At 40.3% G+C, this 51,774-nt stretch overlaps 1 protein-coding gene across 1 annotated transcript; it reads right to left on the reverse strand.

Annotated features, from left to right (window-relative positions):
- Nucleotides 1-9,137: 9,137 nt before the first annotated feature.
- LOC109040571 (protein hunchback-like) lies at nt 9,138-26,565 on the reverse strand. The gene is made up of 4 exons (XM_019056556.2): nt 26,366-26,565; nt 15,231-15,449; nt 13,025-13,669; nt 9,138-11,359 (listed from the first exon to the last, which is right to left on the reverse strand). Exons 2-4 carry the CDS (start codon nt 15,446-15,448, stop codon nt 10,558-10,560), a joined length of 1,665 nt encoding a protein of 554 aa, XP_018912101.1. The 5' UTR covers nt 15,449; nt 26,366-26,565; the 3' UTR covers nt 9,138-10,557.
- Nucleotides 26,566-51,774: the final 25,209 nt, after the last annotated feature.

Genomic DNA, 51,774 nt, shown 5'->3' on the forward strand with positions numbered 1-51,774 from the left:
GTTACGAATATTTTTCCCTTGCAATTTTCAGGACTTCAGGTGACACTACGAACAAAATTAGCAAAGAAATTGGGTGGAAAATATTGACAGGTTTACCAGGAAATACGTGTTTTATCAGTGGAAATTTGACAACGTCAGAAGGTTCGTACGGCGTTCTTCCTTAGCACGACAGTATTCACGGCACAAAATGGATCGAGTCAATTAGAGAAGTCGGACATGAAACTGCAAATTTTTATGTTTATTTTGTCACATGTTAAACTCTAAGGGGAGCACCTAGAAGGAAATTTCACGAGGAAACCAATGGAACTACTATTAGAACCTCAAAATTTCGTATAAACGGATTTTTAAGTTTGTAAAGTTTTCAAATTTTGTCCAATCTCTCTCATGGACTTAATCCACTGTGCGGCGGAGCACAGACATATCTACATCGGGTCTTTTTGAGAAGAACCTCTCTGTTGCAAGAGACCGTCCCTAAATTACGTGATGCACTTTTTTGGAAATGTTGGCCCCTCCTCCCCTCCCCCCTTGTAACGCATTCGTTACGTGAGTCCCTGTCCTTTAATACGTAAAGATAAAATTGCATAACGCTCACCTCGAATCCCTCCCCCCGAGCGTCACGTAATTTAGGGACGACCTCAGGGATTAATTGAAAGGCATTCGTACCGTAATCCGGTCGGCCGAAGCAAAAACATCATAACTCCATCCCAGATTTTGTAATTATTACATTCGCACATACTGGTCTATCACACAAAAAATCTGATAACCATTCTGCTTCAGTTTTAATGTACGTATACCGAGGAAAATATACTATTTTTCAGTGTAATTTTCAATGATGTGTCATAGGAATTATGCAAGTATGAAGGGTGAATGATAGCTAGGTCTTTCATAATACAGCGTTTTGTCGAAAAACAATTTCAAAACGCAGAATGGAACTGCATTTTCGCTTTGGATGGCAAAATCAGCTTAGGTACGTTTCACACTGCGTAATTTCCTCTCGTGTTTTCTGCATATTACATAGAACGAAGCAATGTAATGCTAGAAAATTTTTGGTGAATTTTTATATAAATAAATAAATGTACTTAAATATAATTTCAAGGCAGAATGTTGCTTTGTTGAAAAAACAAGAGAAAGAAGTAAGCAATATTTGATTTAAGTTAGTCTCTTGAGAGAGAAATTGTGGCATCCGAGAGTGCTACAACTATTCGACCACGTGGGAGCTCGTGTTGCCTACACTTAAAATTGAAGGCAAACTGACAATGAGCTAAAGTCACTGTTTCGCGCTCGGTGAAGTCGATTTCCAATTTTTCTCTTTAGAAATGAAGACATCTCAGAGTGATAGCACTATTTGATCGCGTGGGAGCGTGCGTAGCCTCACAATCAAACTGATTCTAGTTTTTGGCTTAAACTTGTCGCTCTTAACTAATCGTATGCGAAGAAGAAAACCTCAGCTACGATGATCTAACCTACATACATACGGCACACCAAGTTTTCGCCTCCAGTAACCAGACTTTTCGGTCATGGAAAATATTTTATGTTGATTAATCAATATCCTCGATTCCTCGTGAAGATATGTAATTCTTGGTGTCGCAATCAAGCGCTTTGGTGAACCTGGACCTCAGTTTGATCGCGCTGTGACTAAAAACTAGTGTGAGTTGGGCCGCACCCACGAACTCAAACTCATAAAGGGCGATCAATAAAACTTCCCTGGAATAAATCAAGGGATTCGTCGGAAGAAAATGAAAGGAACAACTATCTAACAACAATCGAAATTAAACGTTGAAAACAAAGGGACGAGGGCTAGCGAAGGATTCCGAAAATCTAACGGGTTAAATTCACCGACAAAAACCCATCAGAATCGCCGCGACTGTTTCCTGGTTCAACAACATTAGAGGACATCAAAGCAGGTCAATAAAAAACATCAACCTGTTGTAAAACACGAAAGGAAACATCCGAAAACAAGGGGAGAATAGAACGCGGAACAAGGAACCAGTCATCGGGGTAGTCGATACCGCTGCATTACCGCCGGCGAAAAAAAAAATGTAATCGGCCTTTAAATGGCTTTCCGACAAAAAATAAGTACCGTGAAACAGGATGGTAAGGGATGAAAAAAAACTACCCGGGGACAGGTATAGCTGTAAAGAGGGTTGATGATGTTGTTTCGGTAACAAGTGGTCGCATGTCTGATCCCCTCCGGCGTGCGGTGCTCTTTTTATGCGCGTGCTAGGACGGGCATGCCGAGGAACTAATAGGCAACGATTTGAGATGGTGAAAAAAACTTGAAATTAACACCTTGTTACATCCCTCCTTTTAATTCACGCTCTCGCGACCCCTAATTCCTGATATAGCTCGTAAAAAAGAGGGGAAAAAACGCGATCCCTCATGAATTATAATGGGGCGCGGACGGAGACGGGGAAGTCATTTTTTGTGCACTATCCGACATTCTCCGTAACTCTTGCCCGCACCCTTTCTTGCTATGAAAAATGGTAGTAAATACCTACCAAAGATTGTATTATTGGAAGGGTAATCGAGAGGTTCGTCCAGTGTGCTGGATATCAAAATATTCTGTGCTGCAGGATGCCGAAAACATTAGCTCAGAGAATTTTTACATTGCACTGGAAAAAAAACACATTGGATCTAGAGTCCAGACTCTTAAAAACATCGACAAGAAAGAATACTCTTGATTCAATCGGGTTTTTGCTTAAATCAAGAACCAAGCCTCTTAATTTGAGCGGATTTCCTTTTGATTTAAGAAAAAATCTGATTGAATCAAGAGTATTTTTTCTTTTCAATGTTTTCAGGAGTCTGGACCCTCGATCCAATGTGTTTTTTTTCCAGTGTGGGATCAATTCAGCTTGTTCGGTGTTGATCGCCTCGTTGGAAAGTTGTACGCATCTCACGGCAAATTGTGTTAATTCACACCAATTTCGGGCATAGCATATGGGCTACGGGTAGAAAAATAACCGATCTCGCGTTGTTTTTCTTTGTATTTTTACAACAAGGAGGGCATGGACAGTGCTGCTATCTAATTTTAAATTTAATTGAACAATTTTAAAATTTTGGGAAAAATTCGCCGTGAATCGCGATCGCGAAAGTTTCAAATCTCTGTAAATGACGAAAAAAACTGCGGCGCCTCTGAATAACATCAGCCAGCGCGTACCTAAATCCCAGATGTCTCGCCCTCTCATCTCCGGAAACATCTCACGCTTCGAATTCAAAAATGAAACGAATAATCTGCAAATCCCACTGACGTGAATCTTTTTCACACCTCTCCTTTCGGACACCGGAAGCAAATGGCAAATCCAAATCCGTTTCTGCTACCCCGCGTTGGGCATTCCTTTTCGGCTATCCTCGCCTACCTCCCCAGGGTGTCAACCTGCAGCCAAAATCCACCCGTTTCAAATCTTAAAACTTTTTTTGAAAGAATCCACTCGTTTCAAATCTTAAGACTTTTTTTGAAAGAATAAAATTAAAGTTAGAAACTTCTAGTATGGAAGAAAATTTCTAGTATCTCTGACTTTTGCTGGCAGTACACGTTAACTTTTGCAGGGTTTTTAATTACAAAGAGGTACACCGAAAGTAGGCGTAAAAACCGACGAAGTCCGACAACAGAGGTCAAAGGCAAAAAATTCGCCCCTTCCGTTCTGAGTCACATGAGGGCACCAAAACAGAGATTGCCCTATTTGGCAGTAATATTTTCTCACCGTTTCTTGAAAGGGCGAGATAACCTCGTTTATCATTCTTAATTAGTAACTAGCAGGCTGTCACGTAGAGTAAAAGTCTGAAAACCAAAAAAAAATCAGAACTTGCCTGAGAAATTCTCTGCTGGTGTAACATGCTAATAAGACTCGGAAATTGTTGTTCACTTACTATCCTTCGGTCCTAATACACTCTTTTTGTAGAGCCGGTTCTATTTTCCACAGGGTTATACCTTCAGTAGGGCAGGTAGATAATACGCTTTGCTCGCTTTCTTGCGGAATTTTTGTGTCTCGAGATTCGGTTTTTGATAGACAAATAATAGTGTTATTGAAAACCTTTCTGCTTAGTCTTGAGTGTAAGCACACATATACGCTCCATTTTAACATGAACAGCATGGGTTATTAGTTAAAGTGGTTCATTCATGAATTATTATTTCATCTATCTACTTATTTCTTTCTTGATGTGCCTGAGGCATAGAACACGATAAATCTTGAAACTCAAAGTAAGTTTCATATAAAAGTGATTACGCTTGGTGATGACTGGTGACTCAAAAATAAAAGTTTTTCCAAAGGGAAATAGACGCATTGGCCAAAAATTTTTAAAAAAATCATTGCAGATTTCTTGTATATTCTTAAGGAATTGAACGGCGAAAGGATATGGAAGAGAATAATGCATTGATCTGGATCTGGCAAAACTCAGCCCCCTTTTTCTCATGCATAGCAACTCTGTTGACCATTTTTCGAAAACATCTGAGAAAGGTTTGACAGTTGAGTTAATGAATCCTTCAAAGACCCGTTGCCCGTTGCCGAGGTTTAATAATCCTTACGCGTTGCAAAATTTTACAGAAAAAACTGTGCATTTATTGGCTGACTTTCCTTAACGTTTCCGATGTTCTTCACTTTTGAATTTTTATCAGTCTGAGTGAAAAACGGAAAAAGCAGTTATCTCGCATCTTAACTTTAACCCTACCTCTAGTTCTTAATTCATTACGTAGAAAAAACGCCGTAGATTCTACATCAGAGTAAATTTTGCATAAAAATTCATACAGCACTGTAAAAAAAGTTAATTTAAGTTTAATCATAAGTCACATTATGTAAAATGCAATTTTACATTGTATTATGCGATATAATATTATCAATTATTTAAACAAAAATTATCACGCTGTATTAGGGGATAATATGATTGGACTAACCAATCACACGCTTTTTACTTTTAAAACTTATCCTAACTTATAGTACTAAACTAATAAATACCTATAATTGTAGAAGGTAGTTGTAGCTTTTTTTTTATTAGTTGTAGTTTTATTAAATATTTTCGTTGAAGAAAAAAAAGGTGGAAAAATGTATGAACTGTATCTGGGAAATGGATGATCTACCATATTCTTCGGTTTGCGCCAAAATCAGGTGACAAGATTTCTGAATCTGCCATCTTCTTCCTTAAATGGTCACGAACAACGTTTGTAGAAATGAAAAATCACCACTGCTGCCCGCGGGTTTTCGAGTTGATATGGCAATAGAGAGGGCGACTCACGGTTCCATGAACAAACGGGGCTTGCCAAAATCACCCCTTTTGGCCTTTTCCCTCCTGCGACCCTTATACGAGGAGGCAGCAACCCCTACCGTCGCGCTAAGCAAGAATCGCGTATAATCTCAACGTTGCCCTGTTCAAATACACGGTTCTCTTCAAACGCGGTAGCCCCGTCCGCGCATCTGACCCCGGTGAGATCTCAACAATAACACACCTACACCCTCCCACAGTCCATCCATGAGCGAATGTTTGCATCTCTTCTTTTTGCTCCCCTTCACTCTCGCTAACAATGCAAAGTAAAATAATCGATGAAGGATTTGCTTTTTTGAAAAAGGATGGAAAAGGGTTCGGTCAAAACTCACCGGAATCCTAAAAGGTGGACCGCGATCTGGAATTCTGTGAGCGTGGGAGAGGAGGAGGTTCTTTTCAAGCTCAGAAACAGAATATTTTTGGTTGGGTGGCCGAGTTTTTCGTGGAGAAAGTACGTTTCCCATGCGCATGCACCTTATCCATGAAAGAAGAGTTAATTTCGATGGAGACAATTTCATTCCCCCTAAACTTAATTTTCTCTACCTGTCTCGTTCTGGTGGAGCCAAAATCTGCGAGAAAATAGCAGGTTTTTAATTTCAAAATCAAACTATACCTCTTTCGTCCTAGGAGCGTTAACTGCTGACGGATTTAAAAATAGTTTCATTGATGGACTGTTAGTGAGAGGAATTTTTAATTTATAGACATTAGAGACTCTATTTGGTTTTGTTTTTTAGTGAAAATTACTTTAAAAAGTTAAAATTGAAGCACTTAAAGTTTTTCCTTCTTTAAAAAAATAAAGCGATAAGGAGATCATGGAAGTGCAAAATGACACTTCGTATGAGAAAACCAGAAAGCGTTTCCTAATTCACACCGTTTAACATTTAGTTGTTCCTAAGTTTTCTCCTTTTGAAATTTACTATTTTTTTATCCTTATTTTATTTTTTCTGAATGATGCTACTATAGGAGTAAATTATGACTAAAAATTTATGAGTAAATTATTTACATGATAAAAAGTTGAAATTGAAACAATTTTCGGCAATATTCTGAAAATTGATATTTCAAAGTAACCTACCTACTCTGTTGTGAATTGTTATTATTAAAAAAGAAGTTTTTAAGGTTTTCAAATACAAAGGAAAAATAAGATACCTACTTATCGATAACTGAAGAATCATGCCACATGGATGCGCCACATATCCCTCGTTAAAAAATTGTCCTCCATTTTCTGATGTAACTATTGCACTGCTCATAGAAAGTTTCAGCAGAGCAGGTAGTTTAGATTGACGTTTTTATTTTCAGGACATGTATATGTTACGGCCAATGCCGATAACCGGCCAAAGTCGTTATTGGCCGGCTGATGACGACTTTGGCCAAAAAGGCCGACCTATGCCGTCATTGGCCAAATTAACCGGCCAAAGTCGTCATTGGCCGAATTACCGGCATCGGCCGTAACATATATAAAATCCACTCAACTTGTTTTGCTAAAGACACCAGTTTCTTACAAGGCCGGTTTTGGGATGCGATGTTTTTTTTTTTTAATTGACAATACGCGCAGAAAAAAATGATCGAAGAAGTTGGTAACACTGACTTTTCTTCATTTAAACCTGTGTTGATTCATCGCTGCTTGTCGAAGCATCTTGCCACCTTGCCCCTCCGAAAATCGATTCGTTTTAATGGGTTTAAATGGATAGAAAACTGCCAACTTGTTGGATACATCAATGGCCGTTTCTGCGCGTTCCTTATTCTGCCGAGTTTCCCTTCAAAAAGTGTGATGGCAATTTGATCGGCTATGGAGCACGAGCAGTTGCGCGCAGTAGCTTTGTCACTATCGCGTGACACAACGACTCCTTCAATATTTGTACTTGATCCTGGGACACCCTGTATACTGCCATGCAAAGGAAAAATGCCGTATGAACATTCGAGAGTTGCCAAATTGCCTCCGATAAAATGTTCATTTTTGAGAAAAGTTATCAGTATTTTTCCTTGAAATTTTAGACTATTTAGATCAAATTACGAAAGAAGTTCCCTGAAAAATCGAAAGACAAATAAATAGAAATATTCCCGAAAATTCGTGAATTTTCAAAGGAAATTTGGCAACCCCTGAAGGCTCATACGGCGTTTTTCCTTAGCATGGCAATTTAGAGAACAGAGCTCCAGTGGAAATTGAGATACCCTCTAGTGTTAGAGGAGCGACATGTTGGCAAATGATCCCGAACCATCATCAAACGAGAAGAATGTCAAAAGCTCTAAATACGGCGCCATGCACAGATGCACCGTATAAACATTTGAATGTTGCCATAGAGAAAAAAAGGAGGTGTTTGCATCTTGAGGATTGTGTACCCTGTGAAGTAGGTCGGTACAACCTGGTCAGCGAAATCCGGAATTCGAAGTATGAAAAACGGACCATAACGTCCGATTGTTTTGCTTAAATCAACTCATGATATAATTTCTACCACTATACGTAGAATGAATTTTTTCCATAAACTACACCATTTTCAAGAAAATCGATGATAAAAGTCGCGGTACCGACCTAGGTCATCAAAAAAATCCAAGATGCCCGAAATGCAAACAACTCCTTTTTTTTCTCTATGGAATGTTGCTGGATTTGTCCCGATAAAATATTTATTTTTTAAAAAAGCTACGAATACTTTTCCTTGAAATTTTCAGATACTTTAAATTGAATCGTGAGCAGAATTCTCAAAATAATTATAAGAAAAATATTCACAATTTTTCCAGAAAATTCGTCTTTTTTCAATGAAAATTAGGCAATGTCGTTTTGCTTCAGCACCACCGTAGTGCAAATCTAAAATGCAGGTGACTGAATAGTAACTACAGCTGGTCCTTTTTAGAAATCTAGTCCCAAAAGTGGCCATCTCCATTGCCCTGTCTAAAAATTGTGCGATCATTATAATTTTAAAAGTGAAAGAACGGGAAAACCTACTAGTTTATGTTTTTTCGTGAATTTTCTGTAATTTAGCGAAAAAAATTGGAAAATTCTAAAAACAGCTGTACGTTTGATTGTTCCTATAGAAAATTAATATGATTTCACAATTTTTAGGTAGGGCAATGGCGATTGCTGCTGCTTTTAGAATTAGACGCTTCATTTCATCATGACTCAATGTGCTCTAAGATCACGTCTTAAAATTGTTGTTCGTGTTGTTCTTCCAGTACTGAACGGTGTATTTTAGACTATCTTTGATGCAGAAGTTATTTCTCAATTCCATCCTTTGTTAAGTAGCTGCGATAAAACAGGATCTTTGACGGGAATGCAATACGACAAAATTTTCTGATTGCAATTTCTTATCATTTATTATTTTTAAAAAAATACTTTCCGATGAGATTAAAAACATAAAACAAGTAGAAACATCTATGAACAACAGAACGGATAAACGATTTCAAGACTAATTTTTCACAAAATATTTACAAACACACAATTTCAACTAAACTTAAAACATTAAAATGTTCAATATATTAAAATTAATGACTTGGAAATTTTATAGACTAGGTGATAGGTACTTCCGAGAATAGCGACAGAGACGACATATACAAATTCAGACAAAATAGATGTAGATAGATCATGACATGAAATAAAATAGTAACAGGTTACAAGAGGGTACGCACATCATGGTGCTTTGTAATACAAATTTTCCTACAACCATCGAAATTCGGGGTTTCCTTGCAATTGGAAACAAGGTGCTTTTCGTTTTTACTGAAAACCGATGCTTTCCATTTTTAAAGGATTGCATTGCAGGTGGTAAAACAGTTCGGATAGTGAAGAAAAGTAGGTAAGAGGTAAGATTTGATTTTTTTGGCTATTGCTGCTGCTGATTTGATGTTGTTGCTGTTCCTCCCTCCCCCCCCCCTCAAAAAAAATAAGCCTCCGTTTTTCTATACCTGTTCTTCATAAAAAGTAGCTCATTTTTACCTCAATTACAACTTACAATTACAAATTACATGAAAACTATGGAAGAGATAGAAGGAAAAAGTTGGGGGAGATTGTAGAACCGATACCATTCCATGAGCCTATATCCTATAGCTTCCACCTTACTTAAGTATTGAAAATATTGTAAGATAAATCCCCCTACGTCAGTATCCTAAACGTATGCTATGATACCTGTCTAGAAATACTTACAGCTTTATACTTAGATTCGATACAGTAAATTTATACCTGAGCTCAAATCCTACGCATCTAATATGTATAAGTATATAAGAACTTTAATCGTCAAATGCAAATCAATATCTACGAGTTTTGGTAATGATTTTTAGAATTTATGACAAAAAATTTTTTTATGAATACGGGAATATCTCTTTTTTGCAACAATGAGGACATTGCTTTCATCATTCCATAAAAGATAAAAAAATTAGGAATAATTTTAATTTTGATTATAAAATAAGAAGTAATAGTATGAGTATTTTGAACGACTTACTGAAAATATGTGTGAATTGGACGAAGAATAATATTCATTCATTTTCGTGACTAATCAAATTCATGCGTTTGGCTCTGCTTTCGTGCCCATATATTTCAGACGTTCATATACTTGCGAAAAACTTTCAACTGCTCCCTAGCTAAATTGGGGGAAAAGCAATTCGGAAGAAAAAAACCACGTCCAAAAGCATATATATCCAATTGAGTACATTTGTTTCTCATTAGGGACATACTTCCGCGATATGGGAGAACGCCGTATTCGAGAGTTGCTAAATTTCCATCAGTAAAATGTTTATTTTTAAGTAAAGTTATCAATATTTTTCGTTGAAATTTTAAGGAATTGGAATAAAATTGCAAGCAACATTATCTGAAAAATTGGAAGAAAAATATTCATAAGTTTACCAGGAAATTTTTTCTTTATCAATCGAAATTTGGCAACGCCTAAAGGTTCATACAGCGTTTTTCCTTGGCACGGCAGCATAGTCGTGCAATATCAACCACTAATACTGCCGTGCTAAGGAAGAACGCCGTACGAACAATCGAGAGTTGCCAAATTTCATCCGATAAAATTTTTATTTTTGACAACAGTTATGAATATTTTTCCTTGAAATTTTCAGGCACTTTAGATCAAATTCCAAACAAAATTATCTGAGAAATTGGAAGAAAAATAATCACACATTTTCCTGAAAATTAGTGATTTGTCGAAGGAAATTTGGCAAAGCCTGAAAGCTCATACGGCGTTTTTCCTTAGCATGGCAGAATACATTCCTTTGCGGATGATCTATACATGTAAATATTGATAACCTACACTATTCGTAATGTTCACACCATCCTCTGACGCTTTTAACTTATCTCGTTGAAACGATTTTCTCGACTGGTACCTAGCTATGAGGAAAGCGAGCGATGTGGAGGAAGAAAGCCATCTCGTCTTTCGTCTTGTGGCCGCACATGTTACACGTGAACGGATCCCGGTAGTCATGGAAGCCCATGTGGATCGAGTACATGGCCAGGTTCTTGAAGATGATGTCGCAGAAGGAGCACCTGAAATTGTTCTCGTTCTCGTCGCCGGAATTGGTGCAAGAAGTGTCCGGAGTCGTCGGCTTGGAGCCGCCACGCACGATCTCCTCGTTGTTGTTCTCCTCCGTCTTGACGATGACGTCCACCCTCTCCGACCCCTCCTTCGGGATCGACTCCGGCGTCCGGTGCCCGTCCACCACCGAGACCTGATCCGGCAGTTTCCGGAACTGATCCGGCACCCGAGGAACCAGCAACTCCGAGTAGGGTTGAACCCGCGTCATCGCTTCCGGAAGCTGCTCCGCCGATTTCCGGAAAACCTGCTCCGGGCTCTGGTTGAGTCCCGTTCCGCTGACATCGACCGAGTCTATGGAGAGACTCTCGTCCGTGTTGGAGAGGCTCGAGGGATCCGCTCGGGACTTGGAGTCCGACTCGGATTTGTTCGGCGAAAATTGTTCCGGACTGGAAAGCATTTGGGCGTGGGGCGACACTGCTTTGAGCTTCGGCTCCCGGATCGGGTCCTGGAATGAGTCCTGGAGCGCCGCGAACACCCGTTTTACGGCGACGCCCTTCCGTCGGTTCTTCCCGGCGCGCTCTTGACTAGATACTTCCGACTTGCTCAGGTCCAGCGGAGCCGTCGTCAGATAGGTAGCCGTCTCCTCTTCAGACCTGTAATCATTATAAGATTATTTGTTTTAAAACAAAATTTTATGCCTTTAGGCAGTGTTATAATTTATTACATGTACCATATCGACGGCGCTAGTCTGCAGCCAGTCTGCATCCCATTTGCGGCGTTTGGAAATCTCCGCTCCTATTTTATTTTCTTAAGGATAACAAATCGACATCATCCCTTGAAACTTTTGCAGAATCTTCTGGGCACTGAGAAGAAAAATCACGGCAGTTTGTGAGGATTGCCGTTGAGTAATTTTCCATTTAAAACATGAGGTGTGACAGGAAGTCTGCTACGTCGCAAACCGAGATGCGTGCGGTTGCAGACTTACACTATCGATATCTATAACGACAGAGACAAATGGAATCCTCAGCCTTTCGGTGACAGATTATAAACTTTTCTTTTGGAGCTCGAAATCAACTTGGTGGCTTTGAGCAACGTGTTAAACAAGTTGATGTCTAGTATACATATTTCGAGTGTCCACAGCAAACTACCCCGCAACATCGATGGATGACTGCATAAGGGGACACATGTGGCACGATGTTTCTTTTTGAATACATGTGACCGGCCATGCGGAAGAAGTCTTAGTCCAGAAATATTCATCGTTACGTTATTGATACCAGAGAATAAAAGAGTTAGAATGACATATCAGGTCACAAAACGCCTTAAAATGCCAGTCCGAACGAAGAAAATGTCAATTGGAAGTTTAAAGGGGCAGAAAGTTTGAGAAATAGCTGTTTTAAGTGTAAATCCGCCATGTTTAGAGCTCAGAAGTGTAAAATTAATATGGATCTTGAAATCTTTCATTGGCACAAAAATGACCTTTCGCAAAACAATTTTTTGGACGCCAGAGACTGTTTCTGGTCGGAAACTCATATTCTAATTTTCGATCTAAGTTGAAAAAAATGGCTCTACCTAAAGATGCGGATTGAGTTTTCTGCAGAGACAAGAGACCCTCCAATGGCCTCTTGGCGACAGGTAGAATATTTTACTTTCGGAGATTCAACAATTCCTTATCGACAATACAAGGGAGCAACAGTCATCACCCTAATTTCGGCTGTTGACCTACCTACATGGTGGATGATGAGCTTCGGGTGACGTCATGAGCCAAACAAGTTTCCGAAACTTCGGCTATTCTCGGCTTGTTTGAAAAACGAAACTGCCAACACGTTGATGAACATCAACCGTGTAGGTAAGTCAACAGTAGAATGCTGAGGTCCCGAAAGTAAAAGCCTCCACCATGGCCAAGATGCTAGTGGAGGGTCTCTTGTCTCCGGTTTTTGTCTTACTTGCAAACAGAGCCAAGAGACCCTCCACTAGTATAGCTTTTACTTTCGGGACTTCAGCATTCTACTGCTGACTTACCTACATGGTTGATGTTTAACAACAACGTGTTGGCAGTTTCGTTTCGCAAACAAGCCGATAATGGCCGAAGTTTAGGAAACTTGTTCGGCTCATGACGTCACCCGAAGCTCATCATCGACCATGAAGGTAGTTCAACAGCCGAAATTAGGGTGATGACTGCTGCTCTCTTATAATTGTCCATAAGGAACTGTTGAGTCCCCGAAAGTAAAAGCTTCCACCTGTCGCCAAGAGGCCAGTGGAGGGTCTCTTGTCTCTGCTTGCAAATCTGAAAATTCTATAATAATTGAATAGCTTCTCACCTGTAGTCGGTGTTGTTGTTGAGTTGGTACAACTGCTTGAGTTTGACAAACTCCTCGGCGGCCAGATCCGTTTCGAGCGGGGGGCTCGTGGTGAAGGGTGGGAACTGGAAGGGGTAGGGGAACTGCGGGGGCGGTAGGATGCCGATCTGCGGCACTGCGTAGAGCGGGGACATGGCCGTGGTGACCGGAACGGGGGAGGCGGATTTGAGGTGCTCGTCGGACCTCTTGGGCCGGGACTTGGGCCCGCGGCGGGTGCCGTAGACGTCGACGATGGGCAGGGGGTTGGGCGAGCCGTCGGGGTTGAGGACCATGGCCGGCTTGTGCCCGTACTTCCGGAGGTGGAGCTTGAGGCTGTGGCAGTACTTGGTGGCGTAGGCGCAGTCCGAGCAGCGGAACTGGTAGACGTTCGAGTGGGACTTGAGGTGGGAGTTGAGCATGGACTTGTTGACGCACGAGTACGAGCACTGGTCGCACTTGAACGGCTTCGAGCCGAAGTGATTGCGCAGGTGGTACTCGAAGTGGTGTTTGTACTCGGTCACGAACGGGCACTTGGGGCAGGTCAGCAGTCGCTCCGCTTTGATGTGACCCCGGGTGTGTTCCCAGAATTCCCGTTTGGTCACTGCCGTGTGGGAACATTGCTTGCACCTGCAACAATCCATCAAACCCTTAATCACCTTCAAATTCCATTCAAATTCAAAAATTCATAGTAAGTTCCATGGTATATCGACGGTGCAAGTCGGCAATCACATAACTCGTTTGCGGTGTCTGAAAATCTCCGCAACTATGTTATTTTTTTAAAGGAGAACAAATGGACATGATTCCTTGAAGTTTTTGCAGAATTTTCCTCGCACATAGAAGAAAAATCACGGCAGTTTTAAAGAATCACCGTGGAGTAGTTTTCCGTTTAAAAAATAAAGTATGACAGGAAGTCTGCGACGTCGCAAACCGAGTTATGTGATTGCCGACTTTCACCGTCGATATGCATAGAACACATAGAGTTGTAATGTAAATGGGAGAGTTGGTGCCATGTTCTGGTCGACGAATTCCGAGCCCGGTGTGCGCCGAGCTTCGGTCACTTTTTCGTTACATTTTTGGCTGCGTGGTATACGTGGTAATTCTTATCTTCTTTGTTTACATCGGATGGCCGGGTGCCCGTGTGTCGAAAACAATCGATTATGTATCGAAAAAGTGACCCGGCGTCACACGGGAGTCTCGGAATTCGAGACCTGGAAAATGCTTAAAAGTGGCGCCAGCTTTCCCACTTGCATTACGACTCTATGTACTTGATGGATATGCGATGCAGGTCTGATGAAATTCGAGTTAATAGTGTGCGACTTCTTACCAATAAATAATGACGTCTTAATATGTGACATTTTTTAAAATTTACCTCGTTGCAAATTTCATGACTATGCATTGGTCCTGGAATATTAGACTCTAGAATTTATTATCTACAGAGATCCCCTCTCAGCTGGATATTGCGGGGAAAAACATTTATGCAAAGAAAATACTGCCGTTGGACTTGAGCAGATCCTCAAATAATCCCATAGAATGAGCTTAAATTGACTTCACATTTCTTCAAGAAAGGGTCAAATTCCGAGTGCACGGGGAACGACGAGTGAATAATAAAGTGTGCATAAAAATAGGTGTTATCAGAACCAAAAGTCGCCGAACTTTGTGATGAAACTAATATTGCACAAGAGCTTTCATTTTTTAGCAATGATATTGGTGAAGGAAGTCCAGTAAATTCAAGTGCAATATTAATGACGATTTTCTCATCGTAAAATCGGGTGAATTCGCTTGGTGCTGATGATCACAGCAATTTTATCGTAATGAAGTTCTAATAAAATTGCAACTTCATTTCACCGAATCGTAACTTTTCCGCTGAGAAATGCCACTTACACTTGGAAAGCACACTGCCGTGCTGAGGAAAACACCGTATGAACATTCGAGAGTTGCCAAATTTCCCCAGGTAAAACACTAAAACACATGTCTTTGAGAAAAGTTATTCATATTTTTCCTTGAAATATTCAGTTGTTTTAGGTCAGATTGCGAAGAAAATTGTCTGGAAATTTTGGAGAAAAATGTTCAAGATTTTCCGGGTAAATTCGGCTTTGGTTATAGGAAATCTGGCAACGTCTAAAGGCTCATAAGACGTTTTTCCTTGACAGGGCAGAACAAGAGGGAATATTGATGTTGGGAAACTTACCTGAACTGTTTGACTTTGCCGGAGGAGGTAACTTTGGGTTGATCGAGGCCGGACTCCTCGTCGCCGCAAGATTCGCCCTCGCCGCCGTCCGAGGAAAGGGCCACGTCGTGCGTCTCCCGGTAGTGGTTGGCCAAGTCATGACTGTTCTGCGTCGTGAATTCGCACATGTTGCAAAATTTGTCGCCCTCCTCACTCAGCGTGTGTTCCTTAAATTGCATCCTGCAACAAATCAAAGAAGCGCCAACTCAAAGCAAGTGTTCCTCGTGTAAATATGTTCTTACAAAAGGTGTATTAAGGCAGTGCTCCCATTCCATGTCCGTCAAAAGTTCCGGGGTTCGGAACTTTTTTGTTCCAATTTCTCCCACTCGATGACCGTCAAAAGTTTCGGGATTCCTTTTAGATTTTTTCAAAAGTTCTGAGAAAGTGCCGGGAAATGCGAAAGATCCGGATCATTTCGGGAATTTCAAAAGTTTCGAGAAAAATTCAGGAAAATCTCAAAAGTTCGGAATTCGGAACTAGTTCCGGAAAATGGAGGCATTGTATTAAGGATACGCACATCACTATTTCGCCTTCAGTTTTAAAATAGGCAAGAAAGCATCCCCCGAGCCGCAATAGTCATCACGGAAAAAACAAGACTAGTGTTGAGCACTACTGGCCGTTTAGTGGGGAGTAGTTGAGGGCTGGCGTCTAAGCGCTGTACAGCTCAACACCGGAAGGCAGTGCAGGTGGGCACTGAACATGAGTAGTGCTAATCAGATGCCGCGAGACGTAGTTGCGCTTAACAGGTGTAAATTCACCCACGAGACGTCGGAGTCACGATAGCCTGGTGGTAACGCGCTGGTCTTCCACCGGCGCAACCCGAGTTCGATCCCAGGCGGAGGCGTTTCATATTTTACGCTCGCTCCAAAGTCACTTTAGGGCTTGACACTACTTCTTCCTTAGTGACCCAGCCTCGAGCTGTTTAGTGCCCAGCACTCCTCTGACTTGCTGGCTCCATTTGACCTAACCCTCGTTAGTGCCCAGCACTAACATGTAGGTCCTAACCCTAAACTCGTTTTTTCCGTGATCTACTACGATGACTCGCATATTACGTCGCATGCACGGAAAAAACGAGTTTAGGGTTGGGACCTACATGTTAGTGCTGGGCACTAACGAGGGTTAGGTCAAATGGAGCCAGCAAGTCAGAGGAGTGCTGGGCACTAAACAGCTCGAGGCTGGGTCACTAAGGAAGAAGTAGTGTCAAGCCCTAAAGTGACTTTGGAGCGAGCGTAAAATATGAAACGTCTCCGCCTGGGATCGAGCTCGGGTTGCGCCGGTGGAAGACCAGCGCGTTACCACCAGGCTATCGTGACTCCGACGTCTCGTGGGTGAATTTACACCTGTTAAGCGCAACTACGTCTCGCGGCATCTGATTAGCACTACTCATGTTCAGTGCCCACCTGCACTGCCTTCCGGTGTTGAGCTGTACAGCGCTTAGACGCCAGCCCTCAACTACTCCCCACTAAACGGCCAGTAGTGCTCAACACTAGTCTTGTTTTTTCCGTGTGGTGGATCGGCAAAATTTGAAAACTGTAAATGCTCATTACTCCATTTAGACAAAACACTGAGTTTTTTCAAGTGGCTCCATCGTGTTCCAAGGCCGCGTTCTTCTTCAAATAACGCGTTCAACTAAGTCTCAAGAGTCCAAAATCCACGAAATAAGTGCATAAGCTTTGGGTTTAGGGTTCTCTAATTTTATCGGGTGGGCGGGCTTTCTGGAAGAGGACTCCGAGGTCCTCCCTTTAGGGAATTAGAGAACCCCCCTTCGGGACATTTTTCAAACAGAATACCCGACGAATTTCATTTCAAGCTAATTTTACTCGACATTTAAAATTATAATTCACTAAAATAACTACATACGATTTTTCGTTATATTTTTTTAATCGAGAGACTTAAACGCAAGGGTAGAGAGATGGGATCTAGGAAGTAACCGGATGAACACAATAGATATTTGGTTTGTAAATGCTATGATGGATGATGTGCAGGTGCTTCATGGCACTATGCTTTCAAAAACCAGACGCGTTTCGGGCTGCAGCACGATATTTACTGTTTCCAAGAACAGTTGTAAGTGTAAAGAGTCATTGGCCAGCACGTAATAATAAACAGTAGGCATACTATATCATCTCTCAGGGACTTTAAGTAAAAGGAGCTCAGTTTTTAATAACATACATAATAACGATAAAGAAAGTATATGAGTATGCAAACGTCATACACACATTTAGAGACAACTGGGAATTGATAATCAGGCACGATCCTAGCAACATTGGAATGCTCTTGGTCCCTTTTTGCAAAATGCAATCCACTTATCGGTCATGGGTTCATCCCCGGGAGTACAAGAACGTGGCACGTCTTGATTTTTAAACTTGTCGAACCATGCTAATAGCCAAGGAATCGATCTCAATGAAGGGACTTGCAGGTCCAGACGCACAAGAGCAGTTGTTGCTTCTTTGAGATATACATGTTTGAAGTTTTGGAATTGCACGGACTCTCATGGCAGAAAGAGAGTTCAAACTGACTTTTTATGCTTAAAAATTAGAATTTGGGAGTGGGTTTTTCACAGAATATGCATTAAGACTAGTTTAAATTGAAATCATTAATAATATCCATCTCAAGTATTACAAAAACTGCACTTATGCGCCTTTGTACTCCAAGCCCCTCGATGGTGCTTTCTGAATGAAAATGAGGAAGCGTATATTGACACGAAAGAGCTAAATGGTAGTGATGCACACTGCTATCCTGCCTTCAATTTTCAAGGTAGGCCAGAAAACGCTATCTCCTCTAGTCGAGTATTTGTATCTAAAGTTAAGGTGATTCGATGGACGCCATATTTTGTGTCAGAACGGCATGCGATATATCGCATCAATTGGTTCCATATTTTCAGCTACTCGTCATTTTTCTCCTATTTTGAGATCGCACTTCTGTTGTCAGGAGTCTAAAGCACTCACTTACCAATTTTAACAAAGAAATTCAACGTAATAAAGGCGTGGTTTTTTCAGAGAGAAAATATCGCATTCGAGTGCAGTTTCGATATCAGTATCGAATGCGATGTTTTCTCTCTGAAAAAACCACGCCTTTATTACGTTGAATTTCTTTGTTAAAATTGGTAAGTGAGTGCTTTAGACTCCTGACAACAAAATTGCGATCTCAAAATAGGAGAAAAATGACGAGTAGCTGAAAATATGGAACCAATTGATGCGATATATCGCATGCCGTTCTGGACACAAAATATGGCGTCCATCGAATCACCTTAAACATGAAATTGGCAGCTTCGAAGCAAATTGTGTTTAAATTTACCAGAAAATTTTGATTCCGGCTCGATCTATGGTTGGTTGAAATTGCATTATATGAAATGAACTATTCACCCTTAACTTTATGCCAGGATATTCATGCTTTTCTACAGCGTGCGCAGAAAAGAGCATCCCTCTTGGTTTCAAATTTTTGAACTTTTTGAGCAAATGGGGTGTTCAAATATGTTATACATGGACCGCGTTTATCAGAAAGGAACCAAGCCACATAAGCTGTTGCCAAATTTAAGTGGGCAATTTAATGTTTTACACGAGAACGTTTGTGCGGATTCCTTTGAAAATTTTAAGGAGTTTGCCTCGTACTATGTAGAAAATTCACTGACATTGGCACCTAAATACGCACAACCGTTTTCATGTAATATAGTAAATTGCCCGATTAAATTTGGCGACAGCTGATGTGACTTGGTTCCTTTCTACTTAACGCAATCCAAATTTAAGCGTCTTTGTGAATGTAGCTTCTTGCTGGAATGGAGATGTTGCATGTGTGAGGAATTTGCGATTTGACTGTTGATTCTTATGTGAAAGTTCGCGAGAAACACGACGGTGCCACTGGTTTTCTCTGAAATCAACTTCCAAGCTCAAAAAAGCTCTGAAGTTGAGGCCAAAATGAAGGTGATTTCCCGCGCTGTCCTGAGAGTCCACCTCCACATCAAGACAAACTCTCCATGCAAAGATAGGGAGCAAATACATTGACAAGGCTGCCACTTAATTTGGGGACTCTAAAACTGAAAACACGGCATCACTGCTAATGTATTTGCTCGGAGAGTTTGTCTTGACGTAGAGGTGGACTCTCAGGATAGCGTGGGATATCCCCTCCATTTTGGCCTCAACTTATGAGCTCTTTTTGAGCTTGGGAGTTGATTTCAGAGAATACTAGTGGCACCGTCGTGTCTCTCGCGAACTTTCACATAAAAATCAACAGTCAAATTGCAAATTCCTCACACATGCAACATCTCCATTCCACACCTAATCGCTACCACTCATCTGACAACAGTGCTGATGAGCCTCTAAAAAGGACAAGAGAAGAGGCTCCAGAGGGCGCCGTGCCGCGATCGTGTGATGGACTTACTTATGCATGCTAAAAGGAACTATGTTACACGCAAACCCTATGCACATAGGTTCTTTTAGCATTTAAATACGTCCTGTTAAGGGTTAACGCAAAGCACGGGTCGACGGACAGAAGGACGCGAGTTAAGGAACAATAAGGGGGAAAAGTATGCATACATTTTCACGGCTGAGACGGACAACCGTTGAGTCACTCGTTTTCAATCCTTTTCTTCTTTTATAACTGTCGAAGGTCCTTCGTCGAAACAAAAGATACCATCGATTAGCGGTCGACAGAACAGTTATGAAAAAGAGCAAAAAATGAGGCAAAGGAAAACAATGAAAACGCACTGGTTTTGTTCTTGTATAATATCCTGCACTTTGAACGGAGCGAATGGTTTTTTTCTCTTTTTTTTGAAAATCTCTCCTGATTAATGACACAGAGCGACCGTTTTGCGGAATCCAACGCGAGATGGAACGCTCGGGGTTCCTCCAGTGGCGTGCTTTGCGATATATCGATTGATCGGCCATTTAAACCTATGGAAAAGTATCGATAAACAGGGTGTTCGCAGCGAACACCCTAACTATCGATTATTTACCACAGCCTCAAATGGGGAAATATCGATGGATCGCAAAGCATGCCACGCCACTGGCTTCCTCGTGTAGCAATAGCATAGAACAGACATATCCGATCGTATGATAACATTCTTGAAAAGAACCACAAGATAGCACTGAGTTTTTCACCTTAGATGTTAGGTGAGTTGAGTTTCAGCAGGATTGGGATCCCTTGAATTTTTCAAGTTGAAAATCTGAACATGGAAAATCCAATTAATGCACAATGCAATGCTGCCAGCTCATCTGCTCTTTTTTTATCATTAAAAAATTCAATGTTAGTGCCTTTCGATTCAATGGCATATCAAACCCCTCAATTCTTTTTCCTCTGTGAATGCATAAATCCATTTACGTACGTATCGCGCACTCAAGGAAAACCGTCGCTGGACAGTTCTAAGCATTTCTTCAGGCGCTAAAGGCGTGCGTACAAGAGCTTCAAAAACTTTCCCCGTCAATAATTTGAAATATTTTGACGAGAATCAGAAATTATGAGCGGTATCGGTTAAAACTTTCTGCGATTTTTAATTTCATATTCTCTGACGTATTTTTGAAACATTGCATTGCTGCGACGCTGGTTGAGATGATCGGAACCAGCAAACTAGGGTTCCTTCAAAACGAAGAATGTACAAAAAGGGGGAATAAGACTGAAACCAAGACAAGTTTACTCTTGAACAATGCATAAAATAATTTGAGATTTTTTCTTTAAAAAAAAAAGAAGAAAAAATTGCACGTAAAAAATGACTTAACACTAGAATTTGTAATGTTCTCTTAAAAACGTAGTTTTTAAGCACCCTTTTGAGCAAATCATCCCTTACTATATTTTTAGCTCAAGAATCTAATTTTACACTTTCCACTCGTACGTGCTCACACGGGGACAAAAACTAATTGCCTTGAAGCCTTGAAAATGTTAAAAGTATCGTCAAATTTTTATCTTAGGGTATGAGGTGCTGAAAATTGGTCCACTTCCATGAGGTCGGGCTTAAGGGATGAGACGTGGGACATGCCGAGTACAAGTCCTCTGAGCTCGCTCATAGATAAGTAACATACTAAGCGCAAAAAATATCGATGCGGGAATGAAAAATCTCTCGAGCGGAAAGGGTGAGTACCGGGAAGTCAATGACACGTCAGCATTGGTCGGCAACAGGGCGTCATGGGGGTAGTTAATATGCCTTTTCTCTCACAATACAAGGTACAGCTACGAGCTACGGTCACTTTCGCCTTTCCCGTTCTAACCGGTCCAAAAGAAAGAGCCCGTTCCACAATTAGGTCGAGAAAATCGGTTCCCTGGCCCTGGCCTGAATAGCCACCCGCAGTCAGTCAGGCGGGCGGCCCGTTTCCGCGAACCGATTAGATTGCGAAAAATGTTTTGCCAACAACAGCAACACGCTTTGCATATCCTGTGAAAAGACTCATCTTGTTTTTTTTCCCTTTTTTGTCGGTGACGAATGGGTTTAGCCTTTGAGTTTAGGTGTTCACGACGTAAAAAGTCAGATCAGTCGGAGACGGAGGCCTTGTCCTCCTGATTGTTGCTTTTGTGGGCGTGTGAGTGAATTCTGGCACCATCCGACAACCAGTCGGAATGATGGATCGTCCAATCCATTTGGCACAGTTTTCTACGTTACGCGGAAAAACGTTCATCTTTTTGCAGCGGACGCTTTCAGTATCCCGTTATCGTTCCTCTGTTCCGCCGATATGCACTATTGTTCGGGATATGCATATTGTGAGGAGTGGATTTCCCGGCGTTATGAAAGATTTCGGCCGACATATTCCGTGGAACGGACCCCTTTTCGAGAAAATATGTAAATCTGATATCATTTTTGCGAAAGAAATCTGCCGCCACCGGGAGTTTTGAAGAAAGACCTAAGTTAGATACCGCTGACCAAATGGGGAAAGCACGTATCTCCGTTTGCGACGTTATATACTTCCTGCCATGCATTATTTTTTCATTGAAAAATTAGTTTTCATGGTTTCTTGAAAACTTCCTTGATTTATCTTCTCTGATAGGAGAGTATAAATTTCGATGTAATAACAGTTGGCTTGTTTCTCTTGGAAAAATACAGTAGTAGCAGAAATTTTGAAACTTCACAATGGAGATACGTGGCTTCACACTTCGGCCATCGATTTGTTGACGAAAGTGAACTGTCTTTCAGATCGAGTGAATTGAAGCATCGCAAAACATAATTTGCGGATTGAATTTTTTCTTGTCAATGTTATTAGGAGTCTGGACTCTAGATCCAAGCGACTTTTTTTCAGTGTTGGTAAATTAATTTTTGTCATCATTATTTGTTTATTAAATCTGGGGAGCTGAGTGGCGTGTACAAGGGTTACCTGTGGGTAACTCCAATCCTAGTAACCTCAAGACACCTCTGGCCTCTTGATTTACAGACATTGCCATGATAGTTTTCAATGCATCTATCAGAAATTGAGAAACATTTTGAATGATGTTAATGCTTTGACTCTATTCAGTTTAATTTTCATCTTTATTGCGTTGTGCGGAAGAATACCTTTCAATGGAAAATTTCAAAAAAATGCCATAAATTGACTCTCCACGGCGCACAGTGGATCGAGCCAATAGGAGAGGTCGGACAAAATTTAGAAACATTAAACGCTCCGTTCATACACAACTTTGAGGTTCTAAAAGTGGTTCCGTTGGTTTCCTCGTGAAATTATCTTTTAGGAACTCCTGCTGTCAAAAGCTATCATTTGAGAGACTATTTTTTTTTAATTTTTATTTTTATTTAAAAAAAATTTGCTGCAATTAAAACAGTTAAAGTAGGAGCGTTTTTCAGTTTCATCGACATTGAGGAGAAAGGTGCAAAGACTGTAACTGCCCGGTGATCTTTGGAAGACAACAAAAAGCCGGAAAGAATAGTTAATGAAACAGCAAGAGGCTTTTGTTGGATCACTGAGGTGAGGTCTGATCAATGTCCCAAAAGAAAACGGGCTCGTAAAAAAACGCTCACAAAAAAAGGTCACCGATACTCGGCGACCCAAATGCCCTCCTCTGAGGTTTAGAAATTAGGTAACATTTCGAGACGAGGAAGAAACATTGCATAATAGTTCACCTTTCTTTTTTTCCTTTATCCTTTTCGGCTGTAAAAAAGGGTCCCTAAGGCATTATCTTTTTTTCTTGGAAAGTCAAGTTTAGGCATCTCTTCTATTTCATACTTTCACTTAACGGTGTCTCAAACTGGAAAACGTTGTTTGAATATGCAAATGCTGATTTTTCAACAGTACTGATGAAAGTGTTAAAATTTAGCCGTGACGACTTGAACAGAGAACTTGCTCTACGCTGTGTCAAAAGGGAAAGTGAATGGCTGAATGCGCAAACTACGTTGAACATCCATCTAATGATGCTTCGAAAGTATCTAGAAGTTCCATATAATGGCCGCGCGGTTGAGGAAGACAGCAGTTTGTTGGCCGGTTGAAGTTTTTTAGCCAACTTGCTTAAAAACTCAGCATAAAGCGGATATCTCAATACAGAAGGAAAAAGCTCACACACAAGCACAATTTTCCCTCGATGAGATAAGCTTTTTCAATCTGTAATGAAATATCAGCTTAATGCTGAGTTTTTTAGCACGTTGGCTAAAAAACTTCAACATACCGTCTTACGACCCGTGTGTCCACCGCAATCAGTTTGCGTAAGAAAGAACCCTAACTTAGTTTTTTAGAAAATTAAAGTAGTGCTTTTGAGATCTTCACCACCGGTTCCGTGCGAGTGACGCAATTGGTAGCCCTATCCGGCGACAGTTCTGGCCTATGTATTTCAAACAATTATTGCAACTTTCATTAGAATCAATAAAATCGATGTTCTCAAATTACTCTTCGATATCCAGCCAACTTGTCGGTTAGAAGTGAGACGACAGATGCGAAGTAAAACTTTATACAGATAAAATAGGAAGATAGATACACGCGGAATTCTCACGTTTACTCAGAGGTGTTTCTTGACGGAAAATTTTTGTTAGGGTAGTTCGGTGAAAGGTTTGAAAGTTACGCATTCCGTTATTTTCCCCATCCATTTTCGAGATAGACCACGAAACATTTCCGCGCGGCAACTGCGGCAAGTTATCCATTCAAGGATACAGTATGTAACATAAAAATCAAGCCGTTCTGCCCCCCCCCCCCTTCCCCAATTTTCTGAAATAACTCCTAAAATGTCCTCACATTATTTATTCTTTTATATAAAGATGAACTTAGGACCTAAATTTTTTAAGTACGCTTAAAAGGATGAGCAAGAGCGGGTCGGACTGAGCATACATTTTCTCATGAAAAATGACTCATTTCTGAACGTTCCCTCCGATTTCTATGACTTGTTCAAAGACTATGTATTCGATCAATTTGTATTTGAACTTATCCTTATACTTAATACCCAATCTAAAAGAGATATAATACTTAAAATTTGAAAAAACAAAAATAAAATGAAATAAAAAGATCGTATCTCCTATGACACTACTAAAAATGCGCCGCACGTTTTGTATTATATGAACCATTTGGGAAGATTCGTTCAGCTAACAATCAGAGTTAGATTTTTTCTCCATGCGTTTTTTTGTATTTCATTCTTCCACCGCAAATAAATTTTTCCCTCCTCCTGCAATTGAAAAATGCACTTCAGAAAAAGCGCATGGATAGACATCTATTTTTATTTAAGTGGAGGACGTAGAAACGAAGGCATAGCTTTTTGAAGAAAATCCGTGAACATTTCTTGCTGCGAACAAACTTGATGTACTTTACTTGCATATTTCCTTATATAAACTTCTACATTAGTTGGTGATGAAAAAAAGAAGAATATAAAAAATCCTTGCTGGGAAAGTGAATACGTAAATGCTTCCTTTGATCAAGCAAAATAATCGTCAAATTCTTATCAATAGAAAAAAGTTGACAAATTTTACTCCGGATAAGAGAAAAACGCCAGAGAAGTAACAAATTTATTTCAAAGTCAAGGGCGTAATAAAGTCGTCGGAACGATTTTAAATTGCCAAGGGCAGTTACCCTTTGGAACGCTAAAAAACCATAAGGTAGGCCATATTTGTAATTTAATGGATTTAGTTAGTTGTAAAAAAAATGTCTCTTCGGCGTAATAGATCAATTGTTCATTTGTAAAAAAAAAAAAAAAAAAAAAAAAAAAAAAAAAAAAAAAAAATCGAAGCGTTGAGATGTGCTTTTGTACTACACTGTGTGCAATCAAATTAAGTTGAACAATAACAATCGGGATCTGATAAGATTGAACTAGAGCTTACTTAATCTTTTCTTCGATATTCCAAGAAAATCCGTAGTTAAGTGCTTTCATTCACTTCAAAACATTTTTTGTAAAACACTGGGAAAAAAAACCACATTGGATCTAGAGTCCAGACTCTTGAAAATATTGACAAGAAAAAGGACTCTTGATTCAAGCAGATTTAAGCTGAAATCAAAAGGATATCCGCTCAAATTAAGAGGCTTGGTTCTTGATTTAAGCTTAAATCTGATTAAATCAAGCGTGTTTTTTCTTGTCGACGTTTTTAAGAGTCTGGACTCTAGATCCAATGTGTTTTTTTCCAGTGAATGAATGCGTTAACCTGCACAATTTCGTGAAGCTCCTCGTCTTCAATTTTTGTTTACATAGAAACCATGAAAAAGACCATAGAAAAACCATAAGAAAACCAAAGAAAACCATGGAAAAAACCATGCGAGTAAACGCGAGCTCATAGATTTTTCCCTTTGATAAAATAAAATAAAATGATCGAGACATTTTCAAAAAGCAGGGAGCAAACAACTAATTTTGTTCCTCAGCTTCTCAAATACACAAAAAAACCTACGATAAAGTTAAAGTGACGTCGTACCTCAGACGAAAGAAAGTAATTAAACACTGAGCGCTAAAAACTTTCTTCAATTATTCTCTTTTTTATTATTATTATTATTCAATTATTATTATTTTTTTTACGAGAAATTGACCCAAACATCTGCCCAAAGTTTTGCTGAATTTTGCTCGCAATCCGTAGGAAAATGTGTGGAATTTTCCATGAAAAATTCCTCTTAGTATTCAGGTGAAAAATAGGAGCGAAGATTTTAAAGTTTACAATTAAGTCCTTTGAAAGGTACGTTCTTCCGTCTGGTGTACAGTAGGAAATAATATTATTACATTGAAATTGTGCTTACCTAATCTCTTAAGAGGTATTCCAAGAAAATCCTTAACTAAACACTTTCATGTAGTCGAAGAGAGGAACAGTCCGCAATGAGGTGCGTAACCATATCAAATCGAAAAATCTGAAAAGTGAAAACTGGGGCTCCTGAGCACACACTTCACTAATCACATGACGAACACAACAGTCTCGGCGGAAGCGGACCGTAAGGGATGAAAAGACGTACTGGCTACCCCGGAGCCGAGATCGGGCTTAGGGGCAGCGGCGAAAGGGGCGGGGGATGAAGAGGGATGCGGCGCGGGACCCGGGCCGGGGTGTCGGGTATCATTCAAAACAGTGTCCATCCCCTCCTACGAGTAGCCCTCTCCGCCCCTTTTTGATTTGGCCAGCTTTTTTGAGTGTTTTCACTCCTCGCACCCCTTTCTGCACCCCCACTCGCAACTTACCCTCCAGAATCGCGTGTTACTTCACTGAAAAAAAAATCTCGGTGTATTTACTAAGAAAAGGGTAAAATTACCAAGAATTCAGGGTTTTATTTGATCCCAGTTTTTTCTTGGTCAAATTGCCATTTATGGAATTGGTAATTTCACTGAGAAATCTCGGTAAAATTATTAAACTTTCTCGGTAATTTTACTGGACCTTGGTGAAAACGCCAGCATTTTTTATCGACGGTGGTAGAATTACCGAGATAAAATGGCAAAGTTACCGGGAATTGATTACCAATAAAAGTGGTATCCTTACCTGGAAAAAAAAGTAAAAATACAGGTTTTTAGGTAAGCTTACCAGTCTGTCTTGGTAAAATTACCAATAATTGGTAAAAAAAAGTGAGATGGTAAAGGTACCAACGGATTTTGGTAAAAACGCTGCGAATTTTTTTCAGTGTTCGGTCGCGATTTGCGGGTCATGACATTCAATGATCCGTATAGTGAAATTTACAGAGTTTGAAGAGTGGAAAGGCAAAGTTGGTGAGGGTATTTTCTGCATACTCCTTCCAATACATTTCCGCAAAAAGCATCACTTACCTCTATACGATTATAATGCATGTTGTTCCTTTGCGTAAAATGACGTAAAAGATTTCCTTATGGAACTTTCTTCGGATATTTTCTCTAAAAGTTTGTTGTAATGTTTTAATCGGTGGTTTTTATTTTTAGTTCACGATAGATGTCTATTGAAAGATTGAAAGAGCTGAGAGCTGGAGTCTGCGCTTACATCACATGTAATCATGGAGGGCGTTCAAAGCTGCCTTGCGTAACGCTAAAATGAGCGCAGATCGCTGATTTTACGAAAATCTAGGATGAATAACCAACGCAAGGTGGCAATTTTTCATCCGAACTTCATCAGAAAACGGTAAGTGGGGGGAGAGAGTGGTCGAACCTAACGCTAAATGGATTGCATGGAGGGTCCCTCTCCGTCTTAGGTTTGGCATCATAGTGTTACGCAAAACTGTCGTGATAGCGAAGAGAGCAGTAAGTGTCAAATTTTCAAAATCGAGTTTCCTTCAAATTTCGTCTAATCTTTTCCAGATGAAATCACTGAAATAGCTGAAACAGCAAAATTCATCTTTAATGTATAAAAATGAGACATATAAGAAAGCCGTAAGTGCGCAAAAAATGACGTAGTTTCAGGCACAACAGCAGTAAGTAACAGCATTCCTCCAGAGAGCCAATGAAAACAGTGTTTTTAACAGTGCCGCCCTCTTCTGCCAATTTCCTTAACTTGAAAATGTGTTTGTTGCGTGTCCAAAACGCAACCACGAAAGTACGCATGAGATAGCACTTACGGCTGTCTTGCCTAACACTAGCCTAACATGAAAATTAATAACGATAAACGAAAAAGAAAAATTAAAAAAACTCTTTGAATGTAATTGGAAACAAATCGGTCGATTTTTGATCATTCAAACCGATTTCAGAAGAAAGAAAGTAACTTGAAATAGAACATTTCCTTGTGAAAAGCATCAACAATAACACGCCAGCCTCCATCACCATGTATGCATTGAAAAACGTTCCTTCCTCGCGATTGTTGTTAAGGGTGGCATTGGAATGGGGAGGTGGTTAAAAAATGTGGTGATTATTTTAAGGGTACGAAGCAATTTTAAAGGAGACTTAAAGCTGTTAACACATAGGATTAGCCTCTACATAGAACCGTTAAGAGCTTGTTTTCATTGTGTTTCCAATATCGAAGACGCAAAGTCACCGGCCGCATCCCCCCTTCAGGGGATTATTTTCGATGGAGGGATAAATTCATTTTTCCTGTTTGAAATATACTGAAACAGAAATATTAGAAAACTATGGAACTTTTGGATCGAAGGGAAGAGAAATATGAAAAAGTCGGAGTCGAGACCGAACGGCTCATTTCGCCTTCAGTTTGGATGATACTTCAAGCACGTCCATAAAGCACGAATAGTTGTATTAAAGAGTCGCGTGAGTTCGGGAGCCTTGCTCCGGTATCATCTCTTGATTTTTCAAGTCTCAACGGTATTTTTTCGCAAATGACGCTCGCTTTGATAGTGTCGTGAACTTGAGGAAAAGTATACATGGATTGTATTTTGCAAAAAGGAACCACTAGCATTGCAATGATGCTAAGATTGTGCAACTTCATCTTTTGCAATAAAATTGCGGAAATCGTGAAAAGCTATGAGATTTAGATGGTAATTTTTGTCTTAAATTTACGGTTTTTAGCGAGTAAAATAGAAACTATGAATGGATAATCGGGTTTTTCCTCCAAGACAAAAGAAGTTGCACAATCTTAGCAACATTGCAATGCTAGTGGTTCCTTTTTGCAAAATGCAATCCACATGATAAAGTTTACCCGGATATCGGGAATAGTTGTTTCGTTTTGACCGAGAGAGGTCAGCTCTAAGCGTAAAACCTCGTAAAGCTCTCGATGCATTTTGCGGAAACTTAATTTCTGGAGAGGACTCAGATTTGGCCGCTGTCCCGTAAAATTGGGAGTCATTTTTCACGTGTTCCCTCTCACGAATGCCTCGGCTACTGTGAGGTTTTCTGCCGCGCTAAGGAAAAACGCCGTATGAACTTTCAGGCGTTGCCAAATTCCGATCGATAAAGCGCGCCTTCCGGGTAAACTTATAAATATTTTTCGTCCAATTTTTCAGATAATGCTGTTCACAATTTCACCTAAAGTTACTGAAAATTTCAAGAAAAAATATCCATAACTTTCCTCAAAAATGAACATTTTACTAAAGGAAATGTGGCAAATCTCGAATGTTCATACGGCGTTCCTCCTTAAGCACGGCAGTTTTGCGGAAATAGGGAGCCGATACGATGGGAGCATCTCTGCTCGGAGCCTCGGACGGAAGCTGATAAATTCTCACACGATTGACAACATAATATAAAATAACACCATAATTTATGTTCTGTCGAAAAATAAGCCAGCCCAGTGTCGGGGAGGGACTGCCGTATGTGAACTTTGACAATGCGCTGACCACCGATTTCGGTTGGGGTCAATTGTGTTTTCTGTTTTAGAGCGGTGACCCCTCTCATCGCTTGCCCCGCGGCCATTGTCCGCCGATTAAAGTCGCCCCGAACCGGTGACCGAGTCAAATTCATTAGATTGGCACAGAACAAAACGGGGCTAGCGCTTACGAATCACTGTTGCCAAAGGCCAATTTCTTTTCTTTTAACTTTAAAAATTGAAACTCCTGTGTGAGCTGAGAACGAGAAATCCTTAAATTTAAGGAGATTTTCCAGGACAATCCTTTAATTTAAAAAAAGGATAAATGTAAAGTAAATTTTGAAACAGGATGTGCTGATTTCATAGCGAAAAGTTACTTTTACAAACGAGTACGTTGAGTACTCACTGAAATTGGATTTGCGGCATTTCGGTTGGCCGAGCATGGCCGAGAATCACACTGCAATGATTAGCAGAGCCTCATAGTCAACATTACCAAAATTAATTTAACAGAATTGTCCACATACGAAATTTTCATTTCCAATAGTCTCGCCCTCTAAAAAATACTGCGATTATGTAAAGTATTTAAATGCATAAGGTTAAAATCATCTTCATTAAATTGATTCTGCAAAAAAGGTCTCTAGTGCACATCATTTATCATCTGTGCAGATCACCATATGTACATGGTATGCTTCAATGCTGTAGTTGACGTCACTAAACAAGGTACATCCAGAAATTTCCAACGTGCAAAAATGACAGACGGTAAAATTCCTGTAGATACAAGATCCTGAGATAATAATTGCGAATTACTCATTGTCAGTGCGGAGGTCCACGGAGTATTTCAATGAAATCGTGCGGCATTTTAGTCAATCGACACCAGAAAACAAATTGAATGAGCTGCAGATCTACCTCGTGTTCCTTAGATTACCTAATATTTTTGCAATGCCAATCTGCATGTCATTTCTTAGCAATTCTTAGCAACTTTTTTTTAGCACTTTATTTGCACGATTCTCCTGAAACTATTCACAAGTAAAAACCAGTATTTTATAATAATTAAATAAACTAATAATACAATATAATGGTGATGAACCGATGAGCTCTGATGAGTGAATCTTCTGCTTCCTTTAAGTGTCCATTCCTAAACGTGGTCTTTGACTGAAATGAGTCGGGTTTCGTTACGATGGAGGATGCTGTAGGTACACTAAAAAACGATACAGTAGCCTATTGTGGCAACACTGCTTCAGTCTCTGTGAAAATGCCGCTCCAAGCAGTAATTTTTTCCCTTTTCGATTGTAAGGGGAAGGAAAAATAAATCTTAAATCGGGCCTTTGTCCTGCGGAAATATTGATTTTAGCCTCGAAAACTGCTCAGTGATTATAAATTAGTGCGCGTTTTATAACGAAACTGAATAATGTAATGGTCGAGAAAAGATTCAGCCCATTAAAACCTGCTGCCCAATGAACGTGGTCAGTGCCTTTGTTTGGGGTCAAAGCTTAGAGGTCGCAATGTCAGGGGGTAAGGGTCGCTCTATTCTTTGTACTAGGGTTCTTTATTATGACCAATAATATAAGATTCAGTGCAGAATATTTGACAGAGTAGTAATTTTCTTCCGGGCTTTTCGTCAACGGATGCCAAAATTCAATGGAAACCATAAAAAATTGGAAGCTAGAGTCCCAGCAGCTCATTGCTAGTTGCTTCCTGAATTTTTCACGTCAAAAAGGAGAACATGAAAACTGTAGAAACTTTCAGAATTTTAGAACAGAGGAAAAATTTACATGTGCAATGAAACTGACTTATTGTTGGCTGTACATATATGCGAAAGTGCACGACGAGTGTGAGGAAACCAAGAATGACAATTGGATTTACTTTAAGGACAACTGGAAGCCTTCTACAGGAAATATTCAATGGAGGTCCCTTTCGAATCATGAAGAAACTGTTCTAAGTGTATTCAATTACTTTGCAGAAATTGATGGAAAATCTTTCAAAAATTTTCCAAATATGTTGAATGCACAAATTCGGAAGTATTCTTTGCTGAAAGTAAAAAAAATAAACCTAGATATAAACTGGGAGGGGAGGGGTATGGAACACCCGCCAATTTGAGTATTTTTGGGGCTTCCATGATCCAGATTCTCCATCAATTTCTGCCGAGTAATTACGTTTTTTTTTTTTTTTTTTTTTTTTTTTTTTTTTTTCAGAAAAGAATAGTTTGGAATTGTTTCATTCAATAGATCTGGAAAATTTTTGAAATTTAAATCTACTTGCGCACTCTATATATTGGGGAAATACTAACTGAATGAACACGGTGTTTCCATTTTTTTTAAGACTTTATATCAAAAGACATTATCATCCCCGGCGAGTGTTTTTTCCCCACTATTAAGAATACCTATCTATGGGGGCAGATGATACTATTTTCAGTTCTGGAGGGGGGGGGCGGTGGCCCCTCTGTCCTTCAAACGCCCATGTGGACCTTTAGGAAACGAATCAGATAAAAACAGCGACTCCTCAAATTTTTTTCGAGGCGATATTTTTTCTGAAAACCGGAAATGTTATGATTATTTCAGATTGCATGCATTTACATTTAAGCAAATGATATTGTACCTAACTAACTTCTCCAGGAGGCTCTTATACAAAGAAACGAATTTATCCTAGAGGGAAAATGATCCAGCCTTTGTACAATCGCACTATGAGACGCGATGTTACGCTCACTCAGACCAGATTCGGTTTTGTTGACCACTTACTAGTTTCATCACTGACCACCAGAGCGCTGTGTTGCATCATTCCTATCTACGACTTAAGAAATTCTTTCACTGAACATTCTTTAATCCTTTGGATAAGAGAGTAAGGATTTGTTCGACTCACGCAGAAATGTTGATTTCAATATCGCAAGGTCAAACGTATCCCATGTGCTGTAGAGTTTTAGATGTTTTTGTTCTTCGATTGATGCTCTCATGCATTGACTGAACGTGGAATACATCCGGATCAAATAAGTGGTGCCTTAGTACTTGTGGTCTTACTTGTCTCACCTCACCCGCTAAACGTTATTGTACACTTTCAGCACACATCGGTGAGAAACCATTCAGCCGCATCCGTCATTGATCCGATACGTAATTAAATGTGTGATCTCGGAAATGGGGGATAGACAAGATTCATGACCACCACACAGTTTCACATAGCTCCTTATCTAACGTTTGGTCCACAGTCAATAAATTGTACAGTAATCAGTGTGAACTAGATATGGCACACGTCAAGTTTTTTTCAATAAAAAATTTTTAAAAATCTTAAAAATTTTTTGTTGCAACATCCGCACCTCGAAAATTTCGGTAGCTACATAACCTAAATTTGCGATCCCAACTGCCGGAATTCGGCACAATTGCTAGAGGTTCAACCTCGCCTACCGAAAATTTGGCAGTCCTACCAAAAGTCAGTTGGGACCGCAAATCTCAGCCACGGCTGCCAAAATTTTTGGGGTGTGGATACTGCCACAAATGTCTTTACCGTGTACCCAATCAAATCCCAGGGGCGTCATTTCTATGACATTATAGATAAAATGGGGGAGGGGTGTTCTGGGGAAGCAAATTTCGCGTGAGTGTGGAGATTTATAAGAAATTCGCCCGGACAAAATGGCCCGAAATTTATATTTACTTGAATTTACCCCCAAAAAACGTTATTTAAGTGATTCCAACAAGTGGCTGTCCTGTCCCTATCACCAAAGGCGGATCCAGCAATTTGACAACTCCGGATTCCGTTCATTTGAACCTATACTAAATGATCGATTCTTGTTGGAGCACCTGACCCCTTCAAGAAGCGATACATTTCCATAGGTTTTGATGGGGAGAAGACAATGTTGCCAATTTGCTGGATCCGTCAATGCCCATCACCCAAATTAATCACCAAGATTATCGTGAAAAAATTCATTTAGTTAGATAGGAATGGGACGAAGAGCGAATAGGAAGGGCTCCGCTACGTGCGTGCTACAAAATACGCCCTAAAAAAAGAAATGAACGATCCAGCTTTTTTCCCCTTTCATTAGACACCTCTGGAGGAGTGAAGGGTCTTTTGCGTGCTGTTCTTGTGTATAAAATCAACATGAAAAAAAATCCCTCTTGATTGGCGCATGGCCCCATTCATAATTATTCATTGTTACTCACCTGTTGGCGGGAGCCGAGAGGGAAAGAGGGTAACAAGTGAGAGTGCGCGGATGGAAGGGTGCCGGAGCCTTTTTTATCCGCTCCTGGATAATGCGTACACGCGCGGGGCACTCATCTTTGAGTCCTCCCCTCTCGCTCCGGGGAGGATTCATAAAAAAGTCACAACAAAATGGCGCTGTCGTCGCGGTGCCGGTGGCGCATCGATTGGGCGAGCGTGCTCCGCCGAGTGGAAGAAGGGATTTCGTATCCCTGAATAAGAGCCTCGTCTCCAACATTTGCTATCTTCCGCTTCTCTTACGTCTTACATCCACCAGAAAAGTGTCTGTTTTTTCCGGATATCCGCCAACGAAGCACTACTTTTCCGTAGGAGGGACAATTTATTTTATTTCTTTTTTTTTGTTTTTAGTATGTGTCGCATTAGGTGGTTTTGATATTTCCAAAGAAACACCCAGATCCGTAGTAACGTTTTATCTAACAACAAAGTTGCACAATAAAAATTTGAAAAAAATTTGGAAGAGCTTTGTGAAATAGGAGGGACAACTTTTTTGACCCTAAAAATGGGTCGAGAATTTCTATCCGGCAAATTTGGCTTTTCGCTTTGACGCCGTGACTAGGAAGAACGCCGTATGAGCCTCCAGACGTTGTCATAACTCCTTCAATCAAAAACGAATTTACTGGAGAAATGTAAACATTTGGACAATTTTTTGGACATTTTTATCGTAATTTAATCTAAAATTTCTGAAGATTTCAAGATAATTTTCTTCAAAAATACCTGTTTTATCCAGTGAAATTTGGCAACTCTCGAATGTTGTGAGTGTGTTGAGTGTTTGGTTTATATTTGACATTGTTTTACAATATGACAGCAGTATTTGATGTCTAATGTTAGGCACCCTCGTTTTTCACTCCCACCCCCCCCCCCCCCAAATAGCGACCTGATCGAAGCATTTTAGAAAATTTAATCATGAATGGAATGGCGCCTGGTGGAATTTTGATGCATTACTGAAAAATGCAGTGTCAGTCTGGCTCGGAAATTCTTCGGGGTGTTGATACGTTTTTGAGGCCCCTCATCTCAAGTGGATGCCCCCCTAACTAACCTAAAGTTATCCTTTATGTGAATTTTTCTACAATGTGAACGTTTCCTTATGTGAAGTTTTGGGCCCTGCGTGTCCGAGCCACTCGTCAGAATTTCTGGGGTGCTATATAGCATCTTAGCACCCCTGGTCATACCGCTCCTGAATGTACGCAATAACTTATTCAATGCTGTAGAAAAGCAAGCAACTTTCCACTCAAAGTTGAAGAGCAGCAAATACGTTGAAAAACTAGCTATGTTTTAGTGAAACAGGAAAAGATCCAACTTTTATCGCCGAGCTATCGCGTTGCACCCTTAGTATTCAACGCAAGTTTAAAACTGAGGCAGAGTCTTGAAGTAATGATAATCAAAAGTCAAATGTGCCACCGAAGGACTATTTTTCAGTAATTTGAATTTTAGGGCCAAAACAGCCCCAATAGACATCCGTCCCATGGCAACAACATTTTTCATATTTTTTGCTCCAGCACGAAGAAAGGAAAAACATTCCATAACTGTAAATAAACTCGCCTCGTTCTGCACTCCGCTATTATATCCTCGTTTTCCCATCATGCACCCAGAAAAATGTTTCATATTTTTTCTCATATCCACCACACCATTAAAACTACTGCTATGAAAAAAGAAGACGGAAAAAAAGAATAACAGTCAAAAGAGGTCACTGAGCCGACTTTTTTGAGTTTTGCGGACTGTATTAGACCTAACCAATATTTTAACTTTCAAACTTGTTAAATAAGCCATTTAATGTTTTTCTTGTTTACTAACACCGAATTAATAGCTGAAAAAGATTAAAATATAATTGAAAAAATATACATCCATAAAATTTTTTAGTCTTGACCATCGATTTTGGAGTCGGTTCAAGAAGCTGAAAACTTTGGAAATATTTGCCCGTGGCCGAGAGTCCTTTGAAAAATAGCGAGAGACTGCGCGTGCAGCCAAGAAGAATATCGCTTAGAACTGAGAGAAATAATGAAAACGAATGAAATGTGGATATTTACGGAAATAAGTAAAAAATTACTGACTTGCAGATTGGTAATTAGCAAGCGTGGGATCGAATGTTATTCCACATTCGTTGTTTGATAATCGAGCGGATTAGAGGCTCCATTCATGAAAAATAGTAACATTCATCGAGAAATCGATGCACTTACAAGATGACAGTAACGCCTTGATACAACTATTCGCACTCTATGAACAGGCGTGTTGCGTATGAATATATGGAAGGCGCTCCAATTACTTTTGTGTTTAAAGCAGAGACGCATCAGCATACAGCGCGCCTTTACAAATGCGTGGCAAGATGAAATCCTTTGATAAAAAGAAGGCAAGGGAACATAGATGGATATTTTCCCATATTTGCACACATTTGTATGCTACACACCACCGCTCTTACAAAGTTATGGCAGCGTGTTGTTGCGAGCACTGCTTCATGGGCTAGAATGACCGGAGCGCCATCAATTTTGAGTATATGCAATACGGATGTCCTTAGAGCGCGATTAGTTGCATTAAGGCGTTATTACCGATATCATCGAATATAACACGACGGCTCTTCACCTCGAGTTAGGTTAGGTTAGGTTATACGGAGAAAAAAGTTCAATTCACATGGAGCAATCACCCGAACATCAACTTTTTCAGTTCAGGGTTCAATTAGAATCGAATTTTTCTTCTCAACGTATACTATAAACATTCTACGTTGAAATTCAGTTGTCATTTTTTGGCGAAATATGGAATTTGTCGTTTACGTTTCTTACCTTTCAACGCACGACATACTCTTTCAATCATATTGCTCTAGTCTTCGTGATTTTTATGCTCGCTTATTGTTAATACATCGAAAACCGTGGTGAAGGAGTCTATAAAAATGAATGCAGAAATATTTTTCCATTCCCAAATTTTTTTACCAACGAATAGGTTTGGAGCATGTTTTTTGAGGGTCTACATAACGTCAATATTACTGTTATTATAGACCGCGGAGGAAGAAAGAACTTCGAAGGGCATAAACAATATTGATCATAAGAATTTAAGGGCAAAGAGAGAAAAATGCGACGCAAGAGGGGGAGAGGAAAAGGGAAAAGGAAGAAAAAGAAGCATTAAAGGCGCTTTTCCTGAAGGTAGATTGAATGTTTTGAAGATGGCGTGTAAGAGAGTTATGTTGAGTGGAAGGGACAATGTATACTTTCGGGCACTGAAGGGAAAAAATTATTGTCGGGAGAGAAAAAAATATCTATATTTTTTCCTCCTCCCTTTTTTCCCTCGTCGTGATAAACCCACTTTCCAACCTCCCCCTTCGGATTCTCCTGCGCGCCACCCCCGGAGCTCGCGGACGGTTGCTTAGCAACGCCCTTCGAGGGATGGTATTTATCACTTCCGCCGCTTTCCAATCGAACCCTTAAAAAATGGGACGGGAGGAAAAAACTGAGCGAGGGAGAGGGAAAATGTTATCAACTTTCGTAGGCTTGATGGGAATGGGGCTGGAATTACTTTATCTCAGCTTTTTCCTTGCTTCTCTATCTCTCTGTCTCTCTCTCCCTCTCTCCTGGGTTTCCTCGAAATAAGTCCATTTTTGATTCAATCTCCCTCCTCCCCTCTCACCCGGTTTTCCCTCTACTCACCCTCGCAAACTCCGTCACTCCCTTATTTTCCTTTTATTTTCATCGCATTTATTTTCTAAAGTAGTTCGCCTCGAGGGGAGATTTTTAGAAAATCTTTTCCTCTCTCCTGTGAACTTAAGCTGAGGCCGCTGCTCTTCAACCGCTCATTCAGCCCAAAGGCATGAAACATGGCCCCCATTTTACCTACTTTACTCTTTCCAAAATTACACGTATTTTACCTGATTTAATAAAAAACAATAAATCAATTTTTAACACTCAAATTCTCAATTTCCCATTGTTTTTAGGTGCTACAGTTGAAAACTGAGTTTAATAAAAAGAATATTCGGAGAAAACTTTTGTTCGTAGGTAAGCTAACCAGGCCCGCCACATCCCATCTCAGGCCCTGCTACCAGTTTTAAGGTCCGGGCCCCATGACTGCCACCAACTCCCGCCCCCCCCCCCCCTTTACCACCAGAAAAATAATTTATAATATTATGAAATTTAATAAGGTTAGAATAATGATATAAAGAATATAAATGCTCATCACATTTAAGGAGAGAAGTTTATTCGCATTCTAACAATGATTTGAGATATTAGCGGACTTCTGACCCAAATCGAAAGGGACAAGCCGTGAGGCATCCTTGCTTCAGCTATATTCGGCTGCCGATCACCGCAATCATTCTAAGCTCCTTCATCTCGTTAAGTATGCAATTTGATTTACGAGGAGTTAAAATATTTTTTCCGAGTCCAAGTAAACGTCCACAGCCACCGACCTTTCAGGGCAAGGAGGAGCAATTGTCCGTCTTTAAATGGATGTGGAACTCTTGATTTTATCATACCATATGTTCACAATTCGAACAAATTCACTGACTTTTGAACTTGTGAAGTTGTGGATGAAGCGTTAATGGAAACGTCTGGATGAAACTATATACCAGCTCTACCAACGTCTGCGTTGCATATACAAAAAGATGAAGGCGCGTGGATGCATCTTGAATTTACAGCAAATCGCGCTGCGCAAAATAGCTGTAACGCGCTATTATACTGCGCCCGTGAGCGCTATGATAGTGCAATAAGGTCCACATAACTCTTTTTTGAAATTTGGAAATGGTGAACGGGTTTTTAAGATTGGAAAAGTGTGAAAACTCATCTGGCAGCGTCATTACTCACAGAAATTTATCAGGTGAAAATGTTTGCCGCACTGGGAAAAAAAAACACATTGGATCTAGAGTCCAGACTCTTAAAAACATCGACAAGAAAAAATACTCTTGATTCAATCAGATTTAAGCTTAAATCAAGGACCAAGCCTCTTAATTTGAGCGGATTTTCTTTTGACTTAAGCTTAAATCTGATTGAATCAAAAGTCCTTTTTCTTGTCAATGTTTTCAAGAGTCTGGACTATAGATCCAATGTGGGTTTTTTTTCCAGTGCGTCCTGAGCGAGTTAATATTACGGCCCGTGTCCTGAATAAAACTGCAGTTCCAAGGGAAAAATTGAAAAATCTTTCCAAATGAACAGTCTGAGAATGGACATTTATAGGAGATCATTTTCATACTACCTATAGATAATTTCGTTTCTTGAGGTATTTTGGGAGCATCAATCAAAATGTCGAAGGGAATTAGTCAAATCAGGCATTTTATCAAATGCCTAGGCCGGTAGTCAAATTTTGAAAGTTTATGGAACTCTGCAAATTTATGGCGAGGAATTCACGGATTTTCAATATTTTGGGGAAAATAACTCCTCAACTCCGCGAACTCTTCTATGTCCTTCCTTTTGACATGCCTTTAGTACATTTAAATGTTAAAATTTTAAAAACTCTATGTTTTATGACGTACTGAAAATTTTATAATAAATGTGCATTCAGGACCTTAAAATCGTTTAAAATACTATTGTATGCTGCATGTTTTTACAGATAATTCTTATTTACAGGAGCAACGAATTATTTTGTCTGAAAGTAGTGTAATAATCGAAATTTCAATCTAAGTAAGAATATTTGACTATTTTCCTATAGGCATTTGATATAGGCAAAGTGCCCGATTTTACTATTCGCCTTCGACAGATATAATAAAATGAGTCGGCAATGGGTCAGTTGCGCTGGTCACAGAATCGTGTTTCCATGCTTGATTTTTGTAGATTAGGTTAAAATAATGAGATCTGCCCAAACAGCAACTCTATACGTTCAATATTAAACGAAATATCACGCTTTGAAAAATTCGGTTTATGACGTCATCCACCGCGGTAGTAACACCTTTGGGATACTCCAACTTGCTTTCGTCATCCAATGAAACACACTTTTGCACCGGTTCTAAACGTGAAACTTGGGTAAAAGCAAGGTGAAAGAGACTAAGGGTGGGTGTCATTAGGACCGCGGTGGATGACGTCATAAACCGATTTTTTCAAAGCGCGATATCTCGGTTAATATTGAACGCAGAAAGTTGCTGTTTAGATAAATCTTATTCTTTTAAGATAATCTACAAAAATCAAGCATCGAAACACGATTCTGTGACTAGCGCAACTAACCCATTGTCTACTTTGAGCGACATTAGCGATTCCCATTGAGAAAAAAAAACAGTGTTTGCATCCTGAGGATTGTTTACTCCGTGACGTAACAGGTTGGTAAACATTGCGTTGATATTCTAGCAAAATCCGGAATTTCGAAACATCAAAAATGGTCCATAACGTCCGATTTTTTTGCTTAGGTGAATCAACTCATGATATAATTTCAAACACTTTATAGGTAAGATAGGACTTTTTTCCATAAACTACACCATTTCCAAGAAAATTGATGATGAAAATCATCTGTACCGACCCACGTCATCAAAAAAATCCAAGATGCCCGAAATGCAAACTCACCTCCTTTTCTTTCTCTATGAGCGATTCCTATCCATGGCGAGAGGCGGATAGGCTAAAAAACTGAGACAAACCAAAATAATAGGGAAAGACACATTAAAAATACTGAGAGGGATGCTATAAAATACAGTTCGCTGATTCTTTGTGGACGTTTAGTCTTTGGCGGGATATGGAAAAAAGTCGCAACTTGCCGGAGTTGTCGGCTTAGACCGGAAAAGTGGTGTTCTGCCGTGCTAAGGAAAAACGGCGTATGAACATTCGAGAGTTGTCAAATTTCCTTCAATAAATTTTTTATTTTTGAGGGAAACTGAATATTTTTCCTTGAAATTTTCAGAAACTTTAGGTGAAATTATACACAACATTATCTGAAAAACCGGAAGAAAAATATTGATAAATTTACCAGGAAATTTGCGTTTAATAAATGGAAGTTTGGCAACGCCTGAAGGTTCATACGGCGTTTTCCCTTAGCACGGCAGTATTATCAGCCTCCGATGAATGAATCTTCGGTAAAATTTCTCGTACGCCGAACAGCTAGCCCTAAATGCCCGCACCGCGAACAAAAGAGGTGATGTATCACTGGGAGGAGCATTCTGGACCTTTGACTCCACTACCTTTTCTATGCTCCGTCTTTTTTCCAGTTTTTTCCACCTTCTTTTTTAACGAGGCAAAAAGTTACACAATTCCTCTCCTAGCTTCTCCGCCGTTTCTCCTGAAGAGATAGAGATATATTACTGAGGTTTCCTATCGTGTCAGATTTTTTACTACTCTCGCTTTTGCGCTGCGAGGTGATTCATCTCTCGCTGAGACGGAGGATAAAACGCGGTCAGGTGGAGTTTTTTACTTTACGTTTTCGGTTCATTTTTTACGGCGAATTCTGATAGTCTCAGATGCTTGAACGATCTGTGTGCCGAACGAGCAATGAACGCTTTGTGCCAAGAGGGTGCATCATCCATTGACAACTCTGAATTTCGGGGAATTGTTACTCGATACAGGAGGATGAAGTTTGACAAAAAGTATGGAAAAATACCACACACCATCTACCTCCCGAACTAATATTTATATCGTACCAACCTGTGTAGTTCGTGTACATCCTCTTCATTTTTCTGGTCCCGACCAGGATAAACTCATTGGCGGATCCAGCAAATTGCCAACAGTATCTTTTCTCCATTTAAACCTATGGAAATGTATCGATTCTTGGAGGAGCCAGGTGCTCCGACAAGAATCGATTATTTAGCATAGGCTTAAATGGAGGAAATCCGGTGATGCCAAATTGGTGGATCCGCATCTGGATAGATTAATTCGCACGACCGAAAATGGATAATCTGCTCGTTCTGATCGTTTAAGATTAAGTGTATTTAAATAGGCAGTGGGTTATTGCAACTTTCCGAACTTTATCGCTTTCAATGCTTTCGCTATAACAAAAAAAAAAAAAAAAAAAAAAAAAAAAAAGAAGCAATGAGCTGTTATTGTCAATTCGGTATCTCTTGAATAGGGGACAGCGCACGAATAACAGCCTATAACTGGAAACAGGTACCCTGTTTTTGTGTTTTTGGTATACCAGCCCTTCTATTGAAGAATGCTAGGTTGATATTGCGATACATTTTCGGTCTCACAGATATATGCTTAATTTAAAAAACAGTTCATAGGCGAAGAGGACGCCCTGTGAAAGGGTGGCGACAGGGGGTTTTAGAAGAGACGAGGGAGCGCCAACTCCCTGGTTGTGGTAGGACTGTGTTTTGTGGCGGTTAGGCGTCGCAGAGCGCTGGAAGAGCGACTCTTATGTATGTAGTTTATGTGTTATTACCTCCGAAAATCATGTTCGTTGAAGTTAGCGAGTAATAATCATTATAATCGTACAGAATTAATGCAAAATATATGAGCAGTCACTATATTAGCGATATTCGCGAACCGGAAACAATGTTACTGAGTCGATGGACGCATGAAAGACCTTCACGTGTGTAGGCAGGCTGATATTCCACCCAATGCTCCGTAAAATATTTGGAAAATATAATTTTTAAATATTTTGAAAAATGTGCGAAAACGAGCCACCCTAGTGGAGGTGCAGCATCAATCGCTGAGTCCATATCGTACCACCACCGGCCAACCAGAAGCGCGAAACCGGACTTAAGTGCAGTCCAGTGGCGCGGCGTGAATTGCGATTTATCGATTGTTATACCATTTGAACCTAGGGTGAAGACTCGATTATTAAGGTGTTCGCTGCGAACACCCTGCTTATCGATCCTTTTCCACAGGTTCAAACGGCATAACAATCGATTCATCGCAAAGCACGCCACGCCACTGGACTGCACTTAAGTCCGGTTTTGCACTTCTGGTTGGCCGGTGGTGGTATGATTTGGACTTAGCGATTGATGCTGCACCTACTAGGGTGGCTCGTTTCGCACATTTTTCAAAATATTTAATAATTATATTTTCCAAATATTTTACGGAGCATTGGGTGCAGTCGAGACTCGCTTTAAGCTCAGGTAACGGTGGAAGGACTAACCAAATTCGGACCCAGCGGCACTCGGCGATGCAGCGGTGCAGTGCCTTTCTTCCTTATTAAGACACTTGGAGTGTCGGTCGAGGGTGACACGCGCGGCACGTGGTCAGACGCGGGGTCGGGGTCGCTGCTTCCAAAAATACTGCTCCAGCTGAACATTTCAGCCGCCCGGAGCGGGGCCGGGGCCGGGGCCGAAAAAAACGTCCTAGACAAGCTGCCAAGGGTGAAGGGTAGCGGACTTCCGGCCGGAGACGGGGGTCGAGGGTTATGACCCCTCTCTCCGCCCGCGCCCTCCACGTCGACAAGCACCGCTTAGTTCTAGTTCTCGACCTTGTCGTGTCTCAGGAAGTCGAGATTTAGCATTCAGCAACCCTGCCAGCATTAATAATCCACGCATCCTTAACGTACGTTAATGAGGGAGGGGGTGCTAATGAATGATATACCCTGTTTTTTTCCTCTCTCTCGCTTGCTCCCTCTCTCTTCCTCTCCCTGTTTTTCCTTCCTCGGAGAAAAGGGATGCTGCGACAGGAGGCGCGGTAGAGTGTGAGGAGAAAAAGGGTCGTCTGAAATGCCGAAAATGTGAAAAGCAAAAGGTGAGGGTGCGCAGCAAAGGTCACAGTTGTCGTTTTTTGGACTCAACCGTTATTTTCTTGCATTATCAAGTGAATCGATGGTTTTGACCATTTTTCTCGAACTCAAGAGGTAACAAGTACTTTGCAACCAATCCAGTGACTATACTTATAATATGATATCACCAGGGCAGGCTCCATTATTCGACCGTAGGAATAGAAAAATGAATGAACGTGTCCGGGAGATAATGGGCGTTGAGGGGACAACTCTGCCACACTAAGGAAAAATGCCGTATGAGCATTCAGATGTTGCCATATTTCCTTCGATTAACATCTAATTTACTAGGAAAATCGTAAATATTTTGCTTCAATTTTGTCAGGCAATTTTCTTCGCAATTTTATCTAAAATGCCTGAAAATTTGATGAAAAAATACGCATATTTATCTTCAGGAATAATTGTTTCATCCGGGACAATTTGGCAACTCTCGAATGTTCATACGGCGTTCTTCCTTTGCACGGCAGAACTGTGCACGATTGGTATGATATGGGCATCTGCGGAGAATGGCTGATACCAGGTTGCCGAAGAAGGTGTTGGAGTGGGTCCCCCCAGGTAGGCGACGGAGAGGGCGTCCAGCCGAACGGTGGTGGGTAGAGGGCATCCGTCAAGAGATGGAGCGATGCCAACTTCCGGAGGATCTCTACCACTACAGATTCCTGTGGCGGGTAGGCGTCGCAGAGCGCCCTAGCGCGCCGTAAAAGCGACTTATATATTCATGCAGAAATAAACTAGGGGAGCGAGAAAGTAAAAATACTCCATGAACTACCCAGAATGTGACGTCTCAGTTTTGATCAGCCCTTATTAACGTGAAAAGCAGCACGGAATCTCCGACGCTCCAAAGAGAGATACATTGCGACATTGCGACTCTCATAAGTTATGGTGACACTAAGCTTTGGCCATTCACAGATATGTGAAATAATCGATTTATATATCGAAGCCGGCTGCCTCATCAGGAATCGATTAGTTAAAATACATTTAAATGGAAGAAAATCCGTGATACAATCGTGCGCGTCGTCGCCCTGATCGAAATACAAGTTTGTTTTGCAGTTTCACCATCCATGTGCGGGTCGTTCTTGTTCAGGTAATATTTGATCAGAGCTCATGCTTGATCAAACTATGCTAGAGCGATCTCTCTCCACTCTCGCTGCTTGATTCTTTTCTGTCCCAGGGGCGAGACACCGTTATGTATGTAAATAAGTGGCAGATTTTACTCTCGCCTGCTCCGAAGAGCAAAAAATGGGAATATGCATACACACGACACGTGCCTGCGAGACTCGTCTTTTGCATGTCGTGTCGACGGTGAAACTGCAAAAAAGCATATCTCGGTCCACCAGGGGCGGACTGACTAGGGAGGCTAAGAGACGATCGCCTCCCAATCATCTGCTGCGGGATTCCGAAGGGTCTCCCTCGGCGATTTTTCCCTTATATTTTTACTTATTTATCCGTAATTGCATTCTTTTTGAATCCCCTTTAATTTTTTAAGACAATTAATGTGCAATTTAAAGCGTAATTTCCCAAGTAGCATCTTTCAACGGAAAAATTTCGATATTTTGAGATTAAATTGCAATTTTTTAACGATTATTTGACAATAAAGTCGCTAGGATCATCAACATTTAACAACTATCCACAATTTCAACTATGTAAAATCGCATTAGGTCAAATCGAAATTTTATCTCAATTTATCAAGATTTCTTGTTTGATAATATTGCGATAACTCGCCGTCGATAGAATCGCGATTTTATTGCAAATTCGTACAAATTTCAAATTTTATTAAAAATGCAATGTATTGCAATTTTTATGCGATAATTTTGCAATAATTTTTGGAATTTCTTGGCTTTGTTTCCCCGCGAAATGGTGTGGACCCAGCACCATTTCTCCACCTTGTTACATACAGTTCGGGCCACTTCTTAGTGTTTTTTTTTTCATTTGCAATAAATCGACGTTGATAAAATCTCGATACATTCTCCGATCAAATCGCAACTTATCGCTATCACTGCTACTTGGGTTCATTGAAATTCGGAAACACCATACCATTAAGAGTGGTTTTTCTCCGTAAGCACGTACCATTTCGACTGGGTTTCACGGTGTACTTTATAGAGTTTTTCCCCGAGATAAATTATATCATTTCCACGGAAAATCCTCTCTGTCGGCAACATGGTCGCGCTCGCTTATCACTTTCAGAGAGTACTCACGCAGAGGTTATTTTTAAACGTCGACCCAAGGATCGGAGGGGGCTCAAAGGAGACTTTTTTACACTCCCGAGCTTTTAAAGCGATTTCTTATCCACACCGGATCTATTCCGAACTCCTCGAACGCAGGAAGGAAAGCTCTCGGTGGAAGAGAGGAAATAAATCACCCCTAAAAATAATCCATTTTTATTCTCGTTTTCTTATACCCGCCACATTCTTTTTCCTCTCCTTTTTCCCAAGCTACCTTCGAGGGCTGTTGTTACGCGTCAAGATATCTGATACTCTTTGCCAGGTTTACGAATAACCGGAGGCTCCGAGCGAGGACCGCCTCGCAGCTCTCTACCCAAGTAGCACAGATTGCAATAAGTATTAATTGAATGGTAAAAATATTGCAATTCCACTGAGTGTTGTGTATGTTGCCTAGCTCCTATTTGAAGGGGCCTCATTTATTGAAACTTATTGCAGTAAAATTTAAATAAGTTGCGATTTTTCATTGCATTGCATATTGCCTATCTTTCTGACACATGAAGCTCATTTTGGTGAAAGTTTCAAAACGGCATAAATCGACTTAATGATGTAAAAATATTGCGATTTAATGGTAAAAAATTACAATTTCATTGAAATCAATTTGCAATTCGATTTCAGTATTTTCGTTGCTCTGTGCTACTTGCGAACCTAAGCCTAAATTCCCTGACCTGAACCTAAAACATAATTTGAGGGGCTTGGAAGACAAGCCGCGTGATTGCAGTTTTCGAAAAAATTAAGATATTATATTATAGCGATTTCAACTACATCTAGGCTTGAAATAGAGTCTGTGAAAAATTCAGAGGTAAAATCCAGTTTTAAAGTATCAAATTGTGAGTTTGAACTATTTTTCCGCCATAAGGTTTCATATGGTTCAAAAACTTTAAACTCGTTTCTCTCGAAATAGCAAAAACTGCACTTATGTGATTTGTCCTCCAAGCCATTAAATTCCGAAATCTGTTTTAGAAAATTTGAGGACAATATGGCGACCTCGTCAGCAAATCACTATGCCTCCCAACCGCCAACATATGAAAAAGATAGGCCCGATTCCCTAAAATCACTGGATGTACAGTCTACGCCAAATAAGTTCATACGCGCCTTTAAACGGCGACCGAAGATCGTCCGACACTAGTTTAGCATGGAAAGTAATAAGTGGAAGAATTAAGACGACGGATTTTCTGTCGCACCATAATAGTGCGTAAACTTTTCTAGCATGGACTCTAACTATGACAAAAATGACTATTTTTGATTTCAGAATGCACATAGTGATGCTTTATTTTACCTACCACTTTTAAAATTAGCGGCGCTGGTTTTAAGTTTTAATTTTAATTAGATTTCAACTTTATTTTCCTTTAAGTATTTTACACGCGAAAAATAGCCGGTGCTGATGATAGAATCTTCTGCACAGAAAAAAATGGATGGTGCTGACGACAGAACCTTTTGTTCATACGGCTCCCACAGTTTCTTTGTTACACTTACAGAACTTTTGGTCGTGGGAACAGAGTACTCTGTTCCCACGACAGAAGTTCTGTTCTCACAACAGAAAAGTTCTGTAAGTGTAACAAAGAAACTGTGGGAGCCGTATGAACAAAAGGTTCTGTCGTCAGCACCATCCATTTTTTTCTGTGTGTGCACGAGGCTTCCAGCACTTTTTTTGTTGAACTTACAGAACTTTTCTGTTGTGAGAGCAGAACTTCGGTGATGAGCACAGAGTACTCTGTCCTCATAATGGGAACTTCTGTAACTGTTACAAAGAAAGATCAGGAGCCCTGAGAACATACCCACAGGGCTCCTGATCATTCTTTGTCTCTCTGATCTTTGCGTATTTTTGCGCAAAACTATTTTTTTTTTTTTTTTCTTTTTTTTTCAGTTTATCTGGCCTGTTTGTCATTCTTGGAATAATAGCTTTTTATTTTTTTTTCGTGACAGAACAATTTTGATGTTTGCTGAGGGTGCCAAAATATTCCTCTAGAGAGTGAGATCGTCGGTAACGACCTTCGAGCACTCAGTGAAGGAAGATTAATCAGTAGTGGGCAGTGGCGTGGCGTGCTTTGCGATATATCTATTTTTCTGTCATTTAAACCTATGGTAAAGAATCGATTATTAAGATGTTCGCTGCGAACACCCTGTTTATCGATCCTTTTCCATAGGTTTAAATGGTGTAACAATCGATAAATCGCAGTTCACGCCACGCCACTGGTAGTGGGGACAGGAGAGCAAAACTGCGTGGATACGTTCGTGCTTTGCGGTAACTTTGTTTGCCTATCGTGCGATTTGAAGGAAATTTCTCTCATCTACTTTTTATGGGTTGGTAATTGAGTTGATGATGCAGTTAGGCTCAGCCCTGTTATGACAGTCATATAGCATTATTTTATCACCCATCACTTTCAGTAGGTATGGCATCAGATCATCCGATTTTCCTTTCATTTGGCTTATTGTCCTTCGATATTGTAACCGACGTTTTGAATGTGCTTCACGATTTACTTGAAATCGCCATGAATCCATCGTTTACCCTCAAACTAGGAGCTTCTTAGGAACAAGAATTTTTTGTTTTATTCATTTTTTTTTATTTTTATGCAGTTTATTCGGCTTCTATTCCTGTTTATTTAGAAACTTAGGAATCTACAGCCATCTATATAGACATGAGTTTTAACATAGAGATTATTTTATTTTCAGTAGACATCAAGGAGATTTTGGCATATCCATGCTCCGGCTTCCAAATTTTCAGGTATTAAGGCCGAGTAGAATCTGTTTCTGCAGATCCTCGCATCAGTTCAAAACAAGATATTCGTTGAGAGGAAATAAATTGGCTGACGAGCGAATTGCGCCTGAAATTTGTTAATGCTAGTCCCACGACATACGATCCGCAAATCATTTGTCGTTTTATAAGACAGAAGAAGCAAGTTACAATATCTTCATGGCTCGAAATGTGCTTGTCATGCCCACTGTTATCTTTAGAAGGAAATGAAGAGGGAGATTGGGAGAGAGAGGGGAGGGATAGAGACAGACGAAAGAACCATGTAGGTATTTGCATGCTCATATCACCTTAAATTTGTTCCTTTCCTCTCCTCCTTTCTCTCATTTAAGAACACTTTATTTATACATTACATCTTGTGAATAGCCGTTAGTACTCCTATCCAGGAACGGAGGGAAGCACATTTTTATTTTTTAAGAGTCCAAGAAAGATTTGAGGTATACGTCTTTTCCTTGTTAATTTTTCGTACGTTCAATTATATTTCTTGGATTTACAATTCCATTTTATATCAACTGTATTATTAATCTCATTTTCTCGAAGTTCTCATCCACCCCAGCATCACCTTGAGGCGTAGGATCAGGAAATCTGAGATAAAAGTAAAGCGAAATTTCAACTTGGCATAGCTGCCTCCTACACTAGCTCTCTTTGGGTTCCCCGTAAATTTACGGAAAAACGGTTGATACAATCTGACAGGGCAAAGGGTGGGAATTAATCTCATGCTTCCAGTGGTTATGTTTAATGCAAGAGTTGGACCACCATTTTGTTTCCCTCGATAATACGTAATACTTACCTGCTCTCATTGGAGCGCAGCGCAGCTATCACGCGTTAAGAATGAACGCGGGATAAATCAATGGTGGACCGCGAGTGAGTCGGTGAGGGGGGGGGGGGGGGCTATTTGCTGATGTCCCCCAAAAGGAGGGTTCGGGAGGCCTCATCTCGAATTTTTTTTAAAAAAAAATAGACCCACCAAGATTTAATTTTTAGCAGTTTTAGCATGCAATTTGTGCATCATTTGAAAGTTGAAAATTGACGAATAATACTTCTCTCAGGGTAATTTTATTTTAGTATATGGACTAGGTATTTATTTCTGCGGTGTTGAGTAACCTTTGGTTCGGTATACTTTGGTGCTATAGTTTTGTCTTGAGACCATTTTAGTTTTTAGAGAGCATTTTCCCCTTTCTATTTACCCTTTTTTTCCCTTTTTCGGCCCTGGGGGGGGGGGGGGGGGCATGACACCATGCCCACCCCCCTGGGTCCGCCACTGGAATGGACTGAAGTTTTTATGTGCTTAACTACTTGTTAAGCTGATTATTTCTTCTGTTAATTAAACACATTTTGAATATTATAGCCTGTTGAGTTTTTTCTTATTACTGTTTTTTCGGCTATGTATCGCAAGTAGCACAGCTTGTTATTTGTAATAACTTGCGATTACAAATTGAATCGTGTCGTGCGAAAACCGCTTATGTCATTTTTCTCTAACTTTTATAAAATCGAAAAAACTGTGTGTACACTTTAAAGTAGTGGATTAAAAAATGTCCGAAAGTTAATTATAACAGATGTCGCGTGCCATGCTGGCTGAGGCCGTTATTATGGATAATATTCTAAGTAATTTAAATGCCACCCGCTCCGCTCTGCCGTTCTCAGGAAGAATGCCGTATGAGCGACCGGACATTGCTGAGATTTCGCTGGTAAATCCAGAATTTCTTCATAGTTGAAATTTTATTTTCCTTGATCCTTACACAGAATTTTATCCGCCATTTGCCTTGGATGCGTTTGAAAATTCCGAGGAAAAATATACATGTTTTTTTCCGAAAATAAAAATTTTGTCAAAAGGCGCTTGACAACATTCCAGTCCTTGTGTGGCTTTTTTCCTAAGCCCGACGGTCATGGTGAAAGAACCGGTATACGATGACTGGGGTTGGTTCACACGAGCCTCAGATGTGCGTCTGCGAATTAATCTTAAAAAGCATCAGACATGAACCTGAAAGAAAAAGAATAGCTCGAGTATCAACACACCGAAAGACACGAGAGACGTTTTCGGGCCTCCTTTTCAACTTTTTCCCCGAATCTGAGCGACGCGACACCTCCATTGGCAGCTCGAGCTCATACATTTAGCGGAGCATTGCGAGTTTACTCGCAATGCTCTGCCATCACGCCTTCAATTTTGCGGATGCAGCACGGACGTCCATCAAGCTCGAATAGTTGTATCTCTGCCCCGTCGTCGACGCGCACCTTCTCCTTTGTTCTGCTTCCATATCGTGTTGGTTTCGTTTGTCTCATTTGTAGTGGTGCTTCAAGAGCTACGTGAGTAACACAGCCGAGCAAAGGAAAGATGTAACTGGCCTCATTCTTTACTTTTCTCCCGAATCAATCGAATTAATCCCTAATAACTCGAGGTGCTGCGGAGCATGTACACGCCTCGCGCCATCGCGCCTTCAATTTTGCAGATGCAGCACGGACGTCCATCAAGCTCGAATAGTTGTATCACTGCGCCGTCGTCAACGCGTATCCTCTCCTGTTCTATTTCCACATCTGCCGTGATAAGGAAAAACGCCGTATGAACATTCGAGAGTTGCCAAATTTCCTTCGATAAAGTGTTCATTTATGAGGAAAGTTATTAATATTTTAATTTGAAGTTTTCAGAATATTTGAGTAGATTTGCGCACTAAGGTTACTCTAAAACTGGAAGAAAAATATGCATGAGCTTACCGAGAAGTCGGTATTTTATCAAAGGGAATTTGGCAACGCCTGAAGGCTCATACGGCGTTCTTCCGTATCACGGCAGATAGTGTTTGTTGGCCTGATTGGCGACTTTTCGTGTAAAATAAAGTCTAGGGCACCTGAGGGTTATACAGGTTAACCCTTTCAAAAATGTATAAATTTTGAGGGACAACAAAATTACAGCGATCTCCCGGACAGGTGTATGTAATCATGTCTCAACATCAAGTAAGCACTGAAAAAATTAAGAGAAACGATGTCAAAGTCGTCCATGAACTCATAATTTTAGTTTCAAAAAATCCAAATTTCCTATTTGAAAGGCAAGAACAGAAATTCCAAAAGAATCAAAATAATAGGTTGGAACATACTCTTCTAACATTGAATTAGAAATGTTATCATGCAATATTTAAGCGAGGAAAACTCACCCTACTGCTGAAACAAATGTGTGATTCTTGTTTGCTTCTTTGGTGTTCCGTAATCTTTCGTCTTTTTTTAAAAAAAATTTTAGCTACATTTTGCATTTTTTTACTTTGCCACATTTGG

Source organism: Bemisia tabaci, chromosome 7 (genome assembly GCF_918797505.1).
Source record: "Bemisia tabaci chromosome 7, PGI_BMITA_v3".
Taxonomy (NCBI): domain Eukaryota; kingdom Metazoa; phylum Arthropoda; class Insecta; order Hemiptera; family Aleyrodidae; genus Bemisia; species Bemisia tabaci.

Excerpts from the sequence above, each read along its gene's own strand:
- LOC109040571 (XM_019056556.2), bottom strand. The coding sequence starts at position 15,448 with ATGCAATTTAAGGAACACACGCTGAGTGAGGAGGGCGACAAATTTTGC. Across the intron at positions 13,670-15,230 it reads GGCAAAGTCAAACAGTTCAG|GTGCAAGCAATGTTCCCACA; the intron begins GTAAGTTTCCCA and ends GGATTGTTGCAG. Across the intron at positions 11,360-13,024 it reads AACAACAACACCGACTACAG|GTCTGAAGAGGAGACGGCTA; the intron begins GTGAGAAGCTAT and ends TAATGATTACAG.